This window comes from Manacus candei, unplaced genomic scaffold (genome assembly GCF_025592945.1).
Source record: "Manacus candei isolate 608988 ecotype Guabito, Panama unplaced genomic scaffold, ASM2559294v1 h1tg000012l, whole genome shotgun sequence".
Taxonomy (NCBI): domain Eukaryota; kingdom Metazoa; phylum Chordata; class Aves; order Passeriformes; family Pipridae; genus Manacus; species Manacus candei.
In genome coordinates this window covers 625,000-697,088 of record NW_026138060.1, presented here as the reverse complement: position 1 = coordinate 697,088, position 72,089 = coordinate 625,000, and positions in this window count along the sequence as shown.

Genomic DNA, 72,089 nt, shown 5'->3' with positions numbered 1-72,089 from the left:
AATGCTATGAAGAGTCTAGTCCTGACCTACTTCCTTGTAACATCAGTTTTTATCTTTCCTTTTTTTTCAGTACAAGAAGAACTTTGGATCAGGTTTATCTTTGTGGTCTTTACCAGCTAATCTTGAATCTCCTGTTATTCCTCGTAGAATAGATTGTTTAGCTGTATATAGACTGTATGGGAGGAATGAACAACTGGAATTTGTCACCATAATACATGATATCTCTCACTGATTGTATGTTTGCAGTTTTATGGATTTTGATGGTGGTATTACTGCACCCTGAACTGCACAGAACTGCTACCTGGTTCTTGTATCACCTCAGGCATCACCCGAGTAAATTCAAACCTATTATAATCCTACTACCATAAAGGAGAATAAAATAAAGTAAAAATACATTTAAGTTTAATTACTTCCAAAGATGAGGATTGGGAATATTTTATACTAGTGTATTTCTGTAGAAGAAGAATGTTGTAAAGAGTTTTCTGTGGAGGAAGAATCTTTTAAAATTCAGTTGCTTTCATTGCTATACAAGAGAGGGTCTGCTCACCTCTGTAGAATGAACTGTGTTTCTATTTCCGTTGGTAAACTTTATCATTATAAGAAGAAAACCCTGGTTTCTAGTGTTTTGAGTGCTACAGAGGCCATTTAGTGCTAACTGAGAGCTAACCTCTTCGGGAACATGTTGGCATGTACAAGCTTCATAACACTTTGCATAGGTTGACTCTGGGTCCCATAGGATACTCTTGGGACTCCTATGAATAATCTACTCATTGTAAAATGAATCATATATTTAAAGGCTAAGATTTCATTAATGTTTAATACACGCAAAATTCTACTTTTAGGAAATCTTGCTCCCAGATTATATATATATGTATACATGTATGTATATATGAATTTGTTGAAATGTATTAATTAGTTGTACAAGCAACATAAATATTCTTTTAGAGAAGGCTTACCAATTTTCTGTAAACCCCACTCAATTTCACTCATTTACCAAAATTTAATTTGGTTGTGTAGTAATAAAAAACATTCTACCTCATCTTTGTGAAAAACACCTACTAACTCTTACCCACTTAAATACCTTTCACACATTTTAAAGTTGACACTCTAAGTCCTTTCCTCACTGTTTAGTTTCATTTCTCTTATGGTTGACTACTCACAGAGATCCAAAGTTTAAGCCAAATGTCCTTTCTCAAGGACATTTAAAGCTTACTTTGTTCACAAAGAAAGTTCAATGATGTAAAATGAGAATTGCCCATGTAGGAAGGCCAAAAGAAATATCCTGCAAGCTTGAGAGCGTGTTTAGAGAGAATATTAAAACTAGTTTCAGCCTAATTCCGTGAAGAAAAGGTCAAGTTGTATTTCTACCTTGTTTTACATATTCACATTCTTCTGTGGCAGAAAATACACTTGTAACTTCTCTGAAGAGACTCTCACTAAAGTGTGCAGAATGTTCCAAGGCAAATCCATACACAAAATCAAATGGTTTTTAACAAATATTTATATATATATATGCAGAAATGTATACATATGCACATGTGTAGTCCTAGAAACTAATATCAAATTTTAAACAGAAATTAAGAACCTATGCATTATAAAATCATTAACAGTCCACAGATGAAAATATTCAGCAAGACCTTAAAGTCTGAAGTCTAGGAGAGTTCTCAATTCACTCTTACAAAATGAAAAATAAGATTTTCTTATGTGGAGCAGGTTGCAAAGATCAGCAAAACTGAGTTTGAAGGAGACCAGCTGTGGCATTTTAACCAAGTAATATTGTATTGCCATCGCTAGTAACAGCCTACTAACAAAATTTGCAAGGCCTCAGGAGTAAAACTTGTCAGGCTTGTTTTGCCTGAACTTCCTTGATGTTCCTGGAGCTTTGATGTAATTTGGTTTACCTTCAACAGAATTTTTTTTTAATGATTGGGTAGCTAGGGCTACCATTGGTTTTATTTTTTCTTATATTTATATGGAAGAAGCATAGTTTTTACACAGATAGTAGCAACAAGTAGTTATTCTGTGCAAATGAGATATTTATTACTATTATAATGATACACTGTAGAGGGAAACAGGCTTAGCTTGACAGCAGAAAATTTGAGAAATGTGGAAACGTGATCCAGCATAGAAAAGTACAACAGAGAATGATAAGGGACACAGGTTGACGCTGGAGATGTTTGATTAAAGAAATGCAAATCTAGAAGCTGGACAGAACAAGTCTGAAAGTAACAAAGACAGCAGAGAATAAGTTAAATGTACCAAATATATATAGTAAATTCATGCACAGAGTGAAGTTACACATCAGCGAAGAGAGAGTATGATGGGGAACTTTGTTCAGAACCAGAATCCAGTAAAAGTCAAAAAAGGAAAAAAGAGGAAAGGAAGAAAAAACACATGCAGAAGAAACGTAAAATCATTGCCCTCTTTGCAGTGTAAGTGAAGAGCCTTGAGCCCATATGACCTGCTGCAATGAGTATACCCAGCCCTGGTCCCCCGTGCCCCTGCTTGCTTGAGAAAAATTGGTGCTGTCAACCTCAGAGTACAAAGAGATATTGAAAAAGGTGAGCATAACATAATAATTTTAACTTTATTATTACTATATATATTATGGCTGTGTTTTTTTTTTCTGTGATAGCATTACAGTCCAGATTAAAATCTGGACCAACAGTTTCTTTCATTAAGTTCATAAGATTTAAGTGATGATAAAAGTCAGATATTTGGTTTTACAGAAAAAGTATATTTTATTTTTGATCTTAGTAATATTTTCTGTATAACACAACTAGAATTCCAGTAGCATCTATTGTTATTTTGCATTTAACTTGCTGAAAGTTTGCTTATTACATAAAATCAATAGATTACACTAGGAGCAACCTGATGGGAATGTTAACAATCTTTCAGTAGATGGATAGGCATCAGGCAATGCTTTCCGCTTATGATGTGAATCAGAAATTTTTCATAGAAACCAAAACAACAGTATTTTTGAATAGGTATGTCTGCCTTAATGATTCAGTCAAGCATTCAAACTTTATGGTGTCAGAGTAATTTATAGTACTTTGTAGTACAATAAAGGTTGGTAAAAAAAATACATAAGTAAAACCCACATTATGTTGTCAAAATACCTTAAAATTGTTTATGTGTTAGGCAGTGTCTTGGAGAATGCTTCTCTTAAGGAAAGAGTTGTTGTACTAAATGCTTCCTTCACTGAGTGTTCTTCAAAAAATTATTGAGGCAAACAGAAAGTTGGATTCTAAAATGAAGATTAACTCTAAACATAAACATAAAACGTTACTTTATATTTAGTGGGTCTCCTGGTTCTGGCCAGGATATGGTTAATTTTTGCAGTAGCCAGGAGGGGACATGGCTAGGACCTGGAGGTTATTCTATACCTCTTCATATCATTGCCAGGGCAGGGGAAGGGAGTTTCTTCCAATGAGAAGGGGTTCCTTGTGGTCGAGTGAACATGGTGGAGAGAGCCGTCTGTCAATTGTCGGGGGGGTTTTGTGGGAATAATTTCTTTTTTTTACCCTCTGTCATTAGTATTGTTGCTGTTACTGTTCGTTTTCTTATCTCATTGCTGTTTCCAGTAAATTTTTTTTATCTCAACCCATGACTTTTGTGCCTCCAATTCCCCTCTCCAGTGCACCACAGGGGAGGGTGGGGAGAACAGCGCATGGTTTTAGTGGAAGTACTAAATTGGAAAATACCATTCCTAGACCATGACAGTGGCGTACCCAAGAAGACCACTAATGCCCACTTTAGAATGGTAAAGACTACCTAGAGGTCCTCTGTTGTTTCTGTCAGCCCCATGCAGATGTCTCCATATCTTCAGTAGTAAAAGATAACAATGTTTATTGTTATGTGGCATACATTTATGTGGCAACATCATTCCTAAATGTCTGTATTCCAAGGCACCATATAGAGACAAGAAGTGTTCTCTTTCCATTTCCCAAAGTTACTTACATTTTACTATATTTTAAATTAAATATTAGAGCAATATTTGGATGAGAACCAGTGATGGTATGGATGTGAGTCACAAAATAATCACACAATTATTTAAAGTGGTACTCCTTCCTATTAAAATAATTGAATTTATTTGTTGGTCAAACTCTTAGCACTGGATCAACTTAATGGATCAAACTCCTAATACTCAGCAACTTATGTTCTTGTACTTTAGGCCAGTCAATTCAATTAAAATGCTCCCATTATGTATGATTAAAAGTTCTCTGTAGACACTGAATATGCTGACTGGCTGGAGCTGACATTCTTAAATATGGTATGGGTATTCTTTTGTTTTCTTATTCCATTTATTGATTTGATATTCATTTTAACTGTTGCGTATCTTAAAAATTATATACTCATTTAAAAGATGTAATTTTGTGTCTACCACTAGAGGGGAACTCTCCACAGACAGAATCTACACAGTGTTGTGTAAAAATGCATCGGAGGTCTATTTGATTCTGCATGAAAGTGGTGTCTAGCATTTGAAAGGATGGTAAAATTTACTTGCTATCTATAGTCTTCTTTTTTTTTCTGTCTTGTTTAAACAACTCTTTTATTATGCCATTTGTTGTCAGGCCTTTTCATATCAGAGCCAGAAAGAAACCTATATCATCTCTCTCTTCCTTCACCCTGTAAAGGACATCATGTTTATTGAATTTTAAGGTATTTGTGTTTACTTACCAAAATAGAAGATATTGGAAAAGTGACCTTATCACATGCCAAGACATCCCTGTTTAATTTTTAAATTTTCTGTTATCTGTATGCATGTATAGGATATGGCTGGATGACATCCATAATATTGTCACAGAATGCCTTCTCAAGAATAAAAAATAAGACAGCATTGTAATGAACAACATTTTACATAGCTCAGAAACTCAACAAGGCAGTTTTGAACTTTAATAGGACCTTTTTCTGCTGGAGTACAAGCAAGATAACTGCATGTGCATCAAATGAGTGGATTATGACTCTTCAAAAGTTAAAGTTCACCTCTGCAATTAAATCAACTCTGGTAAAAACAGCAGCTTTGGAAAAAGGTCATGCATGAGTGCTGAGAGGCTGCAATCCAAAGCATCCGAAATAAACGGCAAATGAACTGCCTAAGGACTTGTAAATCTAGTCCTTCCTGTATATCTGCTGACAAAGTCAGGGTGTTATGGCAAGGAATTTTTTAAATAAACTTGAAAAAGAAGCTGAATCACACTGGGTGTTATTTGCATTGAAGACAGCAGAAATCTTGTTTGTCAATGACAGAACTTCTATTATATTTTTCTTTTTACTTTTTTTTAAATGTTTCCAAATGTTAATGAAGCTGGAAATGAATCTTAATGTATTCAGGAAGACAAAGAACAGGTTTTACAGAAGACAGCACCTTAAATGAGGAAAGATGAAATGTAAGATTATGGTTTAAATAAATATGAAAGGTAAAAATGGGAACACAACTGGGGCATTCAAAAATCTAGTATATTAAAGCAATCTACTATAATGTGGTTTTCTACAATACAGGATCAAAAAATGAAAGTTTTTATAAAAATTGATTTAATTTTCATTGTACAATAATAGTTTTCATTACTCATTGAAGGACTTGCATTAGTCTTTCAGAGGAAAACAAAGGAATATATTTCGCCACTTTTAAAAATGAAGAATCCTTCAAAAGATTTATGCGGTCAAGAAAATCTGTAACAACTTACTCAAGAACTAATAGGAAAAGGTTCTGGGGAAACCAGCATGAAAAACTGTTGGAGAACATACAGTCTCTTAATCATCCAGTGTTTTTAAGGAGATAGATCAACCATTATGCAGGAGTATATCTAAAATATAAATAATGCAAAAGAAATTTTGCACACTACAGATAGTTTATGGATATGCTAAACAAACAAAAACAGAAAAAAAGAATTTAGCATACCGTAAAAAGACAATATGAAAAAATACATTTAATTTTAAAACAAATCTGAAGAGAGATATAGTTAAAAAGGAAACAGCAAGACCTGAGGTAAATATTGTTTGGTCTTTCCCTTGCCACCTTTATATCACCTAAATATTTTCTGAAATGTTGAACTTTTTCATTTTGTGGAATGTTACGAATTTTTGCCGCTGTCACCAACAGAGAAAAGATATTTTGTGATATGAGTTCAGCAGCAGTGCTGGAATACATTAGTGGACTGACATTCAGCCGATTAGCTGACTCAGCAGTTCAGTATTTATAGCATTTTTTCATTATCCTTAATTTTGTCTTTAAATAATTTGTCTCAGTGAAACATGCTCAAATAAACTATCAATATTTTATAGAGATTTATTTTCCTCAAAGTACAATGCTCTGTGATGAACTTCTTCTTCTTATACTTTCTGCAATTTGTAGCTAAAAATATAAGGCTTGCAATTACTATCAGATTTTGTTACTGTTGACTAATATTATTCAATCTTCTCGCAGCCAATCAGTTATATGGTTCAAGAGAAGATGACTGGCCAGTCTAGCTCTGATCAGAATCTGCTTTAAAATAATTTAAGAAAAAAATATTTCTCAATGATGAAAATAAGAAAAAGATAAATAAGAGAAAAAGACAAAGAGGAGAATTATGAATCCCTTTTCTCTCTCTCTCCTCCCCCTGCCTCCACTTCAGTGTAGTAATTAATTGGTCTCATTAAGCATAAATGGGGACTATGGATGTGTTGTGCAACATATCTTATTTTTACTTTTTTATTTTGATCATTTTTCTTGATTTCTTATTAAGGGATAACTAACCTAAGATGAAGCCTTAAGCAGCTATTTTCTTCATTTTACTGGAACATCCAAATGGCTACCATCAATCATACAAAATAAACAAGCTTGTGATAGCCCATGGGAAAACACAAAAGTAATTCTTTCTGTTCTTTTCCTTTTGATTTGTTATTTTAGGTACTTAATTTTTCTAATTAAAAAATTTATGGATATGTTTCAAAGCTACAAAACCAACAAAATTTTCAGTATAAAAATCAATAAAACTATAAAAAAGACTCCCTGTCTGATGAATATTAAAATTGTATAATTTTTAATGTAGTTTTAGAATTATATCCTGATGAAAGGTGTATTTCTTACAACTTCTGAATCTTCCCAGCATGAGATATTTTCATTTAAAGCATCAACTTGAAAGCATCAACTACTGATGTCATGTGCCTTGACATTAGAAGCAGATTGTTTCTAGATGATTCATAACTGTAATAATCCATTCTTCATCTTTACAACTATTCCAACAGAACCAAGGTCTTCCTGTGAAATAAACAAGGAACTCCATATCATAAAATGGCCAGGGTCAGCAAGGACCTTGAAGGTCATGTAGTTCCAACATCCCTGCTGCGGGCAGGGACACCTTTCACTAGAACAGGTAGCTCAGAGCCCCATCCAACCCGGCCTAAATGTGTGGAAATGTTTGATGTTCAACCTGCCCAGCATGGAACAACAGGTCCTTCCACAACACAGAAATGAAATGTTGGATAGGCTAAGTAGAGATGTATAGGGTTGAAAAAGGGTAAGAATTTGACAATGTATATATAGCATCCTCCATGAGTTGGGATGAGTTACGGTACATTTTAAAGAAATTGTCATGATGTACCATATCAAGTGTTATTGCTATTTCCTTCTGAAGCGAGTGTACCTAAGACATAAAATATGTTAATGCATTAATAGCTTGGAAATGATGCACTGACTATTTTTATGAACAGCGTGTCAACCTCTGCTTTTCTAGATAGAGAATAAAATGTGCAGATTATTTTATGGATTGACAAAAAAGACCAATATCATTCATTTTGAAGTTTTGTTCTCTTTGTGTCTTACTTCCAGTTCATCTATATTGAATTTAATTTTCAATATGTCAGTGTAACATCAAATTAAGTCAAAATGCATTGTATTTTTTTCCCTCAGAGATCCATTGCTTTTATGTCATCAATGATTCAGACAAATAAAACCTTAAAATAGGCCTCAGCAGGTATCACACTTTTGCTTCATTACCTGATAAATACAATTTTAAGATCCATTAATAAAATATTTTAGAAAACTGAAAAAATGAACTCTTTTATTATTTTAATATCTGAAGAAACATAGAAAGGAATGGATTAATTTGGAATACTTGAAAAATTAAATTTAATGTTGCTATTTTTTTAACATAAAACAGATTTAATTACAAATGATGCTTACTTTATATATAACCTTTTAAAAAGAACCATTGGTTGGTATTTAATTCTCTGCTAGTGCATAAAAAGTAGAATTTTTCAAAAAATGTGTAAGAATATTCACTGGATGTTTTAAAGATATTTTCAGTCACTAGTTTATTAATGTCAGAAGTCAGCCATTCCAGAGATAAGACTTCTCAGAACTTAAGTTGTTTGTACAGACCTAATTTATTCTCCTGTGTATCATATGCATTCAGTTTAATAATCAGATGTCTGGTTGAGCTTTCCTTAAGAGTGCTTAACGGTGTTACAAGATGAAGGAGCAAATACAGGCAGATGTAATTAGTCTCAACTGAATATTTTTGTACAACCTGAGTCATCATTTCAGAACAATGTACAGAGAATATAAATCATCTAAATTTTCAGTTAATCAGAACTTTAACCAGTTAGAAAGACAATTTAAACTTGAATGCATGCAGGATAGTAGTGGATAGGCTAAATATCCTTTACTTGATGGAAGTGCATCACTGACTTTAGTTCTTACACTAAGAATGTTTCTTTTCGGTATTTCAGTCCACCAGTTAGGACAGTTTATCAGACTGGAAAAGGCCAAAATGAAGATTCTGACACAAAACACTGACATGTGTTTATAGTTTACCTATGCTAGTAAATAAAAGGCCAAGTGCTTAGCTATAAAATTGGAAAGTATAATTATATGAGCCTTGACTCACAGCTGTGTTGTGCTCTGTCAGGCAGGGTATATGGTTTGCCAAGCCATACGGAAGGGAAAATCATAGGGCAGTCAGCTATAAGTGGTAACCATCTTTTACACTTTAAACTGTTCATTTAATAAGCTCATATGCCTTAAATATTCATAATTGATGCTTCTAGTTTAAAAATGCTTGCAAATGCTCACACCAGCTTTAATGTTTGTACATAATTTGTCATGTAACAGGTTGCAGTAACAAAACAATCCTCATGTAGAAGCATATTGAATGCAACAGCTTTGTAACAACATAATTTTCTGAAATTATCTGAACACTGATGATTATTTATTGCCATTTACATTAGACTCAGGACTGAGTCTTCATCAAAGTTTTTGTTATTGAGGAAGTGAATTCGAAATAAGTTTCTTTAAGGGGAAATAGTGCAGATGGGGATATACTTAGAGGAGAGAGGGGGAAAAGGATTGCTGGAAAGTATTTGCAAGGAAAGTTCTCTAGCTCAGAGAGTTGAAAGGTATTTTCTGTGTCAGAAAGAGAAGCAAACCTGCTGTGTAAAGCACTAAATTAGGGTTTTTTGTTAAAGTAGTTCTAAACTTGCTTACAGATGCACAATAACTTAACTTTTTTGTATTGTCCCTATTTCTTATTTGCTCCCTAATTATTTATCTTGACAGAGGTAAGCATTGAAACAAGAGGAAGCAATGGTCTGTAAAGTTACAGAATGTAGTTTTATTAATTTTAAGTGATAATGAACATAATATATCAAAAATACTTGAGTGAAATCCTCAAATTAAGGTGCCATCTGCAAGATGTTGCCTGAGTCTCGTAATAAATAGTATTCATAGACAATTATTGTGTTATGAATTGTCTTATGGATCTTCTGAGTAATACTGTCTATGAGCCTTTGACTGTCATGAAGTCATATGTTACAGCACTATGATTTCCTTTACTTATTAAAGTCTGTCCAGTGTTATTTCTTAACCTAATTTTCAGCCTACAGAATGTTATGAAGAGTTTAATACACAAATTAAGTAGTTCTCTTGTAAACAGTACTGTAAAACCAAAAATAATTGCAATCCTCAAAACCATCAATTGGCCAGGTACAAAATATCATGAAACACAGGATTTGAACTTGTAGTTAACAATTTAGCAACTATGAGAGCTCTGTAATTTCTTTATTTTGTAATATAGTAAGGTGGGTTCTGGTTTCCTTGAATTATTTTTGATTGAGAAACAAAAGATATGGAAGAATCATTTGTTATCTTTTTTTTCTTCTTCTCTGCCTTCCCTCCCCACACTTCTGTCCTTACATAAGTGAAGTATTCCCATTTTCATTTGGGATTCACAGATTAAAAAATGGAAAGATGAGGAAATTAATGAATAAAAATGTGTATTGAAAAACTCATTTCCTTTGAAAATCAATGTAACACAGACTCAGCAGAGTTTTTCTGAAAACCTGTATCCATAGTCTCTTGTGATCAAAATAATCTAGAATTAAGTATTCAAATCCTATTTAAAACTCTATAGATTTCTGCCCCAACCCCCCTATTTGCTGGGGAAAAAAAAAATAACACTTTCATTGCAGTAGTATATTCAGCAACATCAACATGTAAGAGAAAAGCAGGGCAGCATTGATAACTACCACTTTCATAAGAATTTAACCCAGAAATAAATTTTTTTTTAGCAATACACATAGATAATTTATAACATTTCTCTTCTTCTTAGCAGAGAAAATACATATCAAACTACTAGAAATGATGGTTTTGATATTCTCAGTAGATAGCATGGAACAAATGTCTTGTGAATATAAAATCTTCTGGTCCAGGTAGAATAAAATGCAGTAATATTTCTATAAATTGAATTATCAGGTTATATAATAATCACCCACTCTTTGGAGGATTTGATTAATAGTTTCCGTTATTCTCAAAACTCTTCTAAAAATCATCTATTACTGTTTACAATTGGATATTGCAAAATACATGGTTAATGAGGTTGAAATAATTTGTGGATACTTAAGTGAATTTTATTTGTCCAGATATGTTAGTTTCTGCCCTGAATCCACTAACTAAAATCAGACCTTCACATTTAGTAAGGTTACTATGTTTTAGCTACTATGAAATAATGTTTGACTAATGACACAAGTTAGTTAGACAAGCCATTTATCTTTATTGATATAATGTTTTCAAAAAAAATATAAAGATTATTCTTTACATTTATCAGGAAATAAATGGTAGCCATTCAGTCACGTGAGTTGTTGGCAAAGACTGTGTTGTACTACTAGAAATAGCAAACGTTTTTCCTCTCTTCATTCAGACCATTACATAGTCAGATTAGTGGTTAAATAGCACTAGTTTTGCTTTCCCTGAGTGGCCTTGGAAAGCAGAGCCTATAATTTAGTAACAGCTGCAAGGAATTAGCTGAAAACAATCTACTACAGACATAGACAATTCATATTATAAAACAAACAAAAACAAGCCATTCACGAACCAAAACCCTCATCTGCCAAGTTTATTCAAACTGCTTATTCAGATTGTTTTGATGAAAAGTGTGAAGCCTGTTGCCATAAAAAGTAATTTACACGTGTTTATAATTTATATAACCTCATTATAACATTTTTGGGAGGGAGAGGAGGTAACAGGAAATGATTCTTGTAATTATATGTAATAATTATACTATTCTTTGGTGCCACATCTGTATCCAGTTATTTCAGGTCTTAGGTGGCTACTTTAGTAATAAAGTTTCTATTCCTTTCTAATTTTGTTTATTTTTTAGGTTCATTGCCTCTAGAGAGTTTGCTGAAGTATAATCTTGCTGAGGTGTGCTCTTCATTGTTCCATTACTAAGAAAATTTGAAGCTTATAGAATTAATCCTACAGCTAAATTAGAAAAACCTCTTTGACCAGAAGGACAAGATTTGAAGAGATATTTTTATTTGGCTTAAAATTGTCCAGAGAAGTACTTTTAAATAGAATGTTACTTTTAGAGAAAAAGAAAAGGATATTTTTATAGAGAAAAATGTTTACCTACTAAATTCTTCTATTTTCAGGGTTCACTCCTTTTATTTATTTGGATTTTGGTTTTGCTTTGGGTTTGTTTTGGGTTTTTTATGGTTGATGGGTTTTTTTAATATAGGTTATTTGTTTGCTTTTTAAGAAGACTTCATGTTTTGGGCATTTCGTTTTTTTAAGAGGAAGAAGAACTGAAAGATTTTCCTAATTAACTATTAATTTTATGCTAAGAATAAGAATGCTAAGAACTGTAAAGAAAATATTTTTTAATATTTTTTGCATTATTTTTGCCACTTTTGTAATTGCAACAAAGATCATGTATTTGTCTAAATATTAACAATGTTCTGGTTACAATTGCTGTATCTAAAAAAGGAATAATCTTTTCCTTTTTAAGAATAAAAGAGATGTACAGTCTTAATGAAATTAGACCAGTTTTGATTCAGTTTCTAATAACAATACTAGTGGCATGATGAGACTTCAGTCCAATATGAATAAAGAACAATTTAATTACTTTTAATTACTTTGATAAATTTCTTATTTTTACATCTCATGTGATATATGGATTTTTTAAAAAAATTAGTTTGTATTTTAGAAAAATCATGACTTGAAGGAAGATAGCATCAAACATGGAAAAAAAGGTAGAAACCAAAGAGCTATGTACCTAAAAATAATTTAAATTCTTTTAATTTTGAAAGTTAACAGATGTAGAGAAGCAATATCTTCAGTGCACCGAATCAGGTATAAAAACTGTATTAGTTTAATGGTTTGTAAGGTTTTCTTAGTACTGAGTAGCAGTATCTAAGTGCTGGAGTGCATATCTACTCTCCTACACTTTAAAGAAACAACAATCTTGCTACTATCTTGGATTTTCCATATCATTAGCAAAGAAACACTGATGTTCTAACTTCTGTGCTAAGCAAATGACAGTTGTCTTGGCACATAGTAGTAGTTTCTCGCACAAAGTATTTTCTATCTTTCACTGAAGTAGTTTCTTGTGGTGAAAATCATGTACACATTGTGTAATTCTGCTATATACCTCATTTAAGATCTAAATATGCAGGTATGCAAATGTGAGACTTATCTAAACTCCCATCATACTCAAGAGGGATCTAGTCAGTATACACTGGATTCTAGAGAATTATGTAGGAGAAAAAAATACACTGTGACCACAGTAAATCTTCATGAGGGGTTTCTGTTCAGGTACTCACGTACAAGAGCCTAAAGCTGTGTGCAGAACATGACATGGAGAAAAATGGAGACAAGGAAGGTGAGCCAGAAGCATCTCAGATGGCTGTAAATGGCTAACTGTGAGCAAGTGAATTAGGTCCAAGATTCCCACCTGTGCAGTCATCACAGAAAAACATTGGAGAGGGCCTGACTCTTCCTTCCATAGGAATGTCTCGGAGAGAGACTACAATTTTTTCTCAGCTGTAAGTAAAGGAATGTGGGTAGAATTGTTTTAATGTTACTTTTCTTTGTTCAATTTTTACTTTCACATGCTGCCTTGTTTTACTTCATTCTTTATTGTGGCATGGAATTTTAACTTTACTGTCATTAGTTCAAAGACATGAAAACCCCAAGAAAAATGCACATGGTGTAATGCCCAGAGTGTAAATACTCTGTTTCTGGACAGGTTTGTAAGTGTCCAGGAATGGGAATGAGAAAAAAAAAATAGTTATGCATATTTGGTGTTGTTTCTAACAAAACATCTGAACATTTATCTTTGGATGTAAGGAGGACTAAATGTTTTATATTGTGGTAAAACAATCTACTCTAATTGCAGAATCGTAGACCAGGATTTCACAAACTGTTGCATGTTTCCCTTTGCTACAAGCTGAATTAGAAAAACTTATGCATCTATTTTGCATAATGATCAAATTTTGGTATTATGAAGAGAAGTAATAAACCCACTCCTTCCTATGCCATTCCAACCATCTGGTAGATTTTATGCCTCATCCAGACAAACATGACCCTCAGTTTTTGGAAGCATAATCATAAACGCATGTGTCTCTCTTTGATTAGAGTGTATTTTGTTTTTATTGATGGCAGATTGTTTATTGACTGTACCAGTGAAATCTTATTTTCCAAGAGATGTTTACTGCTGAGATTGGTGTTGCCTTATTGACCTTCAGCTGCAGAAATCCATCTGACATATTGTTACTAAATTAAGCAGATGAAATAAACTGTTCACGTAAATGAAGACAACAAAAAATCTAATAGAGGATTATTTTTAATAATTTGATATTTTCTTATGTTCTTGTATAAGCTTTTAAATGGTGAATGCACTGTTCAACTCACCTTTTTATAAACCAAAATGTGAAGGTCAAGCTCTTGTAAATGCTTGTTTTAACTAACATAATTCATTTGGCTTTTATTGTATGATGGATATAAAATAATTTTATGTGCTTAAAATCTTAATTTTTATATGTTTAAGTGTTGAAGTGTTCATAACACTAGTTCAACCTTATGTTCATGGATGGTTAAGATGGGTGACATTTCTCTCCATCATTGTTGCAGTATTTATTTTATACAAAAGACTACATATAAGTTTTAAAAACTCAGTCAAAACATTGATCTGGTACAATTAGATTACTTTCACTGTCTATATAATTTTAATATCTCTGAAGAACGAATGAAATGTTTATTGTGTGTCCACTACCTTAGGCTAATTTGCCTGTTATTTAAAAAAAAGCACTAAAAAGAAGTTATACAAACCTTACTAAGATTGCCCAATTTTATTTTTCCTCATTTTCCTCTGCTTTCTTCCAACTCTTTTTCTCCCTGCATTCCTTTTTCTCATTTTATAGAACATTAAAAATTGCTTTGCTGCTCAAACCAAAGGTATGTCAAATTTTTCACTAGATGCTCAGGGAAAATATGTACATAATATAACATCAAATATATATTCTTTCAGATACTGGCCTAACATTTAGGAACTTTCTGAGGCAGAGGGTACACCCAGACCAACGGGACAGTACCCAGCAAACCTTTAGTCACCCAATTTCTTCTCAAACCCACTCTTTTTTTCTTTAATATCTTGTGACAATGAAATTAATGTTGTGGTTAAGTATTTCAACTCTCTCTAATAATTTAGACTGTTAGCCAATTGCAGTAAATGGTCAGGATTGTATAATGTTGCTTTAAGACAGTGAAGAATTGATGAGGTTGTTAAAAAAAGTATGAGCTGTGCCTCTTGCTTATCTTGCACCTGGCTTAAGCAAGGTCTGAGAACTGAGTGATACCTGGAGAGAAGCAGAGGTCTCTCAGCTCGATGTTGCTTCACTGAGGCAGAGAAGAACATCACACCTCTGTACCAGCCAACAGCTACACTCCCTGCACCATGGAAAACAAGCCCTGCAACAAACACGGTTTGTTAAGGAGATTAAAGACGCATGCAAAGACCTTCTGATGGTCAGAGAGCCTTTTACTGCTGCCTCAGTATGTGGTGGAGGACCGAAGTGTTTGTTCCACCTTTTTTGTCAACTATCAATACTGACTGAAAGTAACTGAGATCCTCATTAAACTCCATTAAATTATTAACTTCATGAATCTGGATTGTGTACATCCTTATTGAATGCAATCAGACCCATAGTATAGGATTGGCAAACTGCACTATTTGTGCATCTGTGCTTGTTAAAATGCTAAATTTGCTATAATCAGAAATGAAACCCAGTCGCACCCAGCACATCTGATCCCCCAGGACCAGCTGGAACACGAGGGAGGTTATTTTCTGCTAAATTCCTATACCATTATAACAGAACGACAATTGATTTCCCTATTTTTCATCTTTTTTTTCCTATTATGATAAAAAGTGAGTATCAAATTTTATTTACTTTCTTCAACCTGTCCTCAACTTTATGGACTTCCATCTAATCTTCCCTGCGTTGTTGCTTTCAAACTGAGAAACACCTTCTCCTCAGTGCCACCTCATAGGTAACTCATTTCGTACTTCTCATCATCCTTTTCATCCTTCTCAGTACTTTATCTAAGCCTGCTAGGTTTTTTTTCTGAGATGACTGATTAACACATGTTATTCTGCATGGACTATACCATGCATTTCTATGACAACATTTTTTATTTGTTTGCTTATTTTCATTTTATACTTCTTCACTCTTAATTTTTTACATGATATTTGCCTATTTAGAAATATTTTAAGATGAGTTTTGAGAATGGTAATGCCTAATTCAAAGACTATCATTGTGTCTCTTCAGTTGGATTGATAGCTATGTGTGCTTTACGCTGAATTTATGAGCACTGAATTATCTCAGATATTTTTTATCACTGAATACAATGAGCTCCTTCTGCAACATTTTGCAGTCATCTCTGTTTTTTACTTCCTTTGAAAAATGTTTGTCATCTGCAATATTTGGCAGCTCATTATTCACTCTCATAAAAATACAGTGAAAATCATAGGTCACTGCATAGATCCTTTTGGGACCCCGAGGGTAAACTCTTTTCAGTGAAGAATGCAAGCATTTATTTCTGTACTTCTTTTTTTTTTTTTTTTTTTTTTCTTTATTTTAGTGTCTTCTTTTTTATCTTTAATCGCATATAACCACCCATGGAAGAATTTTCCTTGGTTTTCCCCTGCATTTTGTTTTCTTTAGGAGTTTTTTGAAGGCCTATGTTTTTATTGTTTTCTATCCTCTTTCCATTTTCAGTTATGTTTCCATTTTATTTTTTTTCTCTCTTTCTATCTCCCTTTCTTGCTGAGCTTTATTTTACTTTTCAGTCCAGTTTCTGTCCTTTCTGAATATTTCCTCTGGCCTTTTTAATTTTTTGCATCCTTTATGGTGCTTCTTTAAAAAAAATCCTTCTTTTTTCATGTTTAAAGCTATGTATCTGTTTCATTACTTTCTACATTATCATTTTTATTATTTTTCCTCATATTTTTTCATAGAAAATATTTTTATTTTCTTCTTTTTGAAATCAATACATATTCAAATCATAGGATCGTAAAATATCTCGAATTGGAAAGAACTCCTAAGGATGCTCAAGTCTAACTCCCTGCTCTTAACAGGACTACCTAAAACTAAATCATATGACTAGTATCATTGTCCAGATGCTCCCTGAACCACAACAGACTTGGTACCATGACAACTGCTCTGGGTCATGCCTATTCCAGTTATTGACCATCTTCTCAGTGAAGAACCTTTCCCTGTGTCCGGTCTGAAATTCCCCTGACCCACCTTCATTCCATTTCCTCATCCCATCACTGGTCACCAGAGAGAGAAGATTGGCACCTCCCCCTCTGCCATCCCCTGTGAGGCAATAGTAGGCAGTGATGAGGTCACCCCTCAGCCTTCTCTTCTCCAGGCTGAAGAAAATGAGTGACCTCAGCCACTCCTCCTTAGTCTTGCCCTCAAGACTCTTATCTTGGTCGCCCTCCTCTGGACACACTCTAATAGTCTGATGCCCTTCTTAAATTGACATGGCCAAAACTGCACACAGTAGTCAAGGAGGGGATGCACCAGTGCAGTACAAAGTGAAACAGTCACCTCCCTCGACTGGCCAGCTGTGCTGTGCTTAGTGCACCACAGGACAGGTTGGCCCCTTTGACTGCCTGGTCACACTGTTATATGCAACTTGCCATCAACCCAAACCTGACCATGTCTTTTTCTGAGCCACTGCTTTCCATTCTTTCATTCCCCATTTTGTATGTATAATCAAGATTACCTTTTCCCACGTGGAGAATTCAGCACTTGCTCTTGTTTAATTTCATGCAATTGGTGATTGCCCAGCTCTCTAGTCTATTCAGATCTCTCTGTAAGGCCTGCCCACCCTCAAAAGAGTCCACAGCTCCTAATTTAGAATGACTGGCAAACTTAATGCACATTTGTTTTCTGTGTCCAGAAAACAAATAATTGTGTAATAAAATCCAAGCCCATCACATTTACTGGCTTGCCTTGATCAACTAGGTTGACAACTCTTCTCTTTCTGACTTAGTAACAAGTCACTAATGCCAGTAAATGATACTTTATGTCAAGCAGAAACTAAGAAAAACATCCTTTTAAAACACCTTTTGAGGTTAAAATATTTCCAACAACATTTGAGCATTTTATTAACATTTGGTAATATTTACTGTGATCAATAATGATTTTGAATATCCATTGAATCTCACAGCATCATCTTTTGAATTTGAATTTTATACAACTTAAAAGTCATTGTGAAATCAACTTGTAACCTTTCTCGCCTACTTATTTGCTGTTCATTTTCACTTTCATTTTCAAAATGTATAGAATTCAGTCTGGGGCAAAGTTATTAAGAAGTGTTTGGGTTAAGATTTTGGTAGTCTTGCTTTTGCATAGATCAGAATGCTTAGTTGAAAAATATGTTACACTAGAATGAACCTTGTGACAGCTGGGCAAACTTTTATGAAGTCTGATTTACCCAGTTGCTTCTTCAAGTTTTATGATTGTGGGTCACTACTTCAATGCTTTCATGGAATCAGTGCAGTACATATGCTTGTTTAGTTTTCTTCAGTGTTATATGCGAATGTTTTAGAAATGCTGGCAACTCTATTTGAAACTTAAGATTTATGACTATTTGTGATAACATTTTCAAGTCTGCAAGCTCTCTGTGTCTACAAAGTTCAGTTGCTAGTCCTATAGCGTTGTGGTTTTACAGGTGTAAAATGGAATAATGAATAATGGAATAATGCAGAGAGAGCATGAGTATAGTTGAAGGGAATTCGATATTATAGTTACACTATCTAAACAAACTCTATAGTCTGAAAGACCAAACAAAATGTGTCCACATGGTGGATAACATTTATTTAATCATTTCAGGTACTTACATCAAACGTATTTCAGTCAACTGTTCACCCTACAGTGCCTTTTCAATCAATAGAAGATGTCAGTAGGAACATTTTTTTGGACACAGTCAATCTACCAAATGCAGGTTTCTTCTTAATGTTGAGGAAAGGGTTCTGAGGGGAGGATAGGATGTCTAGTTGTAATGCAGTTTTCCAGAGATTAGGCTGGATGAATTCTGTCAAGTTATTTTCAAAACACAGCTATGCTGTGAAGTGCTGTAATCTTTCTCAAATTTTGAACTAAGAAACATATATCGACAGTGAAGTACATTGTGAACCATGGATTGATTAGAGTGAGCACACCACTGTAATGGCATATTACTGTACCAGTACATACTGACTAAACTTTGTGTGTTCTAGTTTTAGGCTAAGGGTTACTTATACACAATCAGAAACAGATGGGAATGGAACAATAAAACAAAACAGATAACTTTTTTCCTTTGTAAGTATGCAAGAAAATTCATTAAAATGAAACGTGGAATTGGAATTATATTTTTCTACTGCGTATTGCCATTCCGTAATAAATTGAAACTATACCATGCTAAAACCTTACTAGGTCTTTAAAATGGCATATTCGACATTCATTAAATGCTAAAAACAGAGATGTTTGAATAGCAAAAACAAGGTTTTAACTTCATTGTGTGTTCTGGTACTTGCTATCATGAGTTACAAAGCACTCAGAAAGTGTTCTTGGTTTCCTTCTTTTTCCACATATATTACAAACTTTTGTAAGAACACCAGTCCTTAAAGTATAGCAAGTTCAAGTAATTTCTGATAAATGTTCTAAGCAGTAACCTATGCAGAAAGACGTGATCTTTTCTGTAGTCAAATGGAGAGAGAGGAAGACTGAATGAAATTAGATGTCTCATAAGTGTTTTCTGGAGAGAGCTGATAGAGATCTGCAAAATTTATGTCTGGCAGGCAAAGCATGACAGGAATTCTTTACTGGACTCTCTTCTCTCAGCTGAGGAGAATTAGGATTAGATGCTCATGGACAGAGAGGTTTAGAGAACTTCAGAGGCAATTACTGTAGGTCTGGCCTGCTGACAAGAAGGACTCTAGATCACTGATTTCCTGGTGAATAATTTCTACCAGTGAGAGGAAGCAAAGATTTCAGTGACTAGGAGATCACTAGCACAGGATGCTAGTGGCCTTAAAAGACTTGCCAAACATTAATGGTTTCGTCTCTATGAATTTATTTTTCATACAAACCTATAATTCTTGAATTCTCATTGTATGGAACACTGAGAGTCAAATGTAAGTCAGTTTTATAGAAGCATGTAGTAGCAGAATCTTGTCTCATAAAATTGTTCAGAAATCTTCATAAAACCTGTAGATACAGAGTGCCATAATTTGTTTAGGTGTGATGGTATACAAGTTCACCTATCTTAGTTCTTAAGATCATTTAATTAAATCTTCACTTTAATTGTGTTAAAAAGGACACAATATATCAAAATGGGTTTTTGCTCTTAATATGCTGTATCTCTTTATGGATAATAAAATCACAAATCCTCCATTTGGATTACTTCTCACATCTACTGTCAGAATCTAAACATACTAGGAATATTGATGGACATTGTGTTTTTTTGGCATAGCTATCTCAGCCTCAGGATCATTATGGTTGCAAGCACATTGCCTATTAAACAGTTATTATCGTAGTTTTTCCTGCAGCTCCCAAACCATTCTTGAGAAAATGTGAGCTAGCACAAAACAAACTTATGGCAGGGAATATTCTCTCAGTTTTCTAGCAAAGCCAGTCTTGTACAATGTCTAGAAACATTCCTAGGTATACATTTTGCTTGGAAGTTTCAGATTTTGTATACCACTCCATGACATATTTTTTTAAATCTCCCTTTGCAAGCTGCTACTCAATGTACTGATGCTTATTTTAAAGAACAATATAGGGATAACAGTAAGCTATCTCCTTCACTGACTGCTTTGATAAGCAGGAAAACATCACTGACATTTAGAGTGTCATCATTTGCTTATTAGCACTCAGTTAAATGGTAGGGGCAGTTCACATTTCCAAAGTGTTTGCCTGTATAGTAACATGACTAGTATCCTAGATACTAGATAGCAGGAGACATCTTTGGAAGGACATTTTATATTAAAGATACAAAAAGTTTGTTCATGAGCCTCATAGTTCATGACTTTTTGTCTATGCTCCTTGCTCTGGAAAACGTGAGCGTGACTGTGACTTGTGATATTTCTGTAACCTCTTGCTGACTGAAACTGGAAAGAGAATTAATAGAGTTTTCTGTTTTTTCATATTTGTTTCTATATTGACAAGAGCTGTACGTTTCTTCTTTTCTTATCACATGAACTATTCTTACAAGAACAGTACAATTATTATTTTAAAAGACAATAAATATCACACATCAGTCAGAAAGTAGAACAATTCTGTTCATAAAGCATGGAGATATTTTTAAGTAATGTTGATTTCCTTTGAAGTGCATGTAGTTACAGGGGCTGTGTCTAGACTAAATTGCAATACAGTGCATCACAGCAAACCTTAAGAACCTGGATCCCCATTAATGCTGGATGTAAGACAGTCTGGAATGTCCCAGGACTACCTTTAGCCTACGTGAGTGGTGTCTTTATTCACAGAAACCGTAAAGCAGGAGAGACTGGTGTGCATTCAAATCTTACTCTGATGTAGTATAAGGACACTGCAAATAAGGGACCTGGGAACTGCTCCTGGCTTTTATAAAGGAGACATCATTTGGCATCTACCACACGCTGTGGACAATATGAGTGATGTAAACAAATTTTTGTAAATGGGGTGACACTAAATGCAAAGATGAGTCTTCAGATTTGTCTCTGTTCTAAAAGCAAGGTAAATAAGGCGAGCTCCTGCTCTTGAAATAAAAATGTAATTGTCCATTTCTCTCAAAATTTCTGGGATATCTTTTGGTGTCTTTGATCCTGGGCTCTAAATGGGGTTCAAAATGGAAGAAACTATTTTTCTATATCTAGTGGTCTAAAAATTTAAGGTTTTAATGTCTACCAGGCTTATAAAATAAAGTTCAATAACCAGTTCCTAATAAAAAATTCTCAGATGAGAGTTTCATTATACCCTCTAATGGTATAAGTGTATTAATACTGTAAAGAGGCAAGACATTATCAAGCTTTATTGTGTTGGAAGCAGGGTTTTTTATCTCAAAGTGCATATTTGCTTCTGTTTTGTTTGTAAGTGCAACTCAGGCATACTAAAACATTAATTCCTGCAGTGCACATGCAACGCTTAGTCCTTTTTACTAATGAGTGCCGGGAGAGAATGTACTAAATGAGATCCGAAATTATCACTGCGAGTTCCAAGTGGACAGAAAGAAACCCATTGTATCTGTCTGCCTTCCTGCCTTCATTTCACTGATGCAGGAAATGTTTTGCAGATCATTAGGAATCAGGGCAAAAACAGAAGGAATGGCTTCCCTTTACACTCTGTTCATTATATCAAAACCTCATCCAGCCCTACAAATGTTCACATACATTCACGTTCATATGTTCACATGCATTCAAAATGGGTACACAGCTGTGACCCAAAAGAGACATAAAAAAAAGCCTCTCCAAATTTACCTCTTCTTCTGTGCTTCTACAATTGATGTCCAAAGATAGAAAGTATTCTGTGGATTAAGCCTTATAACCAGCAGCTTTGGGAATAATTAACACACTTGCCTTTCTAGTTTTAAACAACAGTGACTTCCCTAAGCCTTCAGGTAGCACACAATTGCATCCCAGGGCAACCTTGGACTCCAAGATGCAAGATAAAAAGTTATTCATCTTTCATATTATTTAGAGCCATGTGTAACTTTGGGCCTTAACAAGCAAATAATAAGTTCTCTGCTTTGGTTCTCAGCCCCATGCTCAGCAGACCCATATAAAAATGGAAAAGTTCACATGAAACTAAGGATACTGCTTCTAAGACAATGAAAGATATGTGGTGTGTAGGTTTAGCGGAGACTACTCTCCAGTGGATAAATTTAATTCCTCTCCCAGCACCATCAATTACCCACAGATAACATTTAGCAGAGTGAAAATTACACGGGGCAAACATAGTATTTCTTTTTCGTTTTTTTTTTTTTTTTGGTAAGACTGGAAAGTTAAACCCTAATTTCAAATACAATATAATGTATGTGTTTTGACAAATGCACGTGGATTCATGAAGTCAGTAAGGTCTTCATTTCTCCTTCTATATATTATCACCAACTGCCTTGCACTTCAGATTCTGTAATTTTCTTTGGAATCTCTGTCCTTAATTATGCATATAAAATAAATTGAAAAAAACCTAATTCTTAAGACTCCTATTGAACAACATATATTTGTGCCTTAGAAATTACTATAAACTTATTCCTGATAAACATGCTATATATCAAAATCCTCACAGGATGAGATGTTTTCCTTTTAATACGTACCCAGAAAGCTCTTCTGCCTGCTACAAACAGAAGCAACTATGACCAGCAGTCTGGAAAGGCCTTTCTTTCAATGAAAGTTACATTGTGACGTTAGTCTTTGAATTTAGGCACTAAGTTCTCTTCCTATAGTCTGTGAATTTGAATCTTTTGTTTGTAGCCCTTAACTCTATGACCTGTGTCAGTTTTACACAGTTTTTCAATAGTTATTCTGCATTTTTGATACATAATCTATGAGAAAAATACACGCAGAAGAGAAACTGAAAATTTGTTCTCTGCTGTAGCTTTGAGATGAGCTAATTTTCCCAAAATCAACTGTGTTTTTCCTGCAGTGGTAATTAGTGCGTAATCTCTCTATCAAGAATTATGAGATTTTCCATTTTATTTCCTCCCTTTATTTTGAGTAGGAAGAGTAAAACAGCAGCTGAGTGGACATCTGGAAGTCAGCCAAGATCAACACACCATAGCAGTTAAGGTTTGATTATGGGGCTTACTGAAGACAAGACTAAAAAAAAAAAAAGTATTTTTGGGATCCTTTTAATTAATTTACCCAGCCAAACAACATATTTTGCTACAGTACTTCTTCAGTATTTTCTTAAATTAGTTCAATTTCACTTTTACTTGACAATGTTACTGTGCCTAAATAAAAGAGTCCTGAAAGATCAAAAAGAACATGGAAGAACCCAATTTAATAATACAATCATGAATAGTGGAATTTTACTGCAAAAAAATCTTATTTTGTGCTGTATGTAAAACTGATTCTGAAGTTTTGAGTTTCTAATTTTGGGCCCACGATAATTTTTCCTTTTCAAAATTTCATGAATCATGTTAATAATTTTAAATTGGATTTTTAAAAATATTGTGACAATATATTATTTCTGACATATATCTTATGTTTACCACTACTGTTCTTACATTAAAATAACTATTTTTCATTCTTCTTTAATGTATAGGTCAGTCTGGAGCTGATTTGCTATAACATATTCATACAAATAACCATTTTCCTACCAACTATGATTCAGACACTGGTTTGGAGAGAATGATATAAAGCAATCACATTCAGTTACTACTGTTAATTTGGGCCCAATGAAACCTTGTAGGTCAATAATATTCTTCACCAAGTAGGCACCAAAATGCTCTGCAAAGCAGGGTAGGATCATTCAACCTTGTTTTACTGGTATTATTTATTGTGCCTATTTAAAAAGAGATTAGAGAGAGCTGGATGTGCACATGTGCACATTCATTTACACCTGTACCTCAGATTTACTTATGCATTCATTTCCTTTGGCAGGTAAGTTAATTTCAGTTTTAAATTAGTGATGCTCTTTTTTTCCCCCATTTTTTCCCTCATCTTAAAGACATTTTTATCTTTGGTAAATGGTCTATTTTGACTGTAGATATGCACAGTTAAGCTTATCATGCATACTATGTCTAAGTGTTAGTACTTGGGAATGTAATGCATGATTAGGGTAAGTCTCTTTTTGATTTCCTTTTTGTTTTTCTTCCTGTTCTTCTATTTACAGTTTTGGCACAACTTCTCATAATAAGATGGGACGCAATGGACAGAGCATAAGAATATATTAAACCCACACATTCACTAAGCATATTATGAAATATGACAACTCCACTATTTCTATGATCCTTTCACATCTCTTCTTTCTCATGTATTTTCTCACCTGGTCATATCTTTCCTCAGATCACTGAAACTCTTCAAAATCAGATTATTTTTCCAAATCTCAGCTATGCCATGACAATGAATTAGATAATGAAGCACTTGAAAGTTAATTAAATGTCCTACATAGGTGAAAAATAATAGTATTATGAGGTGATAAATAACATGCACTAGCATCTTGTAATCCAAGTCTTTGACTATCATGAAAAAAATAAAGAGCCCATGAATTCAGATCTATTGTTAATCTTGACTTCCTTGGATGACCCAAACTCTAAGTGCATTGGCACTTTCATTGTATCTCTAAATTTCATTTTCTGCTTCACATATCAGGCTTTAAAGCCCATTATTAACTGCTCCTGTTAATGTCTAATCAAACCAGGACAGAACTTACTGAGGCATTAAATATGCATCTCTCCATAAGTACTCTTCTGGTAGTGCCTAACCCTCAGAATATAATACCTCTTGGCTTCTGAATTTGAAGAACATGAATAATTGAACAGCTGGTTCTTGTTGAAAAGAAAGGTCTGCAACAAGCTACATTGTAATGTCACATTGTGCTGCTGCTCTTGTGCTGTGAAGTTACCCACTGCTAAATGCATGTCTACAACTCTATGAGGGAAATGAGAACAAAACAACTGACCTTTTTGTTTAAAACAGAAGTCAAAAAGTAACTGATTTTTATTCCTCAGATTCAGTTTAAGTCCGAGGATTTCGAGATTCATTTGCTATTACTTAATGCTAAAAGTTATTATTATACAGAAGAAGAAAAAGAAAACAACAAAACCAAACAACCGACAAAACGCATTAAGTAAAAGCATGATTTTTGAAAGTGCAAAGCAATGCTCTTACCTTCTCACATTGCATAAAACAGTGAAATTGCAAAAAAATGTTGACTTGAATGAATAGAAACAATTTAAATTAACAGTTCTAAAAATTTGATCTATTAATGAGAAAAAAATGAATATTTGAAGTGATTGGTAGATTTACAAAATTTCATTGATATAATTTTTTTGCTTTTGAATAAATACAAGTTTTAGCTAGTCTTGGCACGTGAATGAGTGGCTTTTGAGAAGGAATTTTGACTCTAAACTACTTTTACATTATACAAAACCAAGCTCAGTGTTATAGATGTGAGCTGATGATTCTGCAGGAGGCACAGGGTTGAATCATGCTGCAGCACACATATACATACTCAGTACATATACACTGCACACAAGAATATCTAATAAAAGCATTTAAAAGCATCTTTTAAGAGAAATTTTGCTGCTATGTAGATGTGGCAGACAACAGGCAGAAATCCAGGAATTAGAGTAAATCTAGGGGAAATATACCTGAAATGCAGTTAAAATAAGCCTCAAAATGTATTTCTGCTTATACTGCAGCCTACTTTTTTTTTCTCCACATAATATTTTCAATGACATTTAAAGAAAAAGCTTGGGAAAAAAATCAGATTTTTTTTTACATAATTACTAAAATATTTGTAAATTAATTTAAAATATTTACAGAAAATACTTTTAAAAATCCAGAACTTTTCTAATTTTTGAAAAAGGAATAAGTGCACTCACATCAACCTTTTGATCTCAAAAAGGTCTGCCTCCAATTATTTTCATTTTAATTAAAATTCTGGTCACTAGAGTTAACACAACTTTTTTTTTTGTGATATTCCAGACAAAATCTCCCTGTACTAAAAGCAGATCCATTCTATGTAAACTTTTTAAAACAAAATCTTTTTGTATAAACATTTGAAATGCCCAATCATTGCCGTTGAAGTCACGTATTTTTTCTCTTCTGATTTTTGCCTAGTAACCTGTTAAAATTTAAAAAATAACACACTTTGGAAGGACATTTAGAACCCTAAAGTAGGTTACTTTTATGTGCCATATCGCCACAACATCTTGTCTCCAGACCATCATAGGCCAATTCAGCAACAGAGAAGTTGAATTCTTACGGACAATTTCTAGATTATTGTTAACACCTATCATTGAGATATAAACCCACCTGAAAAAAATAGGAAGCACCAGTTTGCATTAAATTAAAAAAAAATGAACATTTTCTGGTTTTAAACATATTTAATTTTAAGGGTCCTTCTCTTTTAAATATGTATTTTTTCCTAATAAAATGATTGTACATTTCCAGCCTCAAATATTGGCACTTAGCCAAATGGCTATTTTGTGTCATGGTGTCTCATTCATTGGCCTAAACTCCATAAAGAATCTATAAATGGAACAGCATTTAAAACACTTCACTTACTCAGAGGTGAATTTTCAGCGTCCCTCTGAGAAGGGGCAGTAAATTTGATTCATTAAGTTAATTATGTACTTATGTAAAGCATTTTCCAAAATTATTTCTAAAATCTACACAAGGTCATAACAGGGCCTTTCATTCAGTCATTGTTTTTAAGTTTAAAAGCCCCCAAAGCTTTAAAAAAAAAAAATCACTGAGTCACGTAAACATTCATATATTCACATGCACTTTGTTCACTTTTTCCACTTCCATATAACCCTAATAACCTCAAGCATGCTTTTCACCCATGCAGTATATATATAATACTTCCATCTAGTGCATATTTTACTTTAGTAATAAAAAGCCTGTTTATGTCTTCATCGTAACTTCTAAAGCCAATTAGTATTGCATGTCTTGAAAATTTACTCTTGTGTGGTATTTAATCCACTTCAGTTTCTATCTCAAGAATAAACCAGATTTCAAGAACACAGTGACAAAAAGAAGTTTGGCAGCTTTCTCACCTCAAACATGTATTTGAAAGCTTATTTTCTTCGAATACTTTACCAGTATGGTAAATACCCATCCAGTGACCATAAGGCAGAATTTAGTTATTTATAAAGATTACTATTTGCTATATCTCTAAAGCCTCATTAAATCAGAATTCTATTTAAATGAGACAACTGACATCATTAACTCTATTTTCTCATACACTATGCCCTGCAGCCCTCAATTTTTTGTCAAAGAAATAAATTCATCAACTTCCGTCATGCAAACTTCCTCCTCTATGTGGGTTTCTGCCTTTGTCATCTAGAATTTGATTCTTAGCACCTGGACCAGGGGCAGCTGTAACAATGGCTTTAAAATTCTGAAACGCTTCCTGTAAAGGACATGGTGGTGCTGACTGAATCAATGCAAAATGACTGACAATAATTAAATCAATGCACCTGTGACAGTATCGCTTACAGTAAATGAGCCTGCAGATTGCACTATTGTGACTAACACCATTTGCTGAGTTTTTTTTTTTTCTTTTTGCAGTGGTAGGGAAGAGGGGGATTAATGCTGGCTGAGGCTAAAATCACTCATATATTTCTGGCTCACCTGTTACCACTACAAAAGCAGTATATGAGATTTAAAACAATGTTGTAACTCCTCAAACACTGCCACAATTATGTATGAGAAAATTTCATTTTCTACATCCAGCTGTTTATGAAAGCTCATGCAATCTGTAACAGGCAACAAGACCACTTTTAGGTTGTAAATGAGATTCCTGTACAAGTTGGTGCAAAGCTGACATAGCAAACTGTTCTGCCACACAAGTGGGATAGTAATAATTCTCTATGGCAATTTTTGGTTAGCTATTCTATGATGAAATTATGCTCAAATTGCAAAAATAGCAGTGTGACAGAGCCCATAAAAACAAGCTTCTCTCATCTCTGTTTCTGGACATATTATTGCTCAAAGCAGTTGCTTCCCACTGCATTTAGTCACAAGTCAGGATCTCTCTTACGAACAGTTTATCAGTCTTATAATAGCTCAGAAACACTCTTCAGCGTGTAGGCTGTCATAAAATGCAAGTTTCCAGACACAGAGCCATTTCATTAGGAAATGTATTTGTGGGATCATTATTGCTCTCTACAACTTCCTGAGGAGTGGAAGTGGAGAAGGAGGTGTTGAGGTCTTCTACCTGAGATCCAGGTAGAATTCTGAACCATGGCAATGGCTCAAAAATGCTTTGTAGGAGGTTCAGACTTGACATTACAAAACATTTCTTTACTGAGAGGGTGGTGAAATACTAGTTACAGGTTTCCTAGAGATGTGGTCAATGCCCCACCCCGTCAGTGTTTAAGAGGCATTTGTACAAGGCCCCTAACAACATGCTTAAACTTATGATGAGCCCCAAATTAGTCAAGCAGTTGAACTAGATGGTCACTATAGAAGCTTTCCAACTGAAATATTCTATTCTTTTCTATTCTATTCCATTCTATTCTGTTTTTTTATTAATCTTATGCACCCTACAAATGATCAAGTCACAGCAATTGAGTGGGCAACTTAAAGTCAGAAGCAAGCTAGAGGTACAAGCGGAGTTGTTAAATATGAATTGCCAATGGGAAATAACAATGTGGAAGCACTGAACAACTATGCCACTTTAATATAGATAATAGGTCACATCTAGGAGTAGATTTTGTCCCTGTACCAGATAAAATGAGCTATGAATCTGAAAGGGATAAATTCCATCTGTGGGAATAAAAAGGAATGACATTTATTGCTACTATACTTGTTTGTTTCTGATGAAAGTCGGTTATATTTGCATTTTCAAACAACTGATGACATTATGTATGTCAAAATTTACCTCATATGACTGTACAAGATCATATCTTCTTTGTAAATTCTTTTCCTGTCTTTCTTGAGTTTTCTTCCTTTTGTTGATCATCAGTTTTCTTCAATATGCCATCACTTTCTTCTAATCCACAGTGGTATGGATTCAAGAATGATTTCCTCTTTATTTTCATTTTTAATGTATTCTGTACCTTTTATGACAAGCTGATCAACTTGAATAATAAGTCCCTGTGCCCTCCATCAGAAAGACAGAATTTCCATCTACTCGGTGATAATTTCACCTTGAAGAACTACTGTCTTGATACCAATATGTTCTCTTCCCCTAGAAGTGTTACAGGGGTAAGTGGTACAAAAGGACAGCAGGAAGTAAGCCCAGGGAGTGTGTGTGGCTCAGGTTCTCTCTAATGAAATTTAAGAAATGTGCTGCTAGAATTTAGATAATCCAGTCATTTGACCAGCAACTGCTAACCCTGTTAAAAGTAATTCTTTCTCATGTTTTAAGGCAGTCTGTCTTTTTGAATATTAACATAGGTTCAGAAATAGAACAAGAAAGTAATACTTCCCTTTCTTACAACACTTATAACAAGTATTATTATAGTGTATCATAAAAAATGTTAGTTTCAACAGATGGTCTGTTGTCCAAAGCATTAGCAAATGAGTGTGAGAACAGTTGTAAGTCTGTTGCAATTTTTACTTGAAGATTAAAGGTTGATCAACTGGTCAGCTTTAATTAGCTCTGAAACATTGTGTTATGAACAGTGAAACAGGCACTTTTGTCACCCAGAACAAAGTGTTATGCTTTTTTTTCTTGATAATTCTAAAACGTAGGCCAAAGTTGATCCTGAAGAAAGTCTGTCTAGCTGTTGGCTACTGTGCACTTGATCACACTGCTACTGGATATTTGACACCTGAATATCACTATGAACCCACAAATTTTGCAAAAATTTGCTTTTAGGATTTATACTGAGCCACAGGACTTACTGCTCACCCACTTACTGTCAGTGAAAAATATGAAGGTGTGGTATTTTGGTTTTTTCCATCAGCTCTATAGCATGCAATTTGAATAGAGAAGACTGTGAGGAAGGTTAGAAATAGAAGAAACAGAAAGTAAGTCTGTTAAATAGGTTAAATATTATCTAAAGTTGTGACGTCTCCACAAAGTCTTCCCTTAACAAATATCTAATTTAGTTGGAAATGCACTGAGTTCCATGGGTAAAATAGATATTACTGGCTTACTTGTACTTGTCATGCAAATACATATGTACTCAGCTCACCCATATCAATCAGGCTTTTTTTTTTCCTTTAGTGAGAAAAAATCTATATTCCTCAAAAATAAAATTGCAAATCAATATACAAAATGCCTTTTTTATGAAAATGTATATTTTAAATTCAATTGAAATTTGCATATATACTCTTAGTTACCCTCCAACAGACTCTGCTATAAACTCCTGTTCAATGTATGTCAGTGTGTGATACTGCACACATAAACTCCAAAATGTTTGTTCTTCTTTGTGCCTGGCTTTGTGATAATGACATTGGGTTTTGGAGTAGTTTTGAAATTTTAATGTAAGTTATATCTTCTTACAAGATATTAATGTAACTTATGCAGCTAAAGAGTCATTATACTGCTTAATATTATGTACATGCTAATGTTGTTTTCTATCAAGTTATAGTTGCTTTTTATTAAACAACAGAGAAAGGTCACTCTAAAGGTTATACCAGCTTTGCTATGACAGTATTAAAGCTTCAGTGCAAGTTTCCATGATGTCCTGAGAGACTGTAATATATACTGTTATATTTTCATCTACTAATTGCTCCTTCAAGTGACCTGGTTGTAGAAAAAGTATCTCAGCCTTCATTATATATACAGAGAGATATGCATCTCTACTTACTGTAGAGAACTACAAACATGGGATGATTAAAAAAAACGAACAACCAAACAACAAACAAAACAAGGGCACAGGTTGTCAGTGGCAACCTTGGGATTATAAATAGTTCACAAGTGGTTGGTTAGAGAAGTGCAGTCTTGGGGCCTGGGCAAGAAACTAAGAACAAGTGTCTGGTGTACATGAAAAATACATAGTAGGTTAAGGTGCAACATGGCTTTGCAATAGCATTGGAGAAAAGGGTATATATAAGGCTTTGCGCATAATGATTTTAACTGTTGTTATTATTGACAATAAATATTTTCCTTTTTTTATAAGACATGCTTTCTTTTTGTCCATAACAATATTTTGAATGCAAAACTAAGAAATCTGAGTCTCTTGAATATTATGCAAATCGTGATGCAGAAAAAATTGAAGGAGAGGGATTGTGGAAATCACAAAATGAGATGAAGCACCTAGACATGCAGGGCACAAGATCACTACCGTTTTTTTAATATAAGATAAACAATCATAACCTCTAATACTGAGCAAAAATTAGTCAATTAGATACTCTTAGATGAAATACAATTGTTTTTTGTAACTTTTTTGACCAAAACTTCTTTACACAGGAGATAAAACTATTCCAAGTTTACCTATTACCATTCTAGCTCTGATTTTCTCTTGTTATGAAATAACAACTTTGAAACTGAAGCAAATTTTGTATTGGATACAAAGTCTTCCACCCAAAAGAGAAGGAATAAAACTAAAAATAATCAGATTTTCCTGATAGTGACTCTGTTCTCTGGAAGATGAATCAGTATATATTTTTACAGTATGTAAACCAAAAGACTACCACCCTCATTAGAGTGCCTGAGTGTATGCTTTGTTTCCAAATTTGCTTTAAAAGCTAATTACAGTTATTATACCAAATGCAACACAAACACATCTATTTCTAACGATAGCATTTCTTGTTACTAAAATGTTCCTCTATTAAATCAAGCATTTCTCCTAGAGACAAAAATATATGTTAAAGGTCATTTCCACTGCAAGAAGTGCAGATTTCTACATAGCATTTTAGTAGCATCCTTTCATTGACCTGATTCTCAAGCAATGAGCAAGGCACAGCTAACACTTTTTTTTTCCTTTTTACATTGGTTTAGTGGCCGGAGACTTTAAATATTTCTTTAAATACTCCTTGGATGTAGCCCTCAGGATTCGTTGTTGTTTGCTTCAAAAACACTGACTGGAATGAAAGTGACTTGATGACATTTTCTTCAGGAATTAATGATTTCTGTTTTATCCTTAGCTCATTGTTAGAAAGAAAAGTTTTGCATTGTTACAGTCCTTTTTTTACTTCTTATTTATCTGATGTATTTAATTTACTTTAGTATGTAAACCAGAGGACACAAGCTACATTCTTCCACTCATTTCATAAGAAGTCCTTCTTCCTCTCTGCCACTGACCACTGTTACTTCTAAAGCAGGAGTTTTACTGGTCGGTCATGTGTGAATGTGTACCAATTCAAGAAGGGACTTCATCCCTCCTATCCCCTCAGCTGCAACCAATCAGCTGGTTTTACTCATTAGCTTCAAACAATAACTGACACTGACTTCAGAGGGCTTAGTTCTCACATCTTATGTGTACTTCACATGTAAGTAACATCACTCCTCTTTACACTGCTTCCTTGTTTTTCTGTGAAGCACAGACAAGAACTTGCTTCCATTTGTAAACTGCTGTGAGACAATGACATGTATTTTTTATTTTCTTGAGTGTGTGTATAAACAAGATTTACTAGAATATCAAGATGAATCTTTTCATTATTTATTACATGACTGATCAAGCAGTTTCTTACTCCAAAAAATTGTCCCTTTATGAGAAATTCATAAGCGCACGAGTACATTCTTCTTTCACAATCAACTACAGGACTCTGAAAAGTCACACTGGGACTTCATGTGCATTATATATGCTACACAGACCAAGCAAAAATGCGTGCTGAAAACACCAGTTATCAGCAGCTCTAAAGCCAGGGCCAACTAATCATCTCTTCAGTTTCCAGATAGTAGAATATCTGATAAAAATTGACAGAGTGAAGGGCACAGACCTTAATGTACAGGTAAAATAATCTAGTATTGCATAGGGAAAAAGACCTCAGAATTGCATGTTTTCCTGTGTGTATCATCATCTAGTCCTGCCCAAACTAGTTTAGTACTCATGCTGCAGATGTGTGGAAACTGCATGTTTTTCAAGAGAGATATTAGAAGTATGTAATACATAGTACTGCTGTCCAACATTATGCCTGGATCAGTAGTTCCCAAATGATGATGGTGGTGGTGGAGGATTTTTTTTTTGTAAATTATTACTCTACTTCTGATAATACAACTCCAGTTGCATTTGCTTCTCCCTACTTTGAAAATCACACTTTCAGGTGTCTCTGGGCGAGTAAACTATCTTGTTATACACATGTATCCCTGAACATAGAAAGTCTGTCAGTGTATTATTTACCTATTTGCACGTATTTTGATGTCCCCAAACCTCTATCTGCATGAAGAGCTAATAGATAGAGGTTATTATCTTCACAAAAGTGCCTATAAAAAAAAATAGGGTCTTTTAGAAGGGACTTTAATTTCTGAACTCCACGGTTAACAAAGGTCTCCATGCAGCCTGATTTTTATAAACATCTGTTATTATGCTCTATTTTTGCTTCAGTTTTGGAAGAATAACTAACAATTATTGTGAACTGCATGATTTTTTTGCTTCATACATATTTCAGATTAGATCACATAAAATGGTTATAGAAATGTTCTTATAAAACTAATTTGCTCTGATACAATGTCTACCAATTCTGAGATCGCTTGCATTCTAGTCCCAGAGAGTTTAGCTCTTGTTTTATTTTAAGTGAATTTGTATTAATTATTCATATCTATCTTTTTTAAAAAAATTTTTCTTCTTTCCTTTTTTTTTTTTCTGGTCAAGTTATGAATATTGTTACCACCAAAAGAAAAAAAAATCCATGGACATTAACAAGGGAAAAAGTATGATACATACAAATGAAAATATAAATATACATTAGTAACATTTCTGTGTACTACTTACAAGATAAGATGGAAACTAATTCATCAGAATTTTCTTATGAAAAAAATCAAACCTTTAAATAAAACAACTCATCAGGATATCACGGCATAAATAGCCTTTACACTATAAATAATAGGTTGCTAGTATTTGGGGATTTTCGGAAGTGGGGATGGGTGGTAATAAACTCCTTATCATCTTGGAAAATAATAAAAATTTTTGGTAACATATAAATTAATATTGTAATGCGCATACTCCGCTCCTTTTCTTTTTCTTCAGGGCAACTTTCCACAGAATTTACCTCACAGAAAGACTGAACTAAGCTGATGTAGGCACACCTAGGCTCCTGTCCTATTCCCTGTAGTCGGAGTATGTTGAGGTAGAACAATGGCAATGAAGGGATCAGCAAGTGTGTGCCAGTTTGTGAACGGCCAAAAATTAGAGAAGCCAACAGGTGGCATTTCTGGGTAGTGTCCGCCTGGGCTCAGATCCTGTACTGCATTTTCTAACTGGCAAGGCAGAAATTCTGGCTCAATGTGATCATCTCTCTGAGTACTAATGTGTTGGCTCTGACTTGCAGAGCTGGCCTAGTCATTGGTGCCAAGATATTAATACTCCTTGTGAATAGGAAATTAAACCAGATTCTGCACCATCAGAGTCAATGAAATCATTATTGCTTCTGTCCATTCAAAAAGTGAGTCTCAGTTAGGAGAATTGCTATTCTGAAAATGTAGAAGAAACCCCCAATATAAAAGATCTCTTAAAAAAAAATCCAAAGAACATAAAAAAAACCATTAATCCAAAAAGTAAAAATAAATACAGGCATATAGATGTGAATACTGGCAAAAAGAAGATGAGCAAAATCAGGCCAGTACTATCTAGGAAACTGTGAAATTGAGAAATGAAAATACAGGTACAGTTCAATACAATCAATTGGACCATAGCAGAATCCAGAACTTTAAAAGATCTTCATACAGGGAGTTTCATGAGTGGATCATTAAAAATATGCTATTTATTGCTAACCAAACACATCTTCTGACCTTTTCAAAGCAAAGTAATTCTCAGCAACCTCAAGAGAAGATCATTCCTGTAACTAGACCTCCTAAACTGCAGCTAACAAATCTGTCAACTGTTTCACTCTTGTGTCAGAACCCAGTATTCCCTGACCAGGCTTTTTCAGATACTCTGTGAAAGGAAGGTTTAAAGCTTTAATAACAGATTTATTTACTTGAAGATATTGGATATTACATGGGATTTTGATTTAGCAGGGTATGCAGCAATGTACTGAAGTCCTAATGCAAGCCCAATATACCAGTTGCAATATCCACCTGGATCACATTGCAAACACATTCCCATTATCAAACCCTATACATGCACTGTCACAATGCTGACCACCCTCAGTCACTTGAAGGAATATGTGGGAGCTCAAGTCTATTGCTGTTTTCAAAGTTTGTCCTATTGTTTGTTCAGATTTTATACTCTCTATTGGGCAGAGACGCAAATACACTTCCCCCATGTTAGTCCAGCTGTCTCAGAAAGACATTAAAACCATTAAACTCATTTAAACAGTCAGCAGACCTGTTCAAACATTTGAATAAAAAGAAGATCAATCTCTGATCTCTTTTAAGTTCAGCTTTCCTTACAACAGCTCTGGTCACTCCCTATACCCTTTCCTGAGAATCACAAGCACATTGCCTGTGACCATCTTTGATCATCTTTGTAGGATTTTGGTGATTGGCTACACCATAATATTTCTTTCATGACAGCTGAAGGAAACTTCTGTAGATAAATCAGCATGGTTTTGTTGGTATATGTGACTGTTTGGAATCTGTACCAGATTCATTAAGTCAATAAAAAATAAAAAATGTTCCTCACCTCTGCACCTCTAGGACAAAACAAAGGTTGAAAAGAAAAATAAATAAACAGATTTTGGTCCTATGCCCAGCATTGGCAAATCAGCTGGGAGTCATTTAGTTATCAGGAAATATTGGGTATGCAGACAAATGCACCCAGGAGTACCTGTGCCGTCAGAGAAGCTTCCAAGGAGTATTCACAAAGCGCACCTAAATCACAGAAAAAGAAAGGTGAAAAGACTGAGTATGAATTAAGTGTTGGGGTTTATGCAGCTGGGTAACAGATGGGTAATACCAAAAGGTGTGGTAAATCCATTAGCCACAATACCTTACAGTGTGTGCTACGCCCAGCATACTGTTTTTGGTCTCACAAAATTTAACACATTAGGTTCTCATTTTACTTGCATGGGCCAAGAAGAAAGCTGCCACCTCAAGTGCTCTGATGTTGTACCAGTACAGGAATGTTTTGGCATGCAGTGATATCAGGGAGCATGCCTGAATCCTGATAGCCAGAATGTGTTTGCCACATTGGTACAATTGCTCAGAAAAACGTTCTCTGCTAAAAGTCAGTTAAAAAGAAATGGCCTAAAAAATTACTCCAGAATACATGGTATGTCTAGGAATTACTTCCTGTTTTGATTAACAAAAATAACCTTCTGTAGGTGCCCTCTTGATTCACACTAAAAGACCAAACAATAATCTTGTTATCTAGAGTGATTTTACATCAACAAAACTTTGCTCAAAACCTACAGAAAAGATGGAAGTATTTCTCTGTATTTATTGTTTCACTTTATTAGTTCCATTTGCCTTGCTTTCTGCTTTCAGTTACTATGGCTATTCTGTTGGAATATAAAATACTATGCAGAAGTTTATTTTTATTTGGTTTTGAATCTTTCTTAGAAGGTCTAATCAAATACATATTGAGTAAATATGGAGGTAAGATAACCTTCCACAGTTTCAGACCATAGCTGAGTTATTTTTATTACAAATAAAAGATGTAGAAAAATCAGTCCTAGAGAGCTTAGCATGTTCCCAGATTACAGGTTTTAGGTGCAGCTAACAATTTTATAATTTTCTCCCTCTTTTTTTAATAAAGTCTAAAACATGTTTATAAGCTTTCTCATAGTACAAAACTTCATTTAACATATTTACTTCTGGTAGAAAAAGTGCAATATTTTGTAAAACATCCTTAGGGGTTTTGATATTTTTTATATATTTGATATTTTCTATAATGTCCATTAGTATACACAGTGTTACATTTTAAACGTATTTTTTAATTATAAAAAACCCACTCAGCTTTAAGAGTTTTGCTTCTCCAAAAGTTAGAGCTAATCAAATTTCTCTTCTGTGTAAGGAGAAATAATCACTTGGGGGGTTATCTTTTATTTTATATTTTATTCACTAATTTCTTTACCATAAGTAAGTAGAATATAGGTTTTCTTTTAAAATTCTTTTTTGATTCATCATTTTGTATCAAAACTGCTTGGTAGCACTTTATAGGATATGATTTGACAAGTTATTTATGGCACATAATTTGCTTCCTTTGCTTACATTTAATGTATTACGCAAGCACAAGCTCAAACCAATACCAGCACAGAAGGTCAGGAACATTTTTTTCTTCAAATAAACTTATTTATATTCATCATGAAATTTCTTTTCTTAATATAAATTTTAAACATGCATGCAAGCAAAAAAAACATAGACAAAGTATTACAAGAATTATATAGCTTGAAAAATGTGCAGTCAAATTGACTAGCTTAATACAGAAAGGTATTAACTCTAAAAACATTAAATAGTTTATTTTGTATAAAGGGTGACGGATTATATTAAATTCCTTAATATTCATGATTTATTTTGTAATTGATTCTAGTTGTTGTCCTTTAGTTGTGCATTAATAGTTTCATATGGTAATGGAACATATTTGGTTATCCACTTCTTTATGACCAATATTTTTATGCTCATTGAAAGGACTAGGCAGATCAAAGGGACCCTATGGAGTAAAAGGGAGAGACTTCCTCTTCCTTGAGGGAACTACCACAGGCATTGCCACAGAGGTGGTGAGATGTTGGTGCAGGTAGGAATGGCACTGGGGGCAGGGGGAGAATTGAAGTGAGAGAAATTATTGCCCCCCATGGACACAGCAGTGCATAGGGCAGTTTTCCTTCTGATTATTTCCTGGGGTTTTTGACCTAATTGCCTTCAGATTTTTCTATATAAAAAGAGTCACTTTTCTCATTCTCACCCCAATAAATAAAATCAGGCTTTCTTTATTTAAAACCTCTTTTGGTGTGCTGTGGGGAGGCACCCCAGCACAGCCATCTCAAAGCTCTGGTCGTCTCAGGATCCTGTCACAACCCCAAGCAACTGGCTGTAAAGGGAAAAATAACGTCTCTGTTATTGCAATTTGGAGGACTGTGGCATGACTATATGTAAGCAGCAGTCCTGATGCATTTTATTCCTGCCACAGTTATCTATAATTTTCTTCATATGTTTCTATGGTATATATATACTTTCTACATTAAGACTAACTCTGTCACTGTTAATCATCTATCTCACCTATTTGTCACTTCACTATCGAAAACAGTGGCAAAACTAAATAAAATTTACCTCCCCACACCCAAGTGTTTTTTCAGATAAATACGCTTAACAAAGTATGGGTGAAAGCATTTGTGCTTTTTGGTGACATAATATATTTGACCTTCTTAAAACACAACACCCTTTTTCTGTTACCTTGTGAAATGATGTTTTAGGCTGTTCTGCATATTGTCACAGACCTCACCTGTAGTTGCAATGAAAAAGCCTAATTTGGCAGCTGAATCCCTTTGTTTTAGCTAAAGAATTATTTGGACGAATTCAAAAAAGGAAAATAATGTTTAACTGTTGATTTCTGTGTTTTAACTTTTATTTACGGTGCTGCAAGGATGCTCACCCTGTGCTAATAAAAGTGTATATTCTTTCAACTCCTATAGTTAGGTATATTTTTGTTCTTAAAGCTCATGTGTACCATGAAGAAATTTCTGCAACTAAAATGGTATAATTCTTAATCAGTGAAGCCATAGAGTGGTTATCATACAAACTATATGTCACTTTTTAAATGAAGCTTCATTACAGAACACATCCAATTAAACTATTCCACAAGGGAAAGTAAAACAAAATTTCCTAAAATATGGTGAAACATTCCATTGCTTGAACTCTAGGACGAGGAAGACATACAAGATGGAAAAAAACCCTTTGTTTTTCTTGAATTAAAGATAATCTAGAGAGTCATGCGCTTGTTATTTCATTGGCCAATTTACAGTTAAAGATATGACTAAGAAAAATCAATGCAAAATCCTGAAAGAAATCTCCCAACTTCCACTTCCCCCAACCTCAAACTTGTTAAATAGTCAAACTCATAAGCCATCTGAAATGCTCAAAAAATAGGAGAAAGGGAAAAGAGGCATTTAAATAGAATTCTAATGAGGTGGGGTTTTTGTGTTTGTTTTAGAACTTTGTTCCACTGCCTATTTAAAGCTAATGTTTCCCAGCTGGGGTTTTTTGGTCACTTTTTTTTTTTGTCAATAAAGCTGACTCTGAATTACCAAACAATACTTGGACTTTCCCTTCTCGAGGACATTCTGTTTTTCTTTGTTTGTCAAAAAAGTATTGATTTACTTCTAGTATTTCTACTACCTGAGAGTTTAGAAAATCACTGTGAATCTGCCCAACCATTGTCACAAGATGCCAATTTACAGAGTGCTGTGTCCCTTGGCAAGTGTTAGTCTGAACTTGAAGAAGCTAAAGACAACAGGAAAACAGTCTGACCTCAAGTTCATTTGTGCTTGATGTAACTCATAAACATCAGACACTTCACCTCTTTTGATTTTTTGTTTGAATATTAGTTTCAACAATGTGAATGTTTTAGTTGTCCTTAAAAAATACTTGTCTGAGCATTCACTGGGAAGATAAGCATATAATAATTCCAGTTTTTCTTTTATGAATTTTCATTAATGTCTGAAATTATAAAGTATCACTTTTTCTTATATTAAATTAGGAATTGGCTGTCCCATTAAAAAAAAAGGGGGGGTTGGATTTTTTTTCCTGTATTTGGTGTTAAATGGAGACCAGGCTTAAAGATTAGCATTAAATTAATGTAATAGGGTGTATGTGACAAGCACCAGGGTGTGGAATACGCATAATTAATTGTCACTGAAAAAATTATCTGACATGAAAAAAGGGAATTTTCATCCTCACTGAATATCTTGAGTATGGTGTAAAAAAGACTTCATGAGAAACTTGTATTAAATGAAATTGCAATAATGATGTTCTCACATCAGACTGTGCTCACGGTTTACAGCAAGAAATGAAAGTATTAAAACAAATTTTATTCTCTTACCACTAATGAATAATGATATAATGGAATATGTAAGTTTTTTACATTTATGGTGAATTAATTAATTTTGAAAACATATGGATATTTTTGTGGGTCTTGTATGGTGTATACTCTAGCTGCAGGTAGGCACCTCAAAAGGCAGTTTGTCCTTATTTTCTATAACACGTATAACATGTTTTCCAGATTTCATTTAAATTTTGGTCAGTAATCAAATTCTATTAATCATTTGGTATAAATTTAAAATAAATTGACATTATTTCAGTGACAGTAATAATAATGATGGAATAATTTATCACAAGTACAGGGTTTGGGGTTTTTTTGATTTTGAGAGCTTCACACCCTGTACTATTAAGAGTCTTACGATTTACATACGGTGGAAACATTTCATCAGAAAAAAATGATAGGGTATGAGCAAGGTTTTCTCAGTTTTTTTATTCTCTTACACCACAGCAGATCTGTGTCCTTCAGCTTAGGCAAGATAACATGTTTTAATTTTATATTAAACCATTTAGGGTAGAAGAATGTGTTATTTAGACCTTGGGGTCAAATGCCTTCCTTATTATAGAAGCATGTAAAGAGGAGACAAGACAGTTAATTATTACATTTAATTATTATAATTAATTACAGGCTTATACCAATTGATACCCTGTAAATATATTATCACGAATAATGGTTAGGTAAAGCAAAAATTGTTTTACCAATTTCAAAATGTACACCGGAAAAACAAAACTTCTAGATTTCAGACCAATACCTTTGCCAGCTAACATGTGACTTTACCTTCAAGTGGCAATCTGTATGCCTACTAATTCTTTGGTTTTTGAAGATGGTCCTTGGAGAAGATCAATGCAGCATTTTGGTTTCCCTTTGAAATCAGGCACAAGGATTGATTGTGTCATTCCTCAAACAGCAAAGGATTATGCTCACAGAAAGATTTGAAGGGCTTCATGTAGAAAAGAAGAGGGAAAATCGGAGCAAAGAGCTAAAAAATTATGCTCAAAGGTTAAGAGATTGCTGAAATCTGTGAAAATCAAACAGCTGTTTCTTGGAAGTTCCTTCCTAAGCTATGGAAGCTCCTTCCTAAGAACTTCCTAGGAGAGAATTGGGGGGGGGTTTGCTGCCATTCAGAATGCAACAGTTTAATGAAATGGAGTATGAAAGCATTAGCTTGTTCTAAAGAACAGAGTAAGCAGGAGGAATGCTGTTATTAATAAAACCTTCCTTTATTTTTAAACTGACCTAATAACTTTGAGATATGTAATTTAAAATGTTTAGTTCAGTTCATTTTCTATTAAAACTGTTTGTTTGAAGAGGAGGATTTAAAGACATTGCCTGGTTTTAAGGAGTTTAGTCCATGAAGAATTTCTGCTAGTCTATTTGAGAGCACTGAGACACTTGGATTTCTGTATAAATTAATTGAATTATCTGCAGTGTGCTATTGAATACCCAGGGATTCAGTACAGAAACTGATGTAGATAAGGCTTTCACAACTTTACTCACTGAATTGTGATGCTCTCTTTTATTCACAGGTATTTGAAATAATTTTCAATAAGAATTTTCAATGTGTTTGGGCAAATGGAAATTTGTTTACAACAGTGGAGAAATCTGTTTCAAATAAGGTCTGGAATTCAGAAAATTAGTGAGTGAATAAACAAGAAAACTTTCAAAATATTTAATATACAAATGAAAAAATTCAAAATCAAACCTGAAGGAAGTGTAACAGATTAAGAAACAATAAGACACATTTATTCACTTTTGTTGTGGGATTTACAACTGAAGTTAAAACATCTATCATGCTGTAATACATGTCTATTAAAGAGAAAAGTAAGAAAACTACCTGATAACAACATCATTAGAAAGGGATGACAAGATATCATGAAATCAAATCCCCATAAAATGAGATACTTAAATTTTCAGTGTAAGATTGTGCACCCTAGTCAGAAACACCTTTTGTGGTTTGTTTTTTTATTTATTTAGGAATTTTAAATGAGTCCATCAAAATATAGTAATACACTAGGTTTTTAAAAGCCATATGATTTTATAAGTATATCATCATGTATGACTACATGTAAAGCATGAGAAGCCTTTTCAGTTAATTGTTTAGAGATTTAACTATTGTGTTTAGAGTGATTAATTCTAAGCTTTTACATTAAGTATTTTTATAATGATGGCTTTAATGTTTGGGAAATAATGTGATTAAGATTTAAATCAGAGAATATTTGTTTACTGTTTCACTTCATAAAAACTGCAACCATGTCTCCTTTCAGATTATTTATTTTTAATGTTGATTTGTATTTTTCTTCTTGTAAAGGAAAAAGATTATTGCAATCATAAAATCTGTGAGTAGCACAGCAGAAATATACTTGTTTCTTTTTTCTTGCAGGACCTATCAGAACAAGATTTTAGGAAGCAGTTGTGGTGTCTCCACCCATAAAAAGTGTCCATTAACTCTCCTTTTTTTTTGAGCAACACTAACTCCTTTAGGTGGTCCAAGAACAAAAATATCAAAAAAGAACAATTTGGAAGTTCAGAAAGTGATTTATGCATCTAGCAGCAGGCAAAATTCCTTCTTTTTTACCTAAAAAAAGAACAGAATCACAGAGTATCCTGAGTTGGAAGGGACCCACAAGGATCATCGAATCAAACCTTTAGCCCTGCACAAGACCATCTACAAGAGTCACACCATGAGCCTGAGAGTATCATCCAAACGCTTCTTGAACTCCGGTGCTGTGACCACTTCCCTGGGGAGCCTATTCCAGTACACAATCATCCTCTGGGTGATTGTTCTTTTCCTAATATCCAACTTAAACCTCCCCTGACACAACTACAGGCTTCCCTCAAGTCCTGTCATTGATCATCACAGAGAAGAGATCAGCGCCTGTCCCTACTCTTCCCCTCACAAGGATGTCATAGACTGCAATGAGGTCTCCCCTCAGTCTCCTCTTCTCCAGACTGAACAGACCAAGTCATCTCAGCCGCTCCTCATACGGCTTCCCCTCAAGACCCTTCACCATCTTTGTTGTCCTCCTTTGGACACTCTCCAACAGTTTAATATCTTTCTTATGTCATGGTGCCCAAAACTGCATGCAATATTCAAGATGAGGCCACTCCAGCGCAGAGTAGAGCACGATAATCAACTCCCTCGACTGGCTGGTGATGCTTTGCCTGATGCCCCCAGGACATGGTTGGCCCTCCTGGCTGCCAGGGCACTGCTGACTCATATTCAACTTGCCTTCAGTCAGGACCCCCAGGTCCCTTTCCACGGCACTGCTTTCCAGCATCTCATCCATTGAAACAGGTGTCTCACTGGGATACATGTTAAAGAATATTCTTTTGATTCTTTAACGTTCTTTCAAATAGGTTACTAGTCCTATCACACCTAAGCAGTACATTTTTCTTCTGCAGTTTGCCTATATACAGCACTTGATAAGTTAGACGTCCTTGTGTTTAATTAACCTTGCCTCAGTCCAAGTCATTCTGGCTTCCTTAAAGCAAGTCCACACTGCAAAATGTTAATATCTTTCAAAATATATATGTCATCGATTTTGCAGGTTACAAGTTTTAATTTGTAGTCATCTCAGGTTGTTAGAAAACTTGAAGTTAATGAAGAATTTGCACACACATCAGTGGAATGATTGTAGTCCAAGTGGTACTTCTATTGAGCTTTAAGTAGCCAGGAAGACTGATTTAACAGAAAGAATACAGGGATTATGATATGTCTTGGCCTTTGCTTTCTCCTGTCATATAATAGCAGATCATAGGAGCCTAGATCTTTCCTTCAATGGAAGAAATATAAGTACAGATACAAGTGTAGAAGCCCTTGCATTATAAATTTTTCAAACCACATATCAGGGATGTTTCACAGGTATTTCTTCATCCCTTCTAGATGTTCACATTCTGAAGGGACTACTGGGTTCTAAAATGTGTAGCAGAGAGAAAAGGTTCTTCACTTCAATGGTAATTACACTACAATTAGCAACATTGTTATGTCTCGTATTTTGTGAGCCCATCCACATTTAGTTGGAAAGAATTGCTCTTTTGAAAATTATCTGTAATGCTTCTGTAGAAGTTCTGAATTAATGTTCTCTAATGCAACCCAAGTAGTACTCATTTTAGGATTAAAATGTCCAAGCAGTGAAGTAAAGTTTTAATGCCACCATATTATCTGTATTTCCAATTTAATATTCTTGTTGGTTTACAGTGGTTCATCTGTTATACTGAGATCTCTGGACAAAACCAGAAAAATAATGATGCACATGGCAATATTTTATCAATATATGGCATTCAGACTATTACTAAAACAGTATATTGGCTTCAGAAAACCTGAAAGCATCATATATATATCAAAGAAAGGTAAATTCACCAAATAAGTGCCAGCAAGCAAGAATTTCATGCCTGGGGCACAAGCTAGGTGTTATAGTGTGGAAACTTAGAACTGCCATTAGAGACAAATCTGGAAGACAGAGCAGGTGATTACTGTATTGTAATTATGGACAAATACCTAGGATATTTCATCACTTGTTCAGCTTGATTTTGATTTTCTATCATATCCTGGGGCTTTTTTATTTCAGCAGTGGGTCTTCTGATCTGACAGGGCTTTTTATCTTCTGCCAAAAGAAGGTTAGATAATGAAATCACACCCTACATAATTTTATTTCTACAAATGTCAACCTTTTCAGCTCCCACTTTTTTATTCCACTTTGTCTTAGCACCATTATATTTCCACCTTATTTGTCTTATTTTCCTTCTTTTCTAGTGCATCTTACATTACTAATTCTTTCCATTAATCCACACAGAATTTTCAAACTCGTTTCATACTCCTCTCTCTTTTCATCAGAAATGAGTGAATTCAATCCAAGATACCAGGTGTACAGAATAAATAGTAGAGTATATTTTTGTAACTTAACTGGTGAAATATACATTTTAGGTGGAAATACTACCTGGTATTAATGATTTCTTCAAGTTCCTATTAAAAGACAAAATTTTCTTTCTTTATATTTTGGATATCTTTTAAAAAAAGAGCAATTTTTAGTGCAGGGAATCAGTCATAAGTTGAACTGTTACCATCTGCACTTTGTCTTTTAAGTTTTGTATTGGGTTTGCATGGCCAGGTTTTGGTAGCCAGGGGACTACAGGAATGACTTCTGTGACCAGGTGCCAGAAACTTCTCCCATGTCCAGCAGAGCCAATGCCAGCCAGCTCCAGGACGGATCCATTGCTGGCCAAGGCTGAGCCAATCAGTGACGGTAGTAACACCTCTGTGATAATGTGGCAATGGATTTGCCATATGTAGGATGGAAGAAGTCCTGTCAGAGATGGACTAGTGAAGAAAAAGAAGAAAACCGCTCAAATGTTATTAGAAACAGAAGCTTTTAATGTGGTTTTAAACAGGTTTCAAAATGGCTTTTGCTTTTTCTTCAAAGTCATTGCTCCGTGTTCCCGACACCCCCTGTGAAGGACTATTGTCTCCCACACAGGAGTGTCCTAGGAAGATGTCCTGAGGTGTTTCTCATTGGTCCTTGTTAACCCCTTCCTATTGGCTATTAACTTTTTACCTGATTGTTTTTTTCTGTGCCCCTGAACTTGTAATTTGTTCCCCTTTGACCCTCCTAAAAGCCTTATAAACCCCTACCCCACAATAAACTTCCTCTTTCGTCCGTCCCTCCCCGGTGGTTTGTGTGAGCTCCTTACAGGGTAGCCAGCCACGTGGCAGGGGGCAGGGAGGAAGAGCATTCACCTCCAGGTGATGGGCTGGATCCCAAAGCCTGAAGGTCTCCCACTAATCCGTCATAAAACGGATGTTCACCAAGGCCAAGATCTAGTAGATACTGAATTCAACCACAGTATTACTGGCCTAGAATTCACTGTGGTGTACTGGAAATCTTAGGCCAAAATCCACTGTACTCACTACCCACTCAAGAATCAAATAATCATAACTTTAATTAGATTAGCATTAAATGGGCTTTAACTAATATTATTTTTCAAGCGGTTTGGGGTGGGTTTTTGGCATTCCATATATTTTCCATCCTTTAATTCTAAAATATTATACAGCAAAATAGGATCTCTTTTCCCCCGATCATAGCTAACTGTGTTCCAGTATCAAGTACGGAAACACTTAAAAACTTCAATACAATTTCAATATTTTTCACAAGAATCTCATATATTTTTAATTAATAAATGCATTTGGAATAAATTAATTAAAGTAATTTGAATTAAAAATTATGGCATTAAATTGAGTCTACTCAAGGTGTCAAATTCCATAACTTTGACTATTTATTATGCTAATAATACTAAAGATTTTGTAACATTTGGCTATGAATTCTGATTTAAAAATAATATTTTCAAGGGAGTTCCTCACATTCATATCTACATTTCATTACAATATTTCACTTCATAGTCACAGAAACTGTGGGTAATACTTAAAAATGAGGATGATTCCTTTTAAGAGTCCAGAAAAACTTCTAAAACCATTATTTTAAAATGTGTCAACAGATGTATTCACTATCTACTGCTGTAATAACAAGCTAATAAAAAGCAAAATAAACAACTTTCGCTCAAGTCCTAGATTCCTACCTGATACCCAGAATTGTTTTACTGGAAGAGGAGAGTGAGAATTATTTATGTCTCACAAAAACACAAAACTCTGCCACAGTCTTTTCCAGGTGAGGCTGTGGGAAAGGAAAAACCAGGAACATTATATGAGCATAAAAAAACAGTTTAAAAAGATAACAAACAGGCAAACAACCAGATTCAGGTGAGACTTTTAATAACACATTTTAGCTTGTTATTTTAAACAGGCAATTTGCACGTCCCTTAGAAGGTCTGAAGAGGTTGCTTTTTGTTAAATAGACTAACACTTCCATAATGAAAATCTTTACATTAAATGAGATTTTGATCCTCATATTAGCTCCTTGGTGTGAAGAAATAGCCTCTGTTTCCTTTGTTCCCAAATTTTCATTTTTGCCAGAATAACAAATGTAGACTTGACTCCTTTGTTTATTAGGGTCTTTTTTTAATTAATGAACTAGGTCTCAAAAAGCATGTTTACCCCCACCTTTTTTAACAAACGTGTAGCTTTTGGATATGATATCTTTGCAATTAGCTTGTTATTAATTTCTCTGCTATTTGACATTAACACTTACATGCAATCTATCATTGACAAAACTGTAGATGATAACTCTGGGAAAACAGGACACCATTAGTCTTTTTGCCATGAGGGTGAAAGAAAAGAGGGAAGATGCAATTAATTATATAGGACTATATACTCTTCACAGCAGCCAGAACAGGTTAGCTGTTCTGCTGCCAGATCAATGAACATCCAGAGTGAAAGTAGATGGTGTTGAAGACAGAAACACAATAGTGTAACTTTAGGCTATTTTGTAGATACTTTGTGCTCAAGTCCATTTTTGTCCCTTAAAGCATCTGATACCTCATATGTGGAAAAATATGTTCTTTTGAGAAGTCTCACTGCTCTCTTTTTTTGTGGAATTTATTCAATAAATCAGTGTATGCATTTCTCTTAAGCAGAGATTTTCTTCTGAACCAGAATACTACCTGTACTTGTCAAGCAGAAGCCAGTGAAACAGTCAGTCACCAAAAAGTATACCTTCTGGGTTCTAGAGATGAACTATTTAGCTATGTAATAACAGTTCAAATTATCTTTTTCTGAAAAACTCAATAAATTAATGATCAGGTGTAAGGTTTGGACTTGATGAGTGTTCTAATATTACTAGGAAGTAGAGGAAGGAAGAAAATGTTGCTCTAATAGCAATGATAATTGCTATTAATAGTTTTTTAGAACATAGAAAACCTGGATCATGGAAAAATAGGCGTTTATATATGAAGTTATTTCCTGAGTACTGGTAAAAATTTCTCAATTAATAAAACATTTATAGATTACGAATCTCCTGTGTTTTTATCTCTGCAGTGTGAGCACACACATTAGAGTAAATAACACCTTATTTTGGCATGCTTCTCAGCATGTTATGTGGGCTTGAAATGCTGCCTGTCCCCACTGACTTGCACTGAATCCTTCTAGCGCTTTACATGAGTTGTCAGTGTTGGTAAGATGTTAAATGCTGTGTATTTTCCCATTCCCAAAGGACAGAAAAAAATGAAAGAAAAAGACAGAAATCAATGAAAATGTTTAGAAGCAGGGGTTGATAAACCTTCTTTCTTTAATATTTCATAAGTAAACACATTTCTTAGCAAAAACAATTATACTCTAAAGTAGGGTCAAAGACTTAAAAATGTTTATGAATCTCAATGAACCTTTTTGAAAAATGTAGTAGACCTCCAGTTGGTAATAAAAACTGATATTGAGTGAGATTTTCTTGACTTAAGATTTCAAAACACTTTGTGAGGTTCAGTAAGAGTTACACTCATTTGATTCTTCCCCCCTCTTTTTTTTTTTTTGACTTCAGTTTTGTCAAGTCCAGGGAAAAAAGTATAATATGAAAAATCTTCCTTTTCAGAAATAGGAAAAATTAAAGTGAAGTATGAGGTAGAATCAAACTGTTGTTCTACTATTTTTGTCTTTGGTTGAAGGGGTAATGTGGTAGCCCATATATATTAAACAGAACACCATAATTACTTGATTAGCTTTTTAAGGAGGTAGTGGATTTTGGGGTTACATCAGTCTGTGCTCACTAGCAAATTGGTATTTTGTACAAAGACATGCAACATTTCCATTGTAGCGTAGCTGAAATTTTCTGAAATGATGTATTTAAATTCAGAATAAAATATACATAATGAGAATATAAAAGCATAAGAATGAGACCAACCAAAGGTTCATCTAGCCCTATATTCTGTCTCTAAAACCAGTGTGATACTTTCGCCATGATTACCATCCCTGACCCTTCAAGTAATCTAATCATATATTTTATCAAATAATATAATCATATATTTAATTCAGAAAAACTTTTAGAATTACAATTAGGTTGGAGCACAATTTTAAAAATCATATTCTTCCTATAGTAAAATCAATAGACTTTATTTTATAATAATGACAGTATACAATATGGATAAAATTTTTTCAGCTGTTTTAGATAACATTCATATTATAGAATATTTAAATAAATAAATATATATACTCATGATCCTTATAGATCCCAAACTTTTAATGTAAAGTAGATTAATAGTCCCAGAGTCTTAATTCTGGAAAATTACTGGTAACTTTGCAGATTCATTGCAGAACATATCATAGATGTGCCAAAATGTGCAAAGTAACCCCCACTGGTATGATCAGTGTAAGCATTTTACTGATAAAGTTCAGAAACCTTAGCCTGTAGCCTAGAAAAGTGCCAAGAAAGCCACTAGCAGAGATGGTTTTTCACTAAGAAATTGTTCAATATATTTTCTTAATTACTCTCAGTACCAGTATATTCACAAGTTAGTTGTAGAGGGGGGGAAAGATCTGGTGACTAAACAAAAGTATTTGGTAAATAAGTAGTGATTGCGGTTTATGCCATTTTGGGAGGCTTCTCATCCGCCACTAATGCAAAAGCCTGTTTATTCACTGCAACCCTGTGAGTCAGGAAGTCAGGAAGGTGTGCTGATAGCAAATATAGTAATATTCACAGCGACACAAGTACATGAATCTGCTCTCTGTCTCCCTCTCTATTTTCCCCTCCACTTTGCATGCCCTAAAATATTGTTATAAAGTGCAGCATTTGTAGCAGTGCTGGGACATAACCCAGCTTCATTTCACTATAATTCAAAGGAGTTTTAGACATTTATGTAAATTATATAGACAATGAACACTTGATGTTGGCAGGTATGTAGAGATCAGACACATGAAATTTTGCTCTTCTGAGTACCAGTCAGTTAAGAGATGTCTTAGGTATGAAAAAAAATCTTTCTGACGTTAGGTAGATATGCGATCCAGTTAATTCTCCTCTTTGAAGGTCAGTTTGAGAGATTCTACACTAAAAATTAACCCAGTGTAACTATATCCAAGTAACTGCTTTAAGTCCACAGCTGCATGACTTCATATAGTTCTTTATGTATATAAAACACAGTATATGAGTCCAGTTTTTAAGTTCATTGAATCTTCTTCTATTTTAATAGTATCTCCCAAGCTTATGTCAAGAAGTAAATAAGTTCTTACTGTTAATCTTAAGTCAGTAAGAAAATATTAAGCAAGACATGTCCCAGAATAGGTACTTGAAAACATCTAGTAGATATTTTGTCCTAGTCTGGCATTGTTCCAATAGAAATCACAATAATTTCCAGTTCCTCAATTTCAATAATGTATTACATTGCTGTACCAATACCCATATTCACAGACTTCACTCACAATTTTCCATGAAGACCCATGTTTGACTAATATTATTAATTCTTGTCTAGAAAATCAACTGTTTGAAAATCAATATGAACTTTGTTTTTGAAACCCCCATAGAATTTTATGACTTTGGGTTTTTGTTTTTTTCCCACTTATCTTTATCTATATCACTTTCTTTCAAATGTAGTTTCTAAGCATCTTGGAATATTTCATCTGGACTAATAGGCCTTTGTTTATGTGACTTCTTCCCATATGCACCCACCCTTCTCTGCTCATAGGTTTTTCAAGACACATGTAAGTTCCCAAATGTCTCATTTTTTAATATTCTGGAATTATATCCTCTCATCATAGTGTCATCTTTCCTTGACAGACTTAATACAATTAATTGTTACAGATGTGATGTGCCATGTGGCACATCTTTCAGAAGAGATATTATCTGATTACTTCTTCCACAACAGAATTATGGTCTCTGTTTTGATGTTGCTATGATAGAGTAACTCCCATATAACTTCTATTACTATTTTCCCATTCACTTTGTCAGTCTTGCTCATTTTAAAGCATTCTTCAGGCCTTAAACATCTTAAATTTTTACCTGATTTATAGGTTTTTCCCTGATTTATAGGTTTTTCCCTGATTTATAGGTTCCAGTCTTAAATGATATCATCCTCCATATGAGGATGATATCATCCTCATCTAGCTATTGGTGTAGCTAGACTTTCATTCTTCAACTTCTTTTATGTAGTTTTAGATATATTTTAATTCTAGTTGTCTTTTACTTCAGCTCCTCAATTTCTTTAGTCCAGTTAGCTTTATATTGAGAGTACACAAAAGGGAAAGTAAGAATATACAATATTTCAATTAGTATATGTTTGTCCTTAGAAAACAATCTGTTTATTTGGAAGAATAGTTATATACCAAGCTAGCAATAGTACAAAACAGCTTCAACATGATGAAGTATACTACCCATTGATGGTGCAGTGCATACAGTATGTCAGTACTTCTGCACTTAGTCAATGATTGAGAATGTTTTTTGGGGGAAATTTGAGATTTAAATTTTTAATTTATGTCCAAATTCCACTTCAGGTGCTTCCATGCATTACTGGAATTAGATCTCTCATACTGGTTGGTCTTACATACTTATTTCTGATTGATCATGGAGTAAAATACAATAATAATAATAATAATAATGGGAAAAACAAACAAGTGGTACACAACACAGTTGCTCACCACTTACTGGGGGATGCCAGACCCTGTTTCCAAACCCAGAATGGCTCCCATTCTAGGTAACTCCTCCAGTTTATATACTGGGCATGACATTCTATGGTTACAGAATATCCCCTTGGGCTGGTTAAGGTCACCTGTCCTGGCTATGGTCTCTTCCAGTTTTCTTTTGTGTGCCTCCTGAGACACACAAAAAAAGAATTCTTTGACTTCGTATAAACACAGCTTAGCAAAAACTAAAACATCACTGTGTTATCAACATTATTCTCATTCTGAATACAAAACATAGCATTGTACCAGCTACTGAGAAGAAATTAATTCTATCTCAGCTGAAATCAGGACACACATAAACACAAGAAAACTCATGAACTTCATTTTGTCTACTGATAAAACACACTTTTCACAGGTTACCACAGTAAACATCCAGAGGTGTGTTTACACAGATTTGACCTGTTGCATAATGTTTTATCAGATCTGTGCCTGCTCTCAAGCAGTACTTGATACAAAACCTGTCAGCTATGAGAGGATATATGTTTTGTCATGTGAGTGATAGCTTTGAAGAATACACATTGAAAACACCACCTGCTCATGAAGACATAATTCAAACTTCTCACAAATGTCTAAATCCACTGATGTAGCTGTAAGATGTATCCTGTTGTGACTGTCACATCACTCACTTTTTAAATGTCAAACCTGTCATGTTTCTTGATTGAAGTACTCTTAATGTAAAACATCTGAATTTTTTTTGTTGTTGTTCAATCAAGACAAGGCCATGCCAGTAAATAGCTAATATTTCAAAGTATCACCTAGAGAAAATAGTAATGGGTGCATCTTGTACCATGTTCTCCATGTATTGTCTCTACTTGTTTATAGTTGTATCCCTCAGATGAGTCACATGTCTACTATGCATTTCAAGTATGCCTACATGCTGTAGAAAGGACACAACACTGATTTTTTAACTAGCTACAAAAAAATTGAGGACATTTTATTCAAGATACAGAAAAGTATACTGCATGTGAATTTGTTCTGGAGTTCTACCAACTTTTTTCCATTTCAACACATTCAAATACAAATATATAAAAACTTGAAAGTAAAAGTATAGAGATCCACCTTCAGATTTTGACTTTCTAAGGAAGATATTATGGTTTTCTTGTTATGTCACTGGCAGGAAAAAAAACCCAGAAAACAGACAGCGGGAAACACAAAAGAAGGTAAAATTAACTGAAGTACTGTAGAGACGACATAAGCCATGGTAGGTAAAGATAAGTACTGTAGAAGAGAGTGGGATTTTCTGGGGGAAATATGAGGTATAAAACCATCAAGGAACTCTATGGATTCAAGGCAGCTATGAAAGGCCAAGTAGGTGATAAGAGGGATAGCACACCTCTCCTATGAGGAAAGGCTGAGACAGCTAGGCCTGTTCAGACTGGAGAAGAGAAGGCTCCAGTGTGACCTTGTTGTGATCTTTCACTACCTGAAAGGGCCTACAAAAGAGTTGGAAGGGGACTTACAAGCATATGCGGTGATAGAATAAGGTGTGATGGCTTTAAACTGAAAGATGGTGGGTTTAAACTGTTTCTTAGGAAGAAAGTCCTTACTCTGAGGGTGGTGAGGCACTGGAAGAGGTTTCCCAGAGAAGCTATGGATGCTCCATCCCTTGAAGTGTTCAAAGCCAGGTTGGATGGGGCCCTACCTAAGCAATCTGGTCTAGGGGAAGGTATCCCTGCCCATGGCAGAGGGGTTGGAACTAGGTAATGTTTAAAATCCTTTTTGACACAAACCATTCTATGATTCTAAGATTCTATGATTTTATGATAATATCCCTGAGAGAGATATTAAATGAGACGTAAATGAGGGTTACAGCGTTGGGGTCTGATGTTCACATTAATGTTTATTAACTCCTTTGCTCATCAGATAATTTGTTGTATATTTTTCTTATGCTTAAATTCTTCAAAAATAGGAAAAATATAATTTTAGCCAGATCTTTTTTTTGCCCTTTCTATGAGCTAAGGAATGCTATAAGCTGACACAGCCTCCAGTAACTGCAAGACTGGGATTTCATCATGACCAGGGACCCATAGTCTCTGCCCAGGATGGAAGGCATGGCTGCCACTTTCCTGTTTGCAGGTTCAGTCAGTAGCAAGGCTGAAGAGGTATCCCAGGGACACATACACAGACACATGTGTACACACAGGTCCGATTACACAGACAAAGCACTGCCTTCCACAGCATGCTGATGCAGTGCTCACACAAACACAGGTGCAGACAGACAACAGTCTCTTATTTGGCTGATTAGGATTGAAGGTCACTAGTGCAAGTGCACGTGTGTGCATACACAAACACATCTACACTCTTCAAAGTCACAAGCACAAGCACATTCATGGATCTCTTGTGCACTAATACTGCCCCTCTGTCCACCTGGTACCTCTTCCTGGATCCTAGGACCCCTTACCTGCCCCACAGGTCCCTGATTCACATGCAGATGCTTACCTTCTGGTGCTCACCAACAGCTGCCCATGGGTTCTCCTAAATACTGTCACAGTCCTATCACCTGACTGATGCCCCTCTCAAGTACCAGGCTTAGAGGAGATTCAGACACTTGGCACTCAGCCCCTCACTCACCTGGTAGCTCTGTCACTGATTTTCAGAACACACACCAATTTAACCCAGCAGTTGAGGTCAAGTCCCCCACCTGCTTCCACTGGTGTCCCTGAGACTCCATTGGCTCCAGCTGATGGTACCACCATCCCAGGAATCCTGTACACCCATCTCACTGTGGTGTCTGGCCCCAGTCCACTCACATTCCTAGCAACCAGCTCCTCATAGCATCACAAAGTCATACAATGGGTAAGGTTGGAAGGGACCACAGTGGGTCATCTGGTTCAACCTCCCTGCTCAAGTAGGGTCATCCCAGAACGCATGGCACAGGATTGTGTCCAGACAGCTTTTGAATATCTCCAGTGAAGGAGACTTTAAAACCTCTCTGGACAAACTGTTCTAGTGCTCAGTCACCTGCACAGTAACGAGGTTATTCAGCATCTTCAGTTGAAACTTCCTGTGTGCCAGTTTCTGTCCATTGCCTCTCATCCTATTGCTTGACACCATGAGAGGAGCCTGGCTCCATCCTTTTGGCAGCCTCCCTTCAGATGCTTATATACATTCATAAAATCACCTAATCCCTACAGCACTTACACTTGCACAGGATAACAATGAGGTGGCAAAGGGAAACCTACTACAGGATTTAAGAAGACAACTACAGGGCTGGGAGATAAACCTACTGATGGGCCACAACCTGCATACAGCCAGATCATCCTATACCCAACCTTTTTTTCCCCTTACCACTTTGCTCCTTCCCTTTGCCCCACACGCTCCCTCCTAAGTCTTGTGTGGTCCCACTGACACACCCCTCGAATATCCCAAATCCCCATGTTCTTGTTTCCTTCTTATGAGTGACGAAACACAGGCTGTTCCTCTCCAAAGCTATGCCCATAGTTTCTTAATGGGTGTTTGACTTGTGACTGGAGACTTTTTGTCCTTGGCAATGACTCTCCTGTCCCATGTCTGCTGGCTTTGTGTCTCTCTGTCTTCTTATTCATCACTTCCACTTTTATGTATTTTCTCCTTTGCACTGAAGAGGTCCTTGGTAGGACCACCTCCATGAAGTAAATGCTCTCACATTCCACATATGCTTACAGTCTGCCCTGCTAAATTTCTTTTCTTTCATGACTAATGAAAACTACAGATATTCTTTCAAGTACTACTCAGGGGAAAATAATTTAACAATAATATTGTATAATAATGCAATAATATTATTATACAATAATATTGTATAACAATACAATAATATTATTATATAATAATATTGTATAATATTATTATACAATAATATTGTGTAATAATACAATAAGAACAATAACAGCAAAATATATAGGAAATTGAAGAAAAATATAATTCAGAACTTCTGGAAGAGACAGTATTGAAACCCTCTCTCTTACAAAGTTGCTGACAGCTATGCCATTGATTTTATTAGTGCTATGACTTCAAAGAGTGTCTCTCACACGGGATGTTAATTAGATGCTTCTGGGCTTGAAGAAAACAAGAAAAAAGTAATATAAACAGGTATGCCTTGATAGGATGCCAGGTTGTTTCAGCCTACTTCATATCTATGGGCAGAAGGACATAACCATCCTCTGCTACCAATTAACCGCAGAGAGGCTCGGAACAAATCACACACAGGCCAATATGGTCAGCAATATGTCCAATTTATTATTTAAATGAGTTTACTTTTATACAGTTTAGTTTGTTTCGGGTACATGCTTACAACAAGGTGATTGTATAGCTTAGTCTGTGCATGTGTCTCATGCTTTCAGTTTATTGGATCTGAAGCTCTGTCCATGCGACCTGAGATGACTCTTGGCATGGAAAGTCCCTTCTATTGATCCACCTTTAGGGGTTTTCCTGAGATCTGCAGGTGTCTCATTATCTCCAGTTTCTCAAGGTTTTCTTACTATAAACACACAGCTAACAAGTATAAACATTGCATATTTTCACACAGCTTGCGACTCTGAAAGTAATGTCAAGCAAGGCCTACAAAATGCAGAAAAAATTGTTCAGAGAAATCTCTCTGCTCCAGCCTCACATATCTTCATATTCTTTCTCTCCCCACCCTTTGTTACATTCAAAGTATTCATGTATGTTCAAAATATATTGCACTTTGTAATGATAAACTCAGTTTTATCTCTGGACCATTTAAAAAATGTTTTCATTTCCATATATCTTGTGCTTTTCTTACATGGATGTCCAATCAGAAAAGTATTTGGAAAGATTAATGTGTAAGAGGGATGTTTTTCTTCCTTTCCCTTTCCCTTTCCCTTTCCCTTTCCCTTTCCCTTTCCCTTTCCCTTTCCCTTTCCCTTTCCCTTTCCCTTTCCCTTTCCCTTTCCCTTTCCCTTTCCCTTTCCCTTTCCCTTTCCCTTCCTTCTTTCTTTTTTTCCCCATTTTTAGCTACATGAAGAGACCTAGACAGCAGAGACCGACTTTCTGTAGTTTCTCTCACTCAGGAGCTACAGAGTATCTACAAAATGAGGCTACTCTCTCTCAGTGCTCTCTCATGTTGAAGGAGCCAGTCTTCACTGGGAGGGTAGATATCAGGATGTCCTACACTTTCACTGAGTAAAATGAGGTCAGTTGAATCCCTTTCACACAAGATAAAGATACTGTTGTTAGGCCACAGGAAATATATGAGAAAACAGTGTTGATATCAAAGGGGATTCTTGTTAGTTAGGTGAGTAGAGTAACATGCCCAAAGGATTCCCTGCTGCATTTAGGTTGTTACAAATAATAAGAGACAGTGCTGCTGTCTTTGGATTTCGGCCCACAAAGAATTCTTTTATCTTTGTTACCATTTCTGAGGCTGTAATTTATGCTTTTGTCATTGTTGGACTGGAGCTTACTTTCCCACTGCATTACATCTTTTGTGTTCAGTGAAAATGCAGTGCACAATATGAAGAAGTTAGAAGAGAAAGGAGACTCAGATCTTGATTCCTGTGGTGCAATTGACTTACTCAGAAATAGATAAAAGAAGTGGGTCTTTTTTTCTAAATGCATAATTAATCATCAGTTTCTATTGCCAGAAGGTACCAGTGAGGCAAGGAAGTTAGAAGGATTTAAAGATAATTAAACTTTTTTTGAGAGTAAAGTAATATTTTATAAAGTTTTTAAAGAAATTTGAAGCTGTTCTTTAAAGCATAAGACAGCCATTAGACTGGCCAAAGAGGAAACTCCTTATGAGGCTAAACGATTTGTTACCTACCTGAAAAAGGGCTTTCTAAATTTGATAGGGTTCATATCATAGTGGTTACAATTGAAACAGTACTCTGCTTTTAAAGTATGGTTTTAAACAGACATCTAGTCAAATAACATGACATTTCCTAGGTTCTTAAAAGTCTTCCAGAAAATGCACGTAAAGACCAAACCAATGGAGACTGAACGTAAGCAGTATTTGAAATTAAAAAGATTTTATAATAAAATGTATCATTCTCCTATGTTATAAAATACTTAAGTTTCAGATACCAGTGGCTTTACTAAAGTTTCAGTGATTCCAATTCAATTCTAGATCAAGCTTTTAGAATTATATCTGTGAAGAGAAATTAAATTATATAAGGGCATGGTTCTATCTGTTTTTATGAAAAGGCAAGCCACAGTGGATACCACTATTCAACACACTTCAGAAGTCCTCAATTTTTCATTATTGAAGATGTCTTGAGATGGAGTGAAGGATAGATTTTCCTCTGATACAAGTTTTGCTGTGGAGTCTGCAGTTTGTTCTTATCTTGGCTAGCTAACTCTGTGAAGGTAGAAGGAAGGTATATTTGTATATGTGCAGTCCAGAATGATTAAGTGTTCTGTGCTTATGTCTTAATATTTTATTTAGTTTTGATTGTCCACAGTACTGTGACCACTTCTCCTTTGCCTTCAGTAGACAGAATATATCCTGAGTGAGAGGTGAATAAGAGGGAATGAAATTTATGAAAGTATGAGGTCAACAAAAACATAAAAATATTTTTCTTTTACTGTGAACTGCACAATACAATTAGTTCAGTGATAGCAAAGAGTGAAATGCTAAATAAAATTTTCTTTATCTTTCATAGAAAGAAATATAAGCACATGGAAAAAGACAGAACTGTCTGAAAAATGTTAAACAGAGTTCTGATGTTATGATTTAAAATATCATATGAAATCACATTGTATATTTATATTCAAATGCTATTGTATATTGAATATTATGTATTATACAATGTATGTTAGGAATTAAATATCACAACTATGCTACATATTTTTATAGTATGTTGTATCTTCTACATATATTTCTGTCATTCATCTGGTGTCATAAATACACTGACTTTGTGTGATTTGTTACACAGTGGAAAGGAGGTTGAGAAATCTTGAATTCAGTGTTGCTAAAGAAGAGTGTATCTCAAGAGGGTGTTGTCTTATCCTTCTGTGCTCCAGTTGCAGAAAGTAGCTCCTTACTGAAACTCTTACATACATTAAGGTCACAAGAAAGTGAGTACCTGCCTTAAAAAAACCCAAAGTGTTTGAAAGGTCTTCTTTTAGAAAGGCAACATTACAGTGACACAAGGTGACAAGATATTTTTAAAAATAAAATAAACCTGTGACCCACTTTCACTGGATGCTTTTTTTCTTTTTTTCTCAGATTCTTCTGCTGCAAACATCTGTTCCCCTTAACTGGGGTAGCCAGCCTTTGGAGCCTTAGCATGGAGAGGATATTGTTTACAATTTTAATATGGTGTCATTTTATTCTGCTCAGAGCAAATCTAATTAATGCCTAATTAAGAATCCGTCCAAGGTCACTGGTGTCAATAAAGCTGAACAAATGTTAGGAAGGATGACAGTTCGGGGAATCAATCTGTCCAAGTACTAATGCTGGTGTAAGGCTCTGAACTCGCTGTGTGTATCTTGAGGAAGGTGCCAACATCATTTTAAATCCACAGCATCAGCCATTGCCTGTTGACTGATTGCTTGCCTTTTAGATTAAAACTGTAGCACTAAAACTGCAGGAATTAGTGAAGACTTCAATATCTGGTATGCAAAATTAGCTATATCCTTTCAATGTAAACTATTTTATGATAAAGCATACCTTAGCAATAAAGATATCTGCAAAAGTTTCACATGGTAGGGATGATCCTTGACTCACGGGATTATAAAGTGATAAAATGGGATTTGTTTCTTTGCCACTTGCATTAATTCAGACTGAAAATTTGCTGCCTCTGCCAGGAGCTGCAGGAAGGAAGCAAAGCTTACTATTTGAAATGTAAATTGATCCCTTTTGACAGGCAAGGAAAGATTGAGCTGGAGGTATAGGAAATGTATGTAGCATTTTATTACTGATTATAAGTATTTGCTTGCACTTGCTCTTGAAGGTGTACAACTTATGCAAAGTTTAACTGCTTATTCCCATGCATAACATTATTTTTAAAAAAACTTTCCTGTAAAAAGGATGACTAGTACCTATTTGGGAAAGTGTTTATTACACTTCTGGAGTCACACAAGGAAAACTTGTATATTATACTTCTTTGGGTTATTAAACAAATTTCCTACTGGGAAAGAGCAGGTACAGGTATCCTAAATCAGGGTTTCTGTACTCTGTTCTCTGCTCTGAAGCAGCAGGCTTCAGCAGGCACATAGAGGCAAATCAGTAAGTGAGCTAGAGTGGTTACTGCTCAGCAGCTGGACCTTTCTTAGATTTCTTTCCACCAAAAGAAATTTTCAAAGGGAATTCTTTGCCTTGGTAAAAGGTAGTTGCATTAGGTTTGACTGATTGAGCTTATTTTGAAACAAAACCAGTAAAAATGGAAGTCACCTTTCACGCAAAACTTGTGGAATTCACTGTCAGCTCACAGAGGAAAATTTGGCTCTTGTGTAAATAAATCAGATAAACCTTGAGTTTTTTTGAATTCTAATCCTAGAATCTCAAATTGTTTTTTCATATAAAGGGGATTTGAACATTATACTGAATTTTATCACTGTTGAGGAAAACAATGAGTTCCACTTGGGAATGGAAGAGGCACTGACTGAGAGATTGAGGGTGAGGATTAAAGGGAGACATTATACTGGCTATAGGCCCCATCACCAGGGAAACTGAGCAGATGAGGCCCTCTATAGAAAAACAGGAGTAGCCTCATATTCCTTAGCTCTGTTCCTCATGGGGGACTTTAATCACCCTGATATCTGTCAAACGGACAGCAGAGCAAGGCAAAAGCAATCCAGGTGTTTCCTGGAATTAGTTGATGATAGCTTGCTTCTCCAAGAGATTAGAAGAGAAGAGGAGATGTGCTTTAGTGACCTCATTCTCACCATAGAGATTGTGCCAATGAGGAATATGAAGCTTAAGGGCAACCTTGCCTGCAGTGACCATGAAATGGTGATTTCAAGATCCTTAGGGAAGGGAAAAGGGCACACAGCAAGCTCACTAACCTGGACTTCAGGAGAGCAGATTTTGGCCTCTTTAGAGATCTGCTTGAATCATAGAATAAAAGAATCATAGAATCATAGAATCAACTGGGTTGGAAAGGACCTCTGAGATCATCAAGTCCAATCCTTGATCCAACATCACCATGGTTACTAGGCCATGGCACTAAGTACCACAGGTAGTCTCAACTTAAAAACTTCAGGGGATGGTGAATCTGCCACCTCCCTGGGCAGCTCATTTCAATGTCTGATTACTCCCTCTGTAAAAAATTTCTTCCTAATAGCCAACTGAAACCTCCCCTGACACATCTTAAGACCATACCCTCTCGTCCTACTGCTGGTTGCCTGGGAGAAGAGACCAACCCCCACCTGGCTACAACCTCCTTTCAGGTAGTTGTAGAGAGTGAGGAGGTCTCCCCTGAGACTCCTCTTCTCCAGGCTGAACAACCCCAGCTCCCTCAGCCTCTCCTCATAGGACTTGTGCTCAAGTCCCCTTACCAGCCTTGCTCTTCTCTGGACCTGCTCCAGCACCTCAATATCCTTCCTGAACTGAGGGGCCCAGAACTGGACACAGTACTCCAGGTGTGGCCTCACCAGCACTGAGTAGAGGGGAAGAATCTCTTCCCTGGTTCTGCTGGCCACACTGTTCCTGATTGAGGCCAGGATGCCATTGGCCTTCTTGGCCACCCGGGTACCCTGCTGGCTCATGTTCAGCTTCTGTCAATCCAAACTCCCAGGCTCCTTTCTGCTTGGCTGCTCTCCAGCCACTCTGTTCCCAGCCTGTAGTGCTGCAGGGGGTTGTTATGGTCAAAGTGCAGGACCCAGCACTTGGCCTTGTTGAACCTCATCTCGTTGGAATCAGCCCATCTCTCCAGCTTGTCCAGGTCTCTTTGAAGAGCCCTCCTGTCCTCCAGCAAATCAACACTCCCCCAGCTTGGTGTCATCTGCAAATCTGCTAATGGTACACTCAATCCCCTCATCCAGATCATCAATAAAGATATTACATAGAACTGAGTCCAACACTTGGAAGAGTTACATGGGATAAAGCTGTGCAGGGAAACTGTTTCATATGCAAGGATCAAGAGTGATACATCACAACAAAGAGGAAGTCAGGATGCCTTCATGGATGAACAGGGAGTTCCTGGATAAATCAACACAAAAAAGGAATTCTATAGAGGTTGGAAGCAAGGACAGGTGGCCTGGGAGGAATCCAGAGAAATTGTTGAAGCAACCAGGGATCAGGTTAGGAAAGGGAAAGTCCTGAGAGAACTGAATCAGGCCAAGGATGTCAGGGGCAACAAGAAAGGCTTCTATAAGTAAGTTGCTAACAAAAAGACTAGGAAAAATGTGGTCCCTCCCAACAATGAAACAGGAGACCTGGTTACCCAGGATATGGAGAAGGCTGAGGTATTCAATGACTTTTCAGCCTCAGTCTTTAGCAGCAACTGCTCCAGCCTCTCTGCCCAGTTGACAGAATCCAAAGACAGGGACTAGGAGCATGAAGAACAACAAGGAGAAGGAGTAGGAAAAGATCAAGTTTGAGACCATCTGATAAACATGAAGGTACACTAGTCCTAGACATCAACGTTCATGAGATGCATCTGCGGATCCTGAGGGAACTGTAGGATGAAGTGGCTAACCACTAACCATCATATTTGAAAACTTCTGGTAGTCTGGTGAAGGTACCACTGATTGGAAAACAGGAAATATAACCCCCATTTTTAAAAAGGGTAAAAAGGAAGACTCAGGGAACTACAGGCCACCCAATCTCACCTCACTGCCTGCTAAGATGATGGAGCAGATCCTCCTGGCAATTGTATGAAAACACATGGAAAATAAGGAGATGACTGGCGACCACCAACATGGCATCACTAAGGGTAAGTCATGCCGGACAAATTTGGTGGCCTTCTACAATGCAGTTAGAGCATTGGTGGATGAGAGAAGAGCAACCAGCATAACCTACCTGGACTTGCGCAAAACATTCGACACTGGCCCACATCATATCCTTGCTTCTGTACTGGAGAGACACGGATTTGGCAGATGGACTACTCAGTGGATAAGGAATTGACTGGATGATCCCATTCAAAAAGTTGTGGCTGACCACTTGACATCCAAGTGGAGATGAGTGACAAGTGGTGTTCCTCAGGGGTCAGAGTTGGGATTGGTGCTGTTTAACTTCTTTATCAGAGACATGGACAGTGGGATTGAGTGCACCCTCAGCAAGTTTGTCAATGACATCAAGGTGTGTGATGGGGTTAACACACCAGAGGGAAGGGATGGCATCCAGAGGGACCTTGATGGGGTTGAAAGACAAAACCTGTGTGAACCTCATGAAGTTCAACAAGGCTAAGTGCCAGGTCCTGTATATGAGTCTGGGCAATCCCAAGCACAGATACAAGCTGGGTAGAGAATGGATTGAGCGCTACCCTGAGTGAGAGACTTGGGGGCATTGGTGGATGGAAAGCTTGACATGTCCTGGCAATGTGTACTTGCAACCCAGAAAGCCAACTGTTTCTTGCAACAAAAGGAACATGACCAGCAGGTCAATAGAGGAAATTCTTCCCTTCTACTCTGCTCTTGTGAGACCCTACCTACAGTACTGTGTCCAACTCTGGGGTCCAAACATAAGAAAGACATGGACCTGTTGTAGTGAGTCTGATAAGGGCCATAAAGGCATTAAGCGGGTTGGATTATCTCTCCTATGAAGATAGGTTCAGAGAGTTGAGATTGTTCAGCCTGGAGAAGGGGTGACTCCAGGGAGATTTTACAGAAGCCTTCCAGTACCTAAAAGGGCCTACAAGAAAGATGTAGAGGACTTTTTAAGAGATCAGGTAGTGATAGGACAAGGGGTAGAAGCTTTAAACTGAAAAAGGGTATGCTTAGATCATATCTAAGGATCAAAATCTTTACTGTGAGGGTGTTGAGGCACTGGAACAGATTGCCCAGAGCAGCTGTGGCTGCCCTGTCTCTGAGCATGTTCAGGGTTGGGCTGGATGGGACTTTGAGCCATCTGGTCTAGTGGAAGGTGCCCCTACCTGTTGTGGGGTGGTTTGGAACTAGATGTTCTTTAGGGTTCCTTCCAACCCAAACCATTCTATGTTTTTCTTCTCTGATTCTGTGAAAACTAACTCATTTAAGTATGGTAGTTTTTCATATGGCATGTTTTATTTTTTAATAAATAAAAAAACAAAACAACAAGAAAACAGGAGATGATTATTACTTTTTGAATAGTTTTTTATCGAGAGCTTTTAAGAAAAGACAAAAGCAGGGGTGGATATAGGTCTTTCTCTAGACCCTAGAATTGAAGTTCTGTATCCAAAAATGTTAATTATTTTTCTGGTTTTAGAGGAAAAATCTCATAACATGCAACATGCCTATACTTTTATCTCAGCTTAAGTTGTATTATAAAATATGACTAGTTTTACAAAATAAATATTTCATTTTTTATGTAAGTCATAGCAAGTCACATACCTCTGTTCTGTTCCTCAGTCATTATTTATCACACTTTCAGTTGGATTTTCTCAACATCCGGCTTTTAATTTTGGTGAGCTGTTTGTTTGTTTATTTTCCAGTAAGCCAATATTTTTTCTCATGTTCTGTAGTTATCTAGGTTACTATATAATATATATTATATTCTTCATAATTTTGAGCAATCCCAATACAGTGTCTGAGAGATTTTTCCTAACTAGGTTCCTGTTTTTATTCTGCATCCTTCAAGATATGGTTCTTTGATATTTTTTCCATATGTGACTCCTTGACTTCAGCATCCAGGAAGATATAATACCTTGATAACTCACATTTCTTAGATGTGTCTCAACATTTTTTAGGATACTTTATCTTGATAAGGTTTCCCAGAAATGACTTTTAGATAGCTCAAGGGTATTCTAGTATGTTCTTGTTCAATGACCTGAATGTGCATACATTCTTTTTTTATGGTCATTGAAAATTCATTCTACAGAGTGGTGGCTCACTAGAAGTGTTTCTGTGTGTGTGTGTGTGCACATGTGCATGCATGCATAATAGATTATGATGGTGAAAGGACTTTTGAGTTATATGTGTGGCAGTGTTACTGTTTTGAGATCAAAGTTATTTGCCTAAATTATTTTGATTCTTTTCTAGATGCAAGAGTACAATGAGAAACTGAGGGAAATGAATTTGTTTAGTGTGGGGAAGAGAAGGAAATCTTAATGTAGTTTTTGTTTACCTTACAGTTGGTGCTAAAAATACAGTGCCAGACTCCACTCAAAGGTGCACAGCAACAGGACAGATGGCAATGGACATAACTTGTAAAAAGGAAAATTTTGATTGGACATAAGAAAAAAATTCTTCAGGGTAGGAGTAGTTAAGCAAAGGACTGTGTTTCCCACAGGTGGCAACAGTGGAACTTAACTTTTGCTTTGAAATCACTAAGTCAGTAAAATAATACAATAAAGACTGGATATTGGGTTCTAGGTTTAGTAGATGGGAAATATTCTGAAATATTGAAAGAAAAGTAATAATTGAATACCTTGAAAATTAACAAAGATAGAACAAATATAGGTTTGTTGTGTGAAAAATCAGATTACAGAATTCATTTCTATTGGAAGCATTAAGTCTAAAGTTTAGAATTCAGAAGGATTCTTAATAAGGTTAGAGCAAAAATCCTGTTAAAGTCAAATGAAAAATAACAGACTTTTTAACACAAAGGTGTGAATCAAAGTCTGTCAGTGATGAAATAAGAATACCAGGGGAAGATTGTCTTTTCTTTTTATTATTCCCCACACACACTCCACCCCAAACTGATTTTAGTTAAAAGGAAAAGGAGTGAATAATGAATAAAGAAAGACAGCACATTCATTTCAGGGTAATATCAGCAGTGGGCTGCTAGTACTTCTAAAGGAAGTGTTTCTTGTGTTAAATCTTCCATCTCTGTGACTGAGCCACGCTTTTTGTTGCAAAATGAATGGCTGCCACATTATCTGATGGCCTTGAATTGTTCTCAGGAAAGACAAGGAATATTTAAAGTTCGGCAAGTCACAACAGTTCAAGCAATGCTTCAGCATGAAGAAAGAAACACAAAATTGTATCAATTCAGCCTGGAAAGCTTGCATGAGAGTTGTTGCATTTTGTTAACTGCACAATGCTGCACAATGCTGAAGATTTCACTGACTATAATATAGTACTAAAAATGCTTTGAGAAGCATACTTGTATGCATAGTCAAAGATTTGAGTTGTTCAGACTCATGATAAAACTACTTTAATTAAGAAGTACATTCTGCTACAATTTACATTGACATAAATGAATCAGTTATATGAAATTATTTACGTGGTTTTGGAGCAGAAGTGTTACAAACCGTACATGAAGTATGTTCTCAATACAGTCTCCACATCTCCAACGTGTGAAGGATGAAGAATATTATTAAAATACATCTACCTTTTGCAGGTAAAAAAAGCTGTTATTCCAGATTTTCAGACAAGGATGTGAGTAAGAGAGTAAATTCACTCAGGTCTGTGCATCACTAACTTCCTCAGGCTCAGTCTCAGAGGGTTCATAAATCTGTTGCAGAATGGAAGTCAATCTCAACCAAGGAGATTAAGTGACTTGATTTGGTAACAGAGAGAGGACTACAGCATATTTATTTTTCATCCTAAATGTTATCAGAAGATGATTTTATCAGAAGATCATGCTACACTTCTTCAGGAGTTATACTTTATGTCACCTCTGTTCTAAAGACAGAAGGTAAAATTTTAAAGTATAGATCAGTACACCTGAGCTGATTTAAAAAATAGAGTGTTCTATACAGCTGAGCATATCCAGTGTTGTCCTTATAATTTAAACTTTACTATGATTATACTTTCAGGTCATAAGCAAACTATAGTTTCTGACAACCAATACAGTCCTTTTTGAGAAATAGCCCACCATTTATTAACAGAAAACACAACCAATATGAAATATTTTTAGTTCTCCTTTCCTTGAAAGAGAATGATCCTAGTAATCTAGTCAAAGGCAAAGAAACCGATGCATCTTGTACCTATACATAATAAGGATTTATACCTCCCTGCTATTTTGATACGTTTAAAGTAAATATATGTCCTTGCTGACATACAAACAGATTTTGTCCCATGTTTTTAAATTTTCTGCTTGCTTTCTAGTGGATTCATAGTAGGGAACTGAATCTGTTCTTTTGAAACTGTGGTAAGAGTGGCTCACAGAGTGGTGATTTAGCAAACACATATTCAAATTTTCTATAGGGTGTTTTGTGCAATGTGGTAAATATTCATCTCTGCATGAAAAACAAGAAGAGTCAGATTTTTTTTTAGCTAGTAATTTATATATTGACTGTTGAATTTACTCAGTAAATTCTGAGCTTGCTTTTTCAAAATGTTATCTAAGTTAAATGGAACAAAAAAATTTGTATCTCAAGAAGTTGAGCAGTAGCTCAGGATTAACAAAATAGATAAAAATTTCTTCTTATATTTTAGGGGGGAAAAAACCAGAAAAATTCAGTATCCTTCAGTATATTTTCCATAATTAATTTTTTTTATGTCTGTACTTCAGCAGATATTATGGATTTGCCATATAGCTGGTATAGCTCTGTCTAATACTTTCTTTACCTTTCCTTTCAATAGGTACCATAATCTACAGACTCAATGAAGAAATATTTGTGCACATGAGCCTGCCTCAACATCTTCTGTGCAAAACCTTGCAAAGGTACTTCCTTACCAAACACTTTTTGAGATCTCCTTAAACTTCTAATTCTCTCATGTACTTCAAAGGGCATCTTGAGCTCTTCATTTGGGACTGAGAACTCAATCAACCACAGGATGCATAGGTTACTTTTAACATTTATAAGAAAAAAAAATGACTGGACCTCAATCCTTACAATGTTTGAAGTATTACTTCATTACTTTTTCATTGAAGATTTTATTCACCTAAATGTTCCAGGAAAATATTCTCTTGTTTCAAGCTTTTTAAAAATGGTTTCTACCTGTTCAAAGTGAACGTATTGTGATAACACATGAAGAACAGTGTTCTTTGTTTTCCCTTTGCTGAGTTAAAAAAGGTATATAAAAGAAGAAAATGAGATGAGGAATTGGGTAGCAGTGGTATCACAAAAAAAATGAAGAAAGATAACCGACATGTCTTTAAATGTACGTTTAAAGCAGTGAAACTAAGGTAGGGCAAAGCAGGATCCAGAATATCAATGAATGTCAGTGCATTTTTATGCCACTAGTTGCCATTCCTGAGAAAACATAACAAAATTAAAGTAGGAAAGCCATCTAGTTTTGAGCTGTGAAATTTGTAAAACTTCAATCTGTTCCTTGGAAAAAGAAAGCAAACCTTTCATCATGCCTATAGTCTGTGTGCTCTGTGTGCACAGACAATGCATAAATTCCATCTGGCAGTGGTATTTTTATATTGTTACGTAATTATCTGAAAAAACCCTATTCTGAATAATCAAGAAGTTATATTCGTCCTATTATTTATCTAGGACTTATACTAACTGTGGGAAAAAGTCTGAAATCTTCAAAACCTTAACTACTTTTTTAGTTTTGGGGCTTTTTCTCAATTATTTAATATAATTTATAAATAAGAATATGTTTTCATGAAGCATAAATAACAAAAACAGCCTACAGTGAACTTTTCCTACAAATACTTCCATGCAGCATCTGACTCAACCGGTAAATGTGTTCTGTTGGAAAACATGGATCACATTCTCCTCTGGATTCAGTAACTCAAATATTAATTTTAATGAAACAAGTGTTCACATATCAGTGAGAGTCCCAAGCTCCATGATGGTCGGAGCAAGAATCATCTGGATTTCTTCCTAAAAGAAAACATTTACATTTCATCAGCCCAACTGGTCTCCAGACTTCATTGGTAGTATCTTTCTCTCAGACACTGATTTTTCTGCCCTAGAAGAGATGTTTCCCACCAACTCTGAACATATCTTAGAGGAATTCAGGAACCCATGTGTAGACAAATGAACTGAACCCTTAAGTAAACCCCAACCTTCATAACACAAAAAATATCTTTATAGTGATTTCAGTCAAAAGAAATTAGGATGAAAATTATGACCACATTAGTAAGACTGCTTGAAAGATGGAATGTCAAAAATCAGCTGAGGTATTTTATATTTTTATGTTCTATCAAAGCCTATTGTTTATTAATAGGTGTTCATGGTACTTTTAACACCAACAATTCATACTGCTTTAAAAATATGCTGTCAATAACCATTAAAAATCACTTTAATTACTGAAATAAAAGTATTCCTGAGATAAAATGAATAATGTTCTTGAAGAGTTCATAAATGTTATTCATCACAAATGTTTATTATCCCAGCATAAACAGAGAACAAGTGATGACATCCTGTTATGCAAGTGAAGGAGCAATGTGTGCTATGAATTCTCAGCTGTTTCAAAACTGGAACACTGAACTTCAAAACCAAAATTAGAAACAAACTCTTAACATACTTTCAAAGCAAGCATTTTGTGTCAATGAGTTTTATATTCTGATATCATCCATTTATCTATTTTTTACTTATGTAAATGATCTTGAAAATTATTTTCCCTATTTTTGGGTGAAACTGTCTTGTGAATTTATGATGTTGCATTGCTAGGATTTTACTGCCAGGGTTTCTCATTCAGCACTGATCTTCCAGTTCCATTCTACTTGATCTGATTTCTTACCATTAACTACTTGCAAGCCAGTTTTCTTCAGGATTTGGTTTTTGGTGGGTTTTTTTCCTGCATTGTAGAGTTTGGTATTTTATTTTCTGTCAAATATCCACTAGACTTTAACAAAGACACAGAGATGAGACGGAACTACTACAAAAAGGCCTCTGGAAATGTACTACTAATAAAAATTTTCTGATTTTGAGTTCTGAGAAAAAAAAAGGCCTCTGTTTAACACAGGTAATGTACAGGCAACAGTGTGTTTTTGTTTTTAAGTTAAATGGCAGTGATTTTTTATAAGGATTTGCATCTTTCTAGATGACTCACAACCACATTTTCTTCACAGTTTTTCATCTGTTTTTTTTGTTTATAAGAGCAGACTTTTCATTCAAAGAGAATATGCCATCTTGCAACCCAGGGCAGGAGGAGGAACTTATTGAAACTGTAATCACTCACCTTTAACAGTGTTTCTTTCATCTCTTTTCCCCGTCTGCATTCCAAACTATAATTTTTACTTTCATATACTGGTTAATACGACCAGGCTGAAGTGTCCTACAGCCAAATCAAAGGTCCATGACACATAAAAATTACAGCTGCTTTAATTGGTATATAATTAATATTAGTTTGCCTTGAAACCAAGTATAAGGGTAAGTTGCAAGTGAAACAATTTTTTACATTCTCAGTTTAATCAAGAAGTTTAATGGTAAATGCTATTAGAAGCTTTTTCCATCTTTAAACATCATAAAATATAAACCACTGAAAGTAGAGAACACAAATAGTTCATCATTTCTCTAAGGTAAGGAACTCAGTCTAAAAAGCAGGTACGTCCTCTGACCAGGAGTTGCTCCCTCAATGGGACAGCAAGGTCACAGCTTGTGGATAATCTGCTATCCTTATCCTGTGCATTAAGTTGTGTTGAGCCCATCTTTGGACTCCTTTACCTCAAGAATTGATAAGGCTTGTACAATTCTTCATCTTTCTGTGGGACCCACAAATTTTGCCCCTAGATGTTCCAAAGTGCATCCTTATCCCATTATAAGCTGCAGCAGTACTGCTTATTATGCATCATTTTATTGTTAATCATGTGGATAATCTTTATCAGGACTCACTGTAACTTCTCTTTCTTTAGGGCAACTGTCCCATTCGCTGCTTCAACACCTGTCAACACCCGTGTATGTTTTTGCAGATGTTGAGTATGTGAAAAATTCCAGAAAGTTTTAGACCATAGTTAATAGGTTTGTAGTACTGGATAAATCTATTTCATCTGATCCCAAACTGTAAATAACAACTAGTGCTTTACAAAGAGGAAAGGTGTTTGTCTTTCCTGTAGGGAAGAAAGAGGAATTACTCATCATACAGGTGATCAGCAGAGGTCTTAATCCTTAGTGACAGTACAGACTATGGAAACTGGAAGAACACTATCATAATACCTTAGAGTTTGAAGATTGTAAGGAAAAAATATTGGGAAAAAATATGTTTCTTCCCTCAGAAATGCTGACTTATTGTAAGCTTTTGATGAACAAAAGGATGATATTTTCCTTTGACTGCAGGTGATCCAAAGCAGAAATGTATATATCTACTACTGGTACAGCTGTTACAGCTTTGAATTTCAGGATGTTTGACCTTCTAGCAAGGAGAAGAAAAGAATAAAAATTCTGTAAGAAAAATTTCCTTGTACTTTTCTGTTCTGTATAAAAACTGATTTTTTTAGGTTTAAACTGCTTGTCTTGTTCTCTTTCTTTTTTTAAAAAAATTATGTGCATACAATTATTTATTTAAAAAAAAAGACAATGTACAGTTTAGTTTTGCTTCTTTGGTAAGGGATACTGAACTACAGTGTTTAAAAGAGAGACTGGAAAAAATTATGAACAAGAAATTCATGAAAAAGTGAGAGAATTGACTGAGAAGTCAGCTCAAGAAATCATAAAAATGAAAATATTTGAAACATGGACATCTAAGGTGAAATAATACAGATTTTTCCTAGTCTTACATTCCTCCCTAGGCATTTTTTATGACCTTCCTGGAGGCAGGATTTTGAGTTACACAAGCCTGTGAAAATACCCTGATGGTATTCTTATGCTCTCCTGAATGTTGCAGTGCCTAGTGATTTGAGCAGATAATAAGAAACTTTCCTTTTGTGGTTTCACTCCTTTCATAGAAACTGACAGAATATGTAGCTTCATGTTCTGAACTATTTCAGTGGTATCACTTACTGTAACTGTAACGAAAAATTGGAGCAAGAGTCCCTGTTGGAGAACAATCCACCTTATCCAAAAATGGAACAATTTATATAACCCGTCTCAGATGCCCCCAGAAGTGTCTACTTCTTTCTATCAATAATGGGAGAAGTTATCTCAAATTCAGCTTAATTTTAGACATCTGAAGACAGGGGAAATAATAATATAAAATTACAAAATCATTTAAGATTGGAAAAGATGTCTCAGATCACCAGGT